This window comes from Lepidochelys kempii, chromosome 1, assembly GCF_965140265.1.
Source record: "Lepidochelys kempii isolate rLepKem1 chromosome 1, rLepKem1.hap2, whole genome shotgun sequence".
Taxonomy (NCBI): domain Eukaryota; kingdom Metazoa; phylum Chordata; order Testudines; family Cheloniidae; genus Lepidochelys; species Lepidochelys kempii.
In genome coordinates this window covers 5542711-5605951 of record NC_133256.1, presented here as the reverse complement: position 1 = coordinate 5605951, position 63241 = coordinate 5542711, and the positions used below count along the sequence as shown (strand labels likewise).

The 63241-nt window shown below is 46.2% G+C and overlaps 2 protein-coding genes across 2 annotated transcripts; both read right to left on the bottom strand.

The window, feature by feature from the left end:
- Positions 1-11484: 11484 nt before the first annotated feature.
- Positions 11485-12420, bottom strand: LOC140897368 (olfactory receptor 51G2-like). Its single transcript, XM_073309964.1, has one exon. The coding sequence runs from the start codon at positions 12418-12420 to the stop codon at positions 11485-11487; it is 936 nt and encodes a 311-aa protein (XP_073166065.1).
- Positions 12421-43333: 30913 nt separating this feature from the next.
- Positions 43334-44269, bottom strand: LOC140897314 (olfactory receptor 51G2-like). Its single transcript, XM_073309830.1, has one exon. The coding sequence runs from the start codon at positions 44267-44269 to the stop codon at positions 43334-43336; it is 936 nt and encodes a 311-aa protein (XP_073165931.1).
- Positions 44270-63241: the final 18972 nt, after the last annotated feature.

The following is a 63241-nucleotide window of genomic DNA, read 5'->3' as shown; positions in this document are numbered from 1 at the left end:
TGCGTGACTGTGGACAAGCTATTGCACATCTCTGCACAGGTGGATAATAGCCTTGCCCTGCCTCCCAGCGGTGGTGGGAGGATAAATACATTCGATGCAGTTTGATACTCTGAGACCCTAAGATCAGGGTGGTGTCAGGGTTCCACAGAGCAACACCTCTGACATTTGTCTATAAAAGGCCTCTTACCTCAGCCTCCTGTGACAGCTGGCTTCTGGGAAGCCCCATGACTCCAGCCCCTTAGTGTCTGTGGCAGATGTGGGGGTGACAGTGAAGGTTAAGTAGTGGATTTCTGAGGGAAATGTTGGAGTGTCCCAGGGAGGTTCAGCACAGTCACAGAACCAGTGATTGTAAGCCATTGAGGCTAAATGGGTCTCACTACCAAACTATGGATCAATGGCCTCGGGGGCCTCCTCTTTGATTGTCTGGTTGAGAGAAAGCAGTCTGAGGGCAAAGGTCAGCTTCACACCTCGGCCCTGTAACACAGACGAGGCTGAGCACTATGGTGGCTGCGCCTAGGCTCACACAGGTTTCAGCAAAGGTTGCTTCCAACCGAAAAGGAAGACAGATGGGACGATGCTCTAAGAGCCACAGGGAAACTAGGCTGGGTCCCAAGAGCTTCTTGTCTTCCCAAAAGAATGTAAGTTGGGGCAGTTCTGTTTGCTACTAAAGCTCCTCATTTCAAGGAGGCTGGGAGTGACTGTATAGCTCTGGTCACAAGTAAGAGTGTCAAGTGTCCATTCAGTGCTGCTGGGTGATAAGCTTTTATCATCGATGGGATGTTGTTCCCAGCTCACACAGTGGGACAATTAAAAACATCAGGATCCAAGAACAGCCATAGTGGGTCAGACAAATGTTTCATCTAACCCAGTGTCCTGTCTTCCAATAGTGGCCAATGCCAGGTGCCCCAGAGGGAATGAACGGAACAGGGAATCATCAAGTGATCCTTCTCCTGTCGTCCATTGCCATCTTCTGGGAAACATAAGCGAGATATACCATCCCTGCCCATCCTGGCTAATAGGCATTGAAGGACCTCTCCTCCACTAATTTACCTAGTTCTTTTTTGATCCCTGTTATAATCATGGCCTTCACTAAATCCTCTGGCAAGGAGTTCCATAGGGTGGCTGCGTTGTATAAAGAGATACTTCCTTTTGTTGTTTTAAACCTGCTGCCTATTAGTTTCATTTGGTGACCCTAGTTCTTGTGTTATGAGAAGGAGTAAATAACATATCCCTGTGCACTTTCTCCACACCTGTTATTATTACATTGTGAGATTCCTCTCATGACAGGAAAGGATCTTGTTTACAGGGTAAAGAGAACATATATCCTTGTTTCACTGTTACAGTCTTGAGTCTTCTAGGCCAGTATATATTCTTGTTGAGTGATTGTAAACATTCAGAATAGCAACTTTCTTCAGTTGCATCCAAAATAGAAATTCACTCAAGAGAATAAATGATAGGTTTCTAGAAGTTAAGGAAAGAAGGGACCATTAGATTATCGAATCTGACCTCCTGGAGACTTTCTCCCAGTTTACTCCCATATTAAGCCCAATGACTTGTATCTGACTAAAGTATCACTTCTGTTTCTCTAAAGCGTATCTTTTAGGAAGGCATGTAATATTGGTTTGGAGACATCAGGAGAATCCACAACGTCCTTTGAGAGTTTGTTCCCCTGGTTAATGACAACACAGTCAAAAATATGTGTGCCAGTGTGCTGCAGGAGTGAACAAAGCAAATGAGACCCTAGAATGTGTGAGGCGAGATAGGGAAGTAGTAGTTTCCTTATAACAGACACTGGTCAGACTTCCTCTGGCAAACTATGTAAAATTCTGGTCATGCGTATTACAGAAAGACGAATTCAGACTGGAACAGGTGCAAAGAAGGGCTCCTAGGATGGTCAGGGCAATGGAGGTCCCAGCTTTTGGAGGAGACTGGAAGAATTTGGCTGGTTCAGCATAAGACAATGCGGGCTGCATGGGGATCAGATTGCTCTATAAATACATCGGGTCGGGGAAGGGGGAAACACCAGGAAGGGAGCCAAGCTCCTGAAGCTAAAGGACACCATTGGTACAAGAACAAATGAGAAGAAACTGGCCAAAAGCAAACTGAGGCTGGAAATGAGAAGCTGGTTTCTGAGCATTAGAGTAGGGAGGTTCTGAAACTGCTGCCCAACAGAAAGGTGGGGAAACAACGTTTGAAGATAGAGTTTGACAGGTTTATGCACTGGGTGATATGTCAGGCTCGCCTGCCATAAAAGGGGACTGGGCTCATTGACCCAGGAGGTCCCTTCCAGTCTCATGTCCCTATGGATCACATTAGCCCATTCTGAGTCCCACTTGGAGCTCCTGTGGAATTGCTTGTCCACTAAGACCCTGCTCTGTGCCCTGGCCAATGGATCTGTCCCTCAGGAGATTCAGGAGAAAGCATGACTCAGCCTTATTGTCTGGAAAAGGAATTGTTCTTGGGTTCCTGTTGAGTGTTGTCACAGGAGTGTAATTGCATGAGTTTCTGGTAATCGCAGCATGCTGAGCTGCCAGCTGCCCCCACTCAGTCACTTGCCCCAGAGAGGAAGGATGGTTCAGGGTTAAAGTGCGAACCTGGGGCTACTAAGAAGTGGCTTCAGTTCCATGCTCTTCCAAAGACTTCTTCTGTGACTTTGGGCAACTCACTTAGTCCATCTGGTCCTCTGCAATATGAGTTTTAATCCGGCTCAATGTAAAGGTGTACATCTAGGAAGAAGGGATGCTAGCCATCCCTATTAGATGGGGGTTTCATAAATGGGAAGCAGTGATCCTCAAAAAGACTTGGAGGGTCACAGTGGTTAATCAGCTGAACATGAGCTCCTAGTGTGACACTAAGAATGAAAAAACTAGTGCAATCCAGGATGTACAAGCAAGGGAATCTCGAGTTTGAGCAAAGGTTATTTTTCCTCTATATTTGGCACTGGTGCAACCACTGCTGTAATGTTGTGTCCAGTTCATTTGTCTACAGTTCAAGAAAGACATTGATAAATTGAAGACAGTTCAGAGAAGAACCATGAGAATGAACTGAAAGCAATGGCAGACAATTGTTTCACGCCTTTTTTCCTGAGTTACCTGTGCAGACGCCAGACTACGGCAAGCATGGAGCCCACTCAGATCACTTTGGCAATTAGGAGCACATTAAACACCACGTGCATTATCCAGCAGTATATGCAGCACCAGAACCTGCAAAGCGAAACCGGGCGAATAGGTGACGTCAGCACGGTGACGAGAGTGTTGCGGACATGGACACAGACTTCTCTCAAAGCATGGGTCCTGGCAATGCAGTCATCACAGTGCTAATGGGGCAGGTTCATGCTGTGGAACGCCGATTCTGGGCCTGGGAAACAAGCACAGAGTGGTGGGACCGCATGGGGTTGCAGGTCTGGGAAGATTCCCAGTGGCTATGAAACTTTTGCATGCGTAAGGCACTTTCATGGAACTTTGTGACTTGCTTTCCCCTGCCCGGAAGTGCATGAATACCAAGATGAGAGCAGCCCTCACGGTTGAGAAGCGAGTGGCAATAGCCCTGTGGAAACTTGCAACGCCAGACAGCTACCGGTCAGTTGGGAGTCAATTTGGAGTGGGCAAATCTACTGTGGAGTCTGCTATGATGCAAGTAGACAACAAATCAAAGATCTGCTGATATCAAGGGTAGTGACTTTGGCAAATGTGCAGGTCATACTGGATGGCTTTGCTGCAATGGGATTCCCTAACGGTGGTGGGGCTATAGACGGAACCCATATCCCTATCTTGGCACCTGAGCACCAAGCTGGCGAGTACATAAACCGCAAGGGGTACTTTTCAACGGTGCTGTAAGCACTGGTGGATCACAAGGGACGTTTCATCAACATCAACGTGGGATGGCCGGGAAAGGTACATGACGCTCGCATCTTCAGGAACTCTGGTCTGTTTCAAAAATTGCAGGAAGGGACTTTCTTCCCAGACCAGAAAATAACCGTTGGGGATGTTGAAATGCCTATAGTTATCCTTGGGGACCCAGCCTACCCCTTAATGCCCTGGCTCATGAAGCCGTACACAGGCAGCCTGGACAGTAGTCAGGAGCTGTTCAACTACAGCCTGTGAAAGTGCAAAATAGTGGTAGAATGTTTAAAAGCGAGCTGGCGCAGTTTACTGACTGGGTTAGACCTCAGCGAAACCAATCTTCCCACTGTTATTACTGCTTACTGTATGCTCCACAATATCTGTTAGAGTAAGGGGTAGACGTTCATGGTGGAGTGGAAGGTTGAGGCAAATCGCCTAGCCGCTGGTTACGTGCAGCCAGACACCAGGGCGGTTCGAAGAGCACAGGAGGGCACGGTGCACATCAGAGAAGCTTTGAAAACCAGTTTTATGACAGTCCAGGCTGTGGTGTGAAAGTTCTGTTTGTTTCTCCTTGATGAAACCTCCTGCCCCTTGGTTCACTCTTCTTCGCTGTAAGCTAACCACCCTGCCCTCCTTCGTTCGATCACCGCTTTCAGAGGCAATAATGACATTGTTGCTTCACTTTTATGCATTCTTTATTAATTCATCACACAAATTGGGGGATAACTGCCAAGGTAGCCTGGGAGGGGTGGTGGAGGAGGGAAGCACCGGGAGGGGTGGTGGAGGAGGGAAGGACAAGGACACACAGCACTTTAAAAGTTTAAAACTTTAAAACTTATTGAATGCCAGGCTTCTGTTGCTTGGGCAATCCTCTGGGGTGGAGTGGCTGGGTGGCCGGAGGCTCCCTCACCGCATTCTTCGGCATCTGGGTGAGGAGGCTATGGAACTTGGGGAGGAGGGCGGTTGGTTACAGAGGGGCTGTAGTGGCGGTCTGTGCACCTGCTGCCTTTTCTGCAGCTCAGCCATACGCTGGAGCATATTAGTTTGATCCTCCAGCAGCCTCAGCATTGAATCCTGCCTCCTCTCGTCATGCTGCCACCATCTTTCAGCTTCAGCCCTCTCTTCAGGCAGCCACTTACTCTCCTCAGCCCGCCATCTCTCCTCCTGGTCATATTGTGCTTTCCTGCACTCTGACATCGTCTGCCTCCATGCATTCGTCTGTGCTCTGTCAGTGTGGGAGGACAGCATGAGCTCAGAGAACATTTCATCACAAGTGTGTTTTTTCACCTTCTACTCTTCACTAGCCTCTGGGAAGGAGAAGATCCTGTGAACCCTGAAACACATGCAGATGGTGGAGAAAAAAAAGGGACAGTGGTATTTAAAAAGACACATTTTATAGAACAAGGGGTACACTCTTTCAGGGTAAACCTTGCTGTTAACATTACATGCACAGCACATGTGCTTCCATTCCAAGGTCGCATTTTGCCTCCCACCAGTGCGTGGCTAGCCGCTTCCCCTGCCCCCCTCCCTGTGGCTAACAGCAGGGAACATTTATGTTCAGCCACAGGCAAACAGCCCAGCAGGAACGGGCACCTCTGAATGTCCCCTTAAGAAAAGCACCATATTTCAACCAGGTGACCATGAATGATATCACTCTCCAGAGGATAACAAAGAGAGATAAAGAACGGATTTTGTTTGAATGCCAGCAAACATACCCTGCAATGCTTTGTTCTACAATGATTCCCGAGTAGGTGCTACTGGCTTGGTGTGGTAAAGTGTCCTACGATGGTGGAAGGAATAAGGCTGCCCTCCCCAGAAACTTTTTCAAAGGCTTTGGGAGTACATCCAGGAGAGCCGCAAAGGCCAGGGCAAATTAATCATTAAACATGCTTGCTTTTAAACCATGTATAGTAGTTTAAAATGTACACTAACCAGAGGTCCCTTCTGTGCCTGGCGGGTCTGGGAGGCAGCCTTGGGTGGGTTCTGGGGCTACTGGCTCCAGGTCCAGGGTGAGAAACTGTTCCTGGCTGTTGGGAAAACTGGTTTCTCCGCTTGCTTGCTGTGAGCTATCTACAACTTCATCATCATCATCATCTTTCTTGTCCCCAAAACCTGATTCCGTGTTGCCTCCATCTCCATTGAAGGAGTCAAACAACATGGCTGGGGTAGTGGTGTCTGAACCCCCTAAAATGGCATGCAGCTCATCATAGAAGTGGCATGTTTGGGGCTCTGACCCTGAGCGGCCGTTTGCCTCTCTGGTTTTCTGGTAGGCTTGCCTCAGATCCTTAAGTTTCACGCGGCACTGCTTCGGGCCCTTGTTATATCTTCTGTCCTTCATGCCCTGGGAGATTTTGACAAATGTTTTGGCGTTTCAAAAACTGGAACGGAGTTCTGATAGCACAGATTCCTCTCCCGATACAGCAATCAGATCCCGTACCTCCCATTCAATCCATGTTGGAGCTCTTTTGCAATTCTGGGACTCCATCATGGTCACCTCTGCTGATGAGCTCTGTACTCACACGCAGCTTGCCATGCTGTCCAAACCAGAAATTGAAATTCAAATGTTTGCGGGCCTTTTCCTGTCTACCTGGCCAGTGCATCAGAGTTGAGAGTGCTGTCCAGAGCGGACACAATGGAGCACTCTGGGATAGCTCCCGGAGGCCAATGCCGTCTAATTGCATCCACAATACCCCAAATTCGACCCAGCAAGGCCGATTTCAGCACTAATCCCCTTGTCAGTGTCGGACTAAGGAAATCAATTTTAAGAGCCCTTTAAGTGGAAAAAAAGGGCTTCATTGTGTGGACGGTGCAGGGTTAAATCGAATTAATGCTGCTAAATTTGACGTCAAATCCTAGTTTAGACCAGGGCTTAGAGTGATAGACTGAAGGAGCTCAATGTATTTAGCATCAGGAAGAGTAGGTTAAGGGGTGATTTAATCACCATCTGTAAGTGCCTGCATGTGGACCATATATTTAACATTGGGATCTTCAATCTACCAGAAAAAGTTATAACAGGGTCCAGTGGCTGGAAGTCGAAGCTAGACACATTCAAACTGGAACTAAGGTGTAATATTTTCTAACAATGAGAGTAGTTAAGCATTGGATGAATTTACCGAGGGCCGTAGTAGATTTGCCGTCACTGACAATTGTTACATGAAGTCAGGATGTAGTTCTAACAGCACTGCTCTAGAGCTTATTTTGGTGCAGGTCTCTGCCATGTGCTGTAAAGGCGGTCAGACTACGAGATAGCAGTGGTGCCTTCTGGCTTTGGGATCTGCCCAGTGGTGTTCGTAGCTCTGCCCTGCCGCACGGGGTGTTGTACTGATAAATATGTCACAGATTGACAGGCGCTCGGATGCTACGATAATTGGGGCTGGAGTTAAGAGCTTTAGAGAGATTTCAGCTCTATGCCTCTTAAGGACGATTTGGAGTATTGGGTGGAGAACCTGAACTCTTCCCAACACCCCGTGGTGATGAAGTCTGTCATTAGCACAGCGCCTTTTGATGAGGGAGATCTGGGCCCCTCCTGCAGCTCGGCAGTAAGAGGGAGAATCAGGACGTGGTTTCAGAGAGTGAAGGATGTGGAGAGTGTTGCCTGGGCAAACAGAGCCCTGCTGGGCTGCCCCTCACTTTGTTCTTGACCCCCACCTGCTCCATGATCAGTGAGAGCCGCTCTAGTGCTGGTGATAGACCTCACACTCTGCATCCAAATTTCCATTATCACCCAGTTTGGGGGTAGCTGGATCAGGGGGAAGGGGTTGTTTGGGTCCAACAGAGAGTTGTAGCTGTATTTGGGTCATGCCTCTTTCTATTCAGAATGTACATAGCCTTGCTTACCCAGTGTTTGTATGTCTCATGGCTGAATCATAGAATCATAGAATATCAGGGTTGGAAGGGACCCCTGAAGGTCATCTAGTAGAACCCCCTGCTCGAAGGAGGACCAATTCCCAGTTAAATCATCCCAGCCAGGGCTTTGTCAAGCCTGACCTTAAAAACCTCTAAGGAAGGAGATTCTACCACCTTCCTAGGTAACACATTCCAGTGTTTCACCACCCTCTTAGTGAAAAAGTTTTTCCTAATATCCAGTCTAAACCTCCCCCACTGCAACTTGAGACCATTACTCCTCGTTCTGTCATCTGCTACCATTGAGAACAGTCTAGAGCCATCCTCTTTGGAACCCCCTTTCAGGTAGTTGAAAGCAGCTATCAAATCCCCCCTTATTCTTCTCTTCTGCAGGCTAAACAATCCCAGCTCCCTCACCCTCTCCTCATAAGTCATGTGTTCTAGACCCCTAATCATTTTTGTTGCCCTTCGCTGGACTCTCTCCAATTTATCCACATCCTTCTTGTAGTGTGGGGCCCAAAACTGGACACAGTAGTCCAGATGAGGCCTCACCAATGTCGAATACAGGGGAACGATCACGTCCCTCGATCTGCTCACTATGCCCCTACTTATACATCCCAAAATGCCATTGGCCTTCTTGGCAACAAGGGCACACTGCTGACTCATATCCAGCTTCTCGTCCACTGTCACCCCTAGGTCCTTTTCCGCAGAACTGCTGCCTAGCCATTCGGTCCCTAGTCTGTAGCAGTGCATTGGATTCTTCCATCCTAAGTGCAGGACCCTGCACTTATCCTTATTGAACCTCATCAGATTTCTTTTGGCCCAATCCTCCAATTTGTCTAGGTCCTTCTGTATCCTATCCCTCCCCTCCAGCGTATCTACCACTCCTCCCAGTTTAGTATCATCCGCAAATTTGCTGAGAGTGCAATCCACACCATCCTCCAGATCATTTATGAAGATATTGAACAAAACCGGCCCCAGGACCAACCCTTGGGGCACTCCACTTGATACCGGCTGCCAACTAGACATGGAGCCATTGATCATTACCTGTTGAGGCCGACAATCTATCCAGCTTTCTACCCACCTTATAGTGCATTCATCCAGCCCATACTTCCTTAACTTGCTGACAAGAATACTATGGGAGACCGTGTCAAAAGCTTTGCTAAAGTCAAGAAACAATACATCCACTGCTTTCCCTTCATCCACAGAACCAGTAATCTCATCATAAAAGGCGATTAGATTAGTCAGGCATGACCTTCCCTTGGTGAATCCATGCTGGCTGTTCCTGATCACTTTCCTCTCATGCAAGTGCGTCAGGATTGATTCTTTGAGGACCTGCTCCATGATTTTTCCAGGGACTGAGGTGAGGCTGACTGGCCTGTAGTTCCCAGGATCCTCCTTCTTCCCTTTTTTAAAGATTGGCACTACATTAGCCTTTTTCCAGTCATACGGGACTTCCCCGGTTCGCTACGAGTTTTCAAAGATAATGGCCAATGGCTCTGCAATCACAGCCACCAATTCCTTCAGCACTCTCGGATGCAACTCGTCCGGCCCCATGGACTTGTGCATGTCCAGCTTTTCTAAATAGTCCCTAACCACCTCTATCTCCACAGAGGGCTGGCCATCTCTTCCCCATTTTGTGAAGAAGGGGAGAGACTGAGTTGTGTATCAGGTACCAAGTGGCTCTGCGAGCTAGTCACTGTTATGTCTGGAGGTCTGTGGCGTAACGGTGCTCTCATAACTATACTTCTAAATCTCATTATTTTGAACCATGTGATGATTTTCTGGGGTGTGGCTCATAGTTTTTGAATTGGGCTCAGCAATACTGCGCAAGAAGTTCAAAAAATGTGAAGGGAAACTAGGAAAAGTCATAAAAATTAGGAACAATTTTTTAAATTACCTCAGAAGCAGGAAGCCTGCTAAAGAATGAGTGGGGCCACTGGATGACTGAGGTGCTAAAGGAACACTCAAGGAAGATGAGGCCATTGTGGAGAGGCTAAATGAATTATTTGCATTGGTGTTCACTGCAGAGGATGTGAGGGAGTTTCCCACACCCGAGTCCCTCTTTTTAGGAAACAAATTGAGTCCCACATCGAGGGGTCAGTAAAGGAGGTTGTGACACTACATCCCATATGATGATAGTGGTATGATTATGACATGATTATGACATAATTATGTTGCATTTGGTATAAGATATGTCTTGTGATGTGTCACTGGAAAAGTTAGGATTTGCTGAATATTATTATCCTATTTGTGTGCATGTTTCATTTTTGTACCTGAAGTTATCAACATGGACTATATATCTGTATTTCAAATACCCCCCCCCCACCAGGTATTAATACATAATCTGGGTTAATTAATAAGTTAACAGTGGATTTATGAAATACCAAAAGTAGGATTTACGTGGTTCCAAGTAATAACAGAGAGAACAATGTGAATTACCAAGCAAAATATAATAAAGCACACAAGTCTAAACCTAGTACAATAAGAAAATGATTAAGGATGAAATCTCAACCTCAGAGATATTCCAGTAAGTTTCTTTGACAGACTAGCCTCCTTCTAGTCTGGGTCCAGCAATCACTCACACCCCTCTGGTTCCTGTCCTTTGTTGCATTTTATTTCAGGTATTCTTTTGGGGGTGGAAAGGCTATCTCTTGAGCCAGCTGAAGACAAAATGGAGTGGTCTCCCCCAGGCTTAAATAGATTTTCTCTCATGGGTGGAAACCCCTTCTCTCTCCTATGCAGAATCCAGCTAAAACCTGCAGTTTTCGAGTGAAATGGGCAAGTCACATGTCCATGCATGACTCAGAACTTTACAGGTGGCAGCCATTGTACACATGCTACTTTGAACGTCACAAGTAGACTTCTTATGTGGATTGGAGTCTTCCAAGGTTCCATTGTCAATGAAGTGTTTCTTGATTGGGCTCTTGCAAATTCCTTTCTTAAGAAGCTGACCAAATGCCTTACGAAGGCTACTTAAAATCAAACAAGTACACAGCCACTATTCATAACTTCAAACACAATAATGACACATGCATACAAATAGGATGATTATATTCAGGAGATCACAACATTTACAGGGATATGTTTCATGTCATAGGTAGAACCAAACATATTCCAGTTATGTCATATTTACATTCATGAGCATATTTCCAGAAAGCATTATAGGGTGCAACATCAGAATGATAGGTTTCAGAGTAGCAGCCTTGTTAGTCTGCATTTGCAAAAAGAAAAGGAGTACTTGCGGCACCTTAGAGCCTAACCAATTTATTTGAGCATAAGCTTTCATGAGCTACAGCTCACGTGAGCTGCAGCTCATGAAAGCTTATGCTCAAATAAATTGGTTAGGCTCTAATGTGCCACAAATACTCCTTTTCTTTTAAGGTCAGAATGGTGTCACCAGGCACTGTGGGATACATACTCACAATGCATCGCCCCCGACAATGGTGCCCCGAATGTGGACACAATCTGTTGACAGAGGGAGCAAATGTAGACTCGCTTTGGTTACTTTGCTTTTGTCAATTTTTTCATGTCGACATAAGTTTCATTGACAAAACTTGGCAGTGCAGAAAAGCCCTTTGTAAATGCTGCTGACTGCCTTGGTCTCCATCCCGCAGTGAGCTGTCCTTCCTCAACAGCCCCTCTCCCATTGCTCCAGGCCTTAAACACTGTCTGAACCTCTCTCTACAGACTGGAGATCAGTAGCTCATGTCGTCTCAGATGTAAGGGTCCAACAAGAAATAGGTGGCACATGTTTTTCATCTCCCAGGTCATCAGCATGGGAGCCAGCATTGACCTTTCACTTGACGAACACTCTGATTATCCTCCCACGAAGGTGTTTGCTTGTCACACTGTACACGATTGGGTTGATCAGGGGCGGGACGAGGAGGTAGATGTAGCCCAGGACAATCTGTAGTAAGGGAAAAGAGCCCTTCCCCAATCTGTGTATCAAAGCTAAGCCAACATCTGGTGTGTAGAAGAGCAGGACGGCACAGAGGTGGGAGACGCAGGTGTTCAGGGCCCTGAGGCACTCCGTGTGGGATGCAACACTCAGCACCGTTTTGAGGATCATCACATAAGAGAGGAAGATGGGCAGTGAATCCAACCCCACCGTGGAGACTGTAAGAAACAAGCCATAGATGTAGTTGACTGTGATATCCGAACAAGCCAGCTTCATGACATCCTGGTGCAGGCAGTAGGAATGGGAGAGGATATTGACTCGATAGTATTGGAACTGTTTCAGGAGAAAGGGGAATGGGAATGATACGGCCACCCCTCTTAGGACGCATACCAGTCCCATCTTGAATATTCTCGGCAGGGTTAAGATGGAAGCATATCTCAGTGGGTTAGAGATTGCGATAAAGCGGTCTAACGCCATCAACAAGAGTATGGAGGATTCAATCATTGCAAATGAGTGGATGAAGAACAGCTGGGCAAAACAGGCATCGAGGCTGATCTCCCTAGAGTTAAACAAGTATATACCCAGTATTGTTGGTATGGTGGATATCGATAAGCCAAGATCTGTGACTGCCAACATAGAAAGGAAAATGTACATGGGCTCATGAAGGCTTGGATTTATTTTTATAATGAACAGAATGGTTGAATTTCCCAATATTGAAAAAACATAAATGAAGCAGAAGGGGATAGAGATCCAGAGATGGACCTCTTCCTGCCCAGGTATCCCAGTGAGAAGGAACATTGCAGAATTGAGTTTGGTGTCATTGACAGCTGACATAATGTACAGGACAGGTCCCAAGAGTTTTGGACTTTCCTTCCTGAAAGGAAAAAGTACAGGTGACAAAGTGATATTTAATGAGACATCATTCTGCTCTCTGTGCAAACCTAGAGTCTCCCAGGAGCTCAAGGAAGATCAGCAAAAACATAGTCTTGGATTTACACCATGGTGGAGAAGATAGGCACTGCCAGACTGGACCTGCAGTCCATCTAGCTCAGTATCCAGTGACCAGTTCTCGGTGCTTCAGTGGAAGGTGGAAGAAGCCCTATAATAGGCAGCTATGAGACAACCTGCTCCCAGGAAAAGTTTCCCTCGACACCCACAAGTAAGACATATTTTGTGGTATAAATCAGGAAGGTTGTGTGCCCTTCCAAGACTTTTTAAAACAATCCTCAACACTGGAATTGTATATTCTTGTTACCCATATACACACCCAGTCACTCTTTGAAAGGGTCTAAGCTCTTGGCCCCACTGATATCTTGTGGCTTTGAGTTCCGCAGCCTACTTGAATGCTGTTATTTTACAATTGTGACCTTCGAAGAGACACCCTTTCTGGCTCTTAACTTCTGAGTGTGGCCCATTGTATCATGACATTTGTGTAAACACATGGAAAGTGCATGGTGAAAAAGGTCATTGTATTTATCTGCCCTGCATAGAAGCCATTCATAAACGTGTTTCATTGCCTCATTATCTATCTATCTATCTATATCTATATCTATATCTATATCTATATCTATATATATGTAAGCAGAGTCAGAATGAGCTCTACCCTGACATCTGGTGGCGAGTCATGGTGTGTTGTGGAAAAGAACTTCAGTGGCTGATCTCATTTGCATAGGCACACCCACCCTGCCTAGTGGTCACTTTGGCTGCTCTAAGAGCCCCAGTTTCTCTGTTATTGGGGCAGGAATAAACTGTTATTATCCTGATTATGTGAATCAAGGACAGTGGAACTGTACTTGGCCTTTTGTTATGATGGAGTGACTCACCATCAACTAAGCAGCACTCGCTAGACAAGGGTCATGGGTTCCAAAACCCAGTGACTGGAGAGAGGATTGGGACAGGTGTTAATACTTGGTTGTATGGGTCTTTGTAGTGAGGGTATTACATGCTGATTGTGCCTCCTTTTCTTTCTATTGTAGACTATCAGAGCTAATTATGATTCTATTAGGAGTCTAGTTACAGGCTGTTAAGCTGAATTCGTTTTGGACTAATGGTGTACAAGCATTGAGGTTCCCCTACTACAAGCTGAAACCACAAAAGAGCTAAACTTACAAAGAGCTGAAATCACTGAGCGTTGTGTTAAGTAGTGGGGGAGCCTGAAAATATATCGCAAAGCAGTTTGTGGGACGGCTGGTTGGCAGAGGAGAGCGGCTGGTGGAGCAGAGCAGTTTGTTGGATGTCTGGAGCAGCTCATGGGGGTGGCTGGCAGAGCAGAGCCCCATGGAGAGGTGGGGCAATCAGCTTTGGACTACTTAAGGTGCCTCTTAACCCCCCTCCCACCCACGTCTCCACCCAGGTTGGGAGGTAAAACTCTGCAGATAAACATTCAAACTCTGGGACTGCCCTCACCAGGGACAGAGACTTTTGGGTTCTTGGACTTTTGGGACTTTGGGTGATTTTGGGTTGCTGGACTCAAGAACCAAAGGGAAAGGACACGCCCCAATTTGCTTGGGGTGGGTTTTTTGTTCATGGGTTGTGTTATGAATCCTATTGGTGGTGTTTCCCCAACATAATGCCACTTTATTTCTCTCTGTTATTAAAAGGCTTTTTGATACACTCAGACTCTGTGCTTGCTAGAGGGGGTGGTATATATTTGTCCCAGGTCACTGGGTGGGGCTTGAGCCGGTTTTGCATTGTGTTATTGGAATGGAACCCCTAGATACTGAACCTGGCCCTTGTTGCTGCCAACTCTGATTGGCAGAAGGGTGACATTATATATAATTTTTTTTTACCTCCTGAGAGTCCAAATTATGCCACTCTCTTAAGATACATGGGATAAATTCTTAGGGCCAGGTTCTTAATTCAATAATAGAGACTTCAACTGCATCATTCCAGATTTAAATGTGTAAATTTGATCAGAACTGGGATCTATTAACTTTCCCTTACCAAATGCTCCTGGTGATACAATGTGAGCCCTAAGAATCCCTCCAAGAGAAGCTGAAGTGTTTTGCCTGAATAGTGTTGCCTGAATCCAGAGATTTGGATCATCCTACAGCCTTCTCTTAATCCTCATAGGACCTGCATCCTCTCCCCATGCAAGGGACTGTAGTTATCTGGCAAGTTATAAGCTAACATGGACAGTTACTTCAGCTGGATGGGGGAGGAGTTGGCGTCACCAACATCTGACGCCGTGCAAACACTAGGTTTCCTCTCATATCCAGTCGAGTGTCCAAGTTACTTCTGCCATGCTCATGTAAGAGGTGATATTTGTAAATTTCATACAACCCCTATAACACTCCTCTTTCCTGCACCTCAGCTCTCTACTGCTGGAACAGAGATTTGCAGAGGGATTGTGTTCATGACCCTGAATGTAAGTGTTAGAAACATCTTTTGGTCAGTTACCAGGAGACACTGTCAGACAACTGTTCACTGAACAAAGAGTCCATAGCAGAAACCCATTGCAAACAGTATGTGGAGTATTTCCAAAATACTTTCTAAAGCAAAAGCCATTAAGCAGTATAGTTTCCACTACTCTTTCCTGTAGAGATTCCAACAACTCTACTGCTGGCTTTCAATACACAGGAATGTCATGAAAGTTTGATTTGTAATATTTGTATTACAATGAGAAGTTTTGGCATAACATTTACACATCTGTACTTTCATACACACAATGTTTCACGAGGAGGGTGGTAAAGCAGTGGCATGAGTTACCTAGCGAGGTGATGGAATCTCCTTCCTTAGAGGTTTTAAAGGTCAGGCTTGACAAAGCCTTGGCTGGCATGATATAGTTGGGGATTGGTCCTGCTTTGAGGAGGGGATTGGACTAGATGACCTCCTGAGGTCTCTTCCAACCCTAATATTCTTTGATTTCTCAGGATACAGTGGGACTTAAAATGGAGCGTCTGTCATCTGGATTTCTTCAGAATCTGAAAAGATTGCAGTGTCTCAACCCTCATTCAGTCGCTTGTCAGCAAACAAAAGTCTAGTAGCTCCCCTGTCCCTAGGTTAATAGCTGACTGGGTCTCTTCAGGTTCTGTTTTGTCAGTCTGCAGCCTGTGCACGGAGAATCTGCAGCTCTGAATTCCTGCATTCACAATTGAGCCAAAGAGTAAAATCTTTGAAAATGGCACTAGGAAACCAGAGAGAGGACAGAGATGCCGGGAGCCCTGTAACTCTATGGGGTTTCTACAGAGCAGAGATTCTAGAAACAGCCATTCAGGAAACAGACATACACCCTATCGGACCTGTTACCACAGAGCAACGCAGCTCTGAATTCCGGCGTTCACTATCGAGCCAGACAATAAAACCTTTCAAAATGCATTTGCTGAATAAAATTCCAGGAGCAAAGAAACCTGAGGTGATTTGGGAACTAGTCACTGATAATCGGTGGGATCTCCTCTCGCTCAGTCACTGATCGAGATCAGTCAGGATCGGGCCCAGAGCACATGGCACTTCTAGAAATAGCATCCACTGAGAAATCCTGATGCGGTGCATGGGAATTGTCATAGTCTGAGCTCACCGTGAATGTCAGATTTCTGTGTAGCTTGAAGAGCCCACCATGGAGCACGGTTCCCAAGCTGCCTAACGCTGCCTGTCTTCCAAATCCCTCACTGAGTCACCCGACAGCCCCGCTGTGTCCTCTGCCACTGCACAGAACATCTGCCAATGGAAACAGTTTCCAGCCTTTCCCCTCCACTTCACGTTTTAAAGATAGTGAAACCTGCCAACGTACCCAGTTCCTGCTAGAAGGGAGCCGCTGACACCTGAGGTCTTCACCCTAAAGGACAAGGAGTCATCGGAGCGTTTGCATCAGCAGCAGGCAGTCTCTGTTCAGAGAGGGAGGCAACTGTCTTTATGAAGCCTGCCGGCACAGTCCTTCGGGGGCCTCTTGGCCATCAGGGAATGTCAGCTGCCTGGCTTTGTACGCACCAGTTTAACCCCTGGCATGAGCAATGGCAAACTGCCGGAGGCCAATTCACAGGAGACGCCCAGTGATGCTGCCCAACTGGACGGCAGCTCCAGCCCTGCCACAGGCTCTATTCGTGGAATCCGGGCTTGTCGTTACCAGTGGGGGACATAGAGTTAGTGGGGCCCCCCATGCGTCGCTTTATCTTTGGGTCCTCCCCTTTGGGACCCAGCCAAGAAAAGAACATTCTCTCTTATCTGCCCCTCCCATTTTTCATTCTGTTTTTCTTCCTCCTCCTCCTCTGTTATAAGTAATAGGAAGTAAATGAAAATAAAGTGAGGTAGCTTGATTGGCGCAGGGAGGGGGTGAGGTACCTTCATTGGTGTGGGAGGGGGTGTGGGTGCAGGGTGAAGGCTCTGGCCTAGGGAAGGGAGTTAGGGTATGGGAGGGGATGTGGGGAGTCAGGTTCTGGGAAAAAGTTTGGGTGCAGTTTCTAGGCTGAGGCAGGGGGTTGGGGTGTGGGAAAGGGTGTGGGGGTTGGGGTCCGGGAGGTCGTTTGGGTGCAGGGTGCAGTTTCTGGGCTGAGGCAGGGGGTTGGGGTTTGGGAAGGGGTGTGGGGGTTGGGCTCCGGGAGGGCCTTTGGGTGCGGGGTGCAGTTTCTGGGCTGAGGCAGGGGGTTGGGGTGTGGGAGTTGGGCTCCGGGAGGACCTTTGGGTGCAGGGTGCAGGCTCTGGCCTAGGGAAGGGGGTTGGGGTGTGGGAAGGGGTGTGGGGGTTGGGCTCCGGGAGGTTGTTTGGGTGCGGGGTGCAGGCTTTGGCCTGGGGCAGAGGGTTGGGGTAAGGGAGGGGTGTGAGGGGTCAGGTTCTGGGAGCATGTTTCAGTGCGTAGTGCAGGCTCTGGCCTAGGGAAGGGGGTTGGGGTGTGGGAAGGGGTGTGGGGGTTGGGCTCCGGGAGGGCCTTTGGGTGCGGGGTGCAGTTTCTGGGCTGAGGCAGGGGGTTGGGGTGTGGGAGTTGGGCTGCGGGAGGACCTTTGGGTGCAGGGTGCAGGCTCTGGCCTAGGGAAGGGGGTTGGGGTGTGGGAAGGGGTGTGGGGGTTGGGCTCCGGGAGGTTGTTTGGGTGCGTAGTGCAGGCTCTGGCCTGGGGCAGGGGGTTGGAGTATGGGAGCGGTTGTGGGGAGACAGGTTCTGGGAGGAAGTTTGGGTGTGGGTTCTGGGCTGGGGCAGGGGGTTGGAGTGTGGGAGGCCGTGAGGGGGTCAGGCTCTGGGAGGAAGTTTGAGGGGGTCAGGCTCTGGGGAACGGGGTTGTGGTGTGGAATGGGGTGGGGGGCCGGGCTCTGGGAGGACGTTTGGGTGACGGGTGTGGGTTCTGGGCTGGGCCAGGGCCTCGCGGTGCAGGAGGGGGTCAGGGGCGTAGCACTTACCTCGGGTGGCGCAGCTCCCAAAGTGATTGGTATTCACACCCCTCTGGCAGCAGCTTCTAGGCCGGGCGGGGGGGGAGGGGGCAGTTGGCGGCAGGCGCCACCCCAGTAGCTTCCACTGGCAGATGTTCCTGGCCAACAGGAGCTGTGGAGTTTGCGCTCGGGGTGAGGGCAGCACAGAGTGACACCCCCCACAGGGGCTAGAGGGAGATGCCCGCCACTTCTCGGAGTGGGGTAGAGAGAGGGAAGCAGAGTGGGGAGGGAGCCGCCATCGCCCTTTGTGATATTATTGACATAAACTGTGACCGTATAGATCATTGTTGCAGCCACTGTTATATATTTGCAGCAAATATTGTCCAAAAGTTGACATATGAGGGGTCTATGAAAAGGTTATGATTTGCTGGTTAGGATTATGCTATCTGTATGTGTGTATCATTTTGTAGTTGAAGTTATGAATATTGGCTATGTACTTGTGTCTCAATGTGTCGCATAAGTGAAGCATTTGGTCAGCTTCTTGAGAAGGGACTCTGCAGACTAAGTGCCCAATCAAGAAACACTTAACTCACAATTGACTTTGAGAGACTCCAAAGCACATCTGAATTTTGCTGGGAACGTTCAAACTATCATGTAAACAATGGCACTGGCCTGCAAAGAACTGAGTCATGCATGGACATGTGACTCCAAACTCCATCTTGCTGCTGTGATTTCCACAGTAAGAACAAAGGGGTGTCCTTCTACATGGCAGAGAATATAAAAGGCCTTGGAAATTCCTCCATTTTGTCTTCAATCCTGCTTCTTGCCTCTGGAGGAACTGTGCTACAAACTGAAGCTCTGAAGAATGGACTGAAAGACCCATCCCAGCTGTGGATGGACTCCAGAGACTTGATGTGAACTGTTAGGGGGCTTATTCCTTCACCCACTTACTTCCCTGGTCCTTCTCGCATGAACAGAGAGCAACAATACCCGAAGTCCAAAGGTGCAAACAATTCGATGTTTATTGGGGTGAACTTCCAGCAAGCATGATTCCAGTTTCCTTCCTTAGTATCCTCCTTCCCAGCTCTGACACCACAAAGCCTTACACCTGTGTCCCTGTTCCCATTCCTGCCCTTAGCCAAACATGATTCCAACTTCCTTACTCCCATTCCCTGTTCCCATTTCCCCCTTTTAGCAAAACATGATTCCAATTTTCTTATCCCCATTCCCTGTTCCCATCTCACACACCCACATGCCCATGCCCACCCCCACCCCGTCACTTCCTCATTGACTACAGATTATATAGTAAAACTTGAGTTCTGCTTAGCTATACCTTAACCAATCATTTTCCTGAAATTTAACTAACCAATCCTAACATATTGTAACATGATTATGTAACCAATTATATCCCACCACCTCAATTAGTTTACACCCAGCAAAATTAATTATACAGCAGACAGGAACAATCACAGAACCAGACAGAGATTATACAGACAAACAACAGCAAAGTGGGAACTATAATGACAAAACAATGCAGAAGTGAGGATTTCACATCCCAGCTATTGATAAGTGAGTTCTTGCCAGACAGGATGCTATCAAACTAAGTTTCCTTTTACATTTTCTAGGCACTTCCCTTTCCCTGGAGGTGATAGGAATACAATCCTGTCCTGATAGTGCCTAACAGCCCAATAGCACCTTATTTCAATGTGACTAGTTTGGAATGTGAGGATGTGACCGTTCGCTTCCCAGCTTATGGCTGCCTCTGCTGCTTAGCCAAAGGCCTGAGCCTAAGAACAGGGCCTCAGACTGTCACAGTAAGAGAAGGCCCTTACACCAGCAGACAGTGATCTTGATTCTTTCTTTTATACCTCTATCACTAGCCAAGTGATAAGAATACACCTAAATTCTTAGAGTATAGGCCTTTACAGACAGGCCTGAATATCTATATCCTAACATGAACCTGCAGTTTATTCCATCACTGCTGCAAGCCTGAACCAAGAACTGTCTGTAATTGATTCCATTCAACCAATTTTAGCTCTTATCTATGAATTTCTTTCTTTTTATGCATAAACCTTTAGGTTTTAGATTCGAAAGGATTGGCAACAGCGTGATTTGTGGGTAAGATCTGATTTGCATATTGGCCTGGGTCTGGGGCTTGTTCCTTTGGGGTTGGGGGAACCTTTTTTCTTTTACTGGGGCATTGGTTTTCATAACCATTCACCCTCATAATGAGTGGCACTGGAGGTGATACTGGGAAACTGGAGTGTCTAAGGGAATTGCTTGTGTGACTTTAGGTTAGCCAGTGGGGTAAAACCAAAGTCCTCTCTGTTTGCTGGTTTGGCGTGCCTTAGATGTAAAGGACCTCCAGATTTGGGCTGTGACTGCTCTGCTCGAAGCAATTTGTCCCGAATTGACACTCTCAGTTGAGTCCCGGCAGAGACAACATCGTTACACCCCGGCCTGCTGTGAGGTTGCTGGAACATCTCTGTGTGCCCCTGGAGGGGAGCGGGGGAGTGGGTCTGTGGGGCAGGGGAGCACATAGAAATGCCTCCTGTGGCAGGTTGGATCTCAGAAACCCCCTGAGAGCTGTCACCTGATGTGCCAAGATGACTTCTGCTCCTGCTTTCTTGCCCTGGCAGCTGAGGGCTTCAGTGCCCTGCCTGGTCTGGTCTGAGACAAATCTGATAGCCAGCTGCAAACCCAGACCCAGGGCTGAACCACGTCCCCTAACAGCTGGACGCCAACTGAATGAAGCTTACAGAAGTGTTCCTGCCTTTCGCACTCAGATGCCCACCATTTATGATTTTACAGTGTAAACTCATAAATTGTTTGCCCTCTATAACACTGATAGAGAGATATGCACATCTGTTTGCTCCCCGCACCCCAGGTATTAATACATACTCTGGGTTAATTAATAAGTAAAAAGTGATCTTATTAAATACAGAAAGTAGGATTTAAGTGGTTCCAAGTAGTAACAGACAGAACAAAGTGAATTACCAAGCAAAATAAAATAAAATAGGCAAGTCTGTGTCGAATCAAACAGAATACAGACAAAAACCTCAGCAGTTCCCAAAAGCTCTCTTTTACAGACCAGCCTCCTTCTCGTCTGGGTCCAGGAAGCTCTCACAGCCCCTGTAGTTACTGTCCTTTATTCCAGTTTCATTCAAGTATCCTTTGGGGTGGAGACGCTATGTCCTTAGCCAGCTGAATACAAAATGGAGGAGACTCCCATGGGCTTAACTAGACTTTCTCTTGTGGGTGGAGACCCCCTCCTCTAGCATATGCACAGTCCAGCTCCAAGATGGAGTTCTGGAGTCACCTGGGCCAGTCACAGGTCCATGCGTGACTCTCAGTTTTTACAGGCAGTAGCCATTGCCCACATGGCATCTTGAATATCTCCAGGAAGACTTCTTATTTGGACTGGAGCCTTCCAAGATGCATTGTTCCTTAAATGCTTCTTGATTGGGCACTTAACTTTGCGAATTCCTTTCTCCAGGGACTGACCAAATGCTCGACTAAGGTTATTTAGAAATCAAGCCAGTACAAGGCCAATATTGATAACTTCGAATACAGAAATGAGACATGCATACAAATAGGATTAATAGATTCAGTAGATTATTACCTTAACATAGATATATTACATGGCATACATGGCATAGAATATATTCAAGTTATGTCATATATATTTATAAGCATATTTCCATGAAGCCTTATGGGGGGCACCATCACACCTCCCACCCTACTTCAGGGGTGCACAGAGACGTGCCAGCAGTCGGCTGCTACTGGGCGTGGCATGGGACCACCATCCATAGCATGCAAGCAGGCTGCCTGCCTGAGCCCTGCTACGCCACCAGCCAGGACTTGGGGACACGTTGTTAGATGAGATTTCTCCTGCATTTTGTGAGCCCCTCCTGTTGTTGGGGGACCCATGTCACCACACGGTTTCTTCCGTGGTTAATCCACTCCTGGTCATCACTCTTCATATGGTTCCGATTAGTCACATGGCTACCTCGGGGTGGCCAAGTGGCACTGATGATGCTGCCAGAGGTGTGATGGTGCTGAAATAAACTAAAATAGAATAATAATATGGGACCTGATTTCTCCCCGTCAGCCCCCTTTCCTGCATTACAAACCCAGGGTGCAGGCCATGGACGGGAGATTCCACAAGGCTCAGTACAGGGAAATTTCCCTCAGATTGGTCTGTGGAGAGCTTTCCTTCCCTTCTCCCTGAGGAATGAAAAGGAGAACCCAGCCTCCAGGGATCCCCAAAAGTTAGGCACAGATCTCAGTGATCCACTGGTAGACAGGCCCACCCACCACAGTCTCTGGGCCTCCACAACTGCTCTAGGACCCTCTTCAGGTCCCTGCTAGCACAGGTTCATCAGAGATCTGCTACCAGGCCTGTCACAGCAGCCACTGACACAGGATCTGCTGAAGGGGTATGGTACAGGGTGGAGGGGACTGCACAGAGATGGGAGGGCTGGGGAGAGTAGCTGAGGGGCACAGTACCCCAGCCACAGACTGGTCAGGAGGTTCTGACATTTCCATACCCAGAGTGCAGCCCGAGACTCTGTCAGTGCAACCTTCATTGACGTTATAAGGATCAGGCAGGTGAAAAGCCTCCAATTTGTCTTGGGGTTCCAGGAAGCTGCAGCTGGGCAGCATCATGGCAGCTGAGCTTTCAGAGAAAAATGATCCTTTTCCTATGAAAACTCCTCCTGAATAAATGGGTGAAAGGGAACATTTCAGTTTGAATCTCAGTTATTTACGGTGTCTGTTTTCCAGCCCAGCATCAGCCTCTGTCCCTTGTGCTATAGGATACACCCCTGGGTGGCAGCACTCCCACATTGGGCAGTTCTTTAGGGTTACCATATTTCCTAAGGAGAAAACAGCAGACACCCAGCTGCTCGCCAGAGGCCACCCCTGTCCCCTCCTGTGCAAGGCTGTCTCCTGTGGCTGGAACCCTGTCTTGTCAGCGGTGGCTGGAACCCTGCCTCCAGCCCTACCCATACGGGGAGCTGGCATCTCCATTCGTCTCCAACAAACATTCCTCTGCTCCCCACCGTTTTGACCGGAATGGACGTTTCTCCTGTTAGTGCTTACAAAGGCAGCAAGAGCATATGGGACAAAAGCCTCTTTGGAAAAAAAATGTCAGGTCAGCTGTGACAGGACTTAACTAAGGGACTGTACAAGCCAGAATGGGACCAATGGGCACCCTACCACACACTCAAATGTGATATTGCAGAACTATGAACTATGGTTTGGAACCTATCACTTAGCTTCTGTACCAAAAGACTGGAGGGTAGCTAATTTTGATGGCAATTCTTAAAAAGGGCTTCAGGGGTGATCTAAGCAATTACAGGCTGGTAAGACTACTTTCAGAAGTGGGCAAACTGGTTGCAGCAATAGTAAAGAACAAAATTGTCAAACATTTAGGTGAATATAATTTGGGGAGGAAGAGTAAACATGTTTTTTGTAAAGGGAAAATATGGCTCACCAATCTGTGAGAATTATCATAGAATATTGGGGTTGGAAGAGATTCAGGAGTTTTGTCTTGTCCACTCCCCTGCTCAAAGCAGGACCAACACCAACTAAATCATGCCAGCCAGGGCTTTGTCAAGCCGGGCCTTAAAAACCTCCAAGGATGGAGATTCTACCACCTCCCAAGGTAACCCATGCCAGTGCTTCAGCTTCCTCCTAGTGAAATAGTGTTTCCTAATATTCAACCTAGACCTCCCCCACTGCAACTTGAGACCATTGCTCTTTGTTCTGTCAGCTGCCACCACTGAGAACAACCGAGCTCCATTGTCTTTGGAACCGCTCTTCAGGTATTCGAAGGCTGCTATCATATCCCCCCTCACTCTTCTCTTCTGCAGACTAAATAATCCCAGTTCCCTCTGCCTCTCCTCATAAGTCATGTGCCCCAGCCCCCTAATCATTTTCATTGCCCTCCTCTGGACACTCTCCAATTTGTCCACTTCCCTTCTGTAGTGGGGGGACCAAAACTGGAGGCAATACTCCAGGTGTGGTCTTACCAGTGCCAAATAGAGGGGAATAATCACTTCCCTCGGTCTCCTCGCAATGCTCCGACTAATAAAGCCCAATAGTCAGTTGGCCTTCTTGGCTATAAGGGTACACTGTTGACTCATATCCAGCTTCTCGTCCACTGTAATCCCCAGATCCTTTTCTGCAGAATTTATGCTTAGCCAGTCGGTCCCCAGCCTGTAGCGGTGCATGGAACAGATAATCATCAGGTGACCCATCTCCTGTCTCCCAATTCCCAGCTTCTGGCAAAAGAAGGCTAGGGATACCATCTCTACCAATCCTGGTCAATATCCATTGATAGACCTATCCTCCATGAATTTATCTCGTTCTTTTTTGAACCCTGTTATTGTCCTGGCCTTCACGACATCGTCTGGCAAGGAGTTCCACAGGTTGACTGTGTGTTATGTGAAAGAAAATACTTCTTTTGTTTGTTTTAAACCTGCTGCCTATTGATTTCATTTGCTGCCACCTAGGTCTTGTGTTATGAGAAGGAGTAAATAACACTTCCTTATCTACTTTTTCCATGCCAGTCATGATTTTATAGACCTCTGTCATACCCCCCTTAGTCGTCTCTTTTCCAGCTGAAAAGTCCCAACCTTATTAATCTCTCCTCACACGGCAGCGGTTCCATTCACCTATTCCTTTTTCTTGCCCTTTTCTGAACATTTTCCAATTCCAATATATCTTTTTTGAGATAGGGTAACCACATTTGCACACAGTATTCAAGTTGTGGGCATACCATGGATTTATATTTTCTGTCTTATTATCTCTTCTTTTCTTCATGAGTCTCAACATTTTGATATCATTTTTTTTGACTGCTGCTGCACATTGTGTGGGTGTTTTCACAGAACAATTACTCCAGGATCTCTTTCTTTAGTGGTAACAGCTAATTTAGTCTCCAACATCTTATATGTGTAGTTGGGATTATGTTTTCCAGTGTGCATTACTTTGCATTTATCACCATTGAATTTCATCTGCCATTTTGTTGCCCAGTCATGCAATTTTGTGAAATCATTCAGAAGTGCTTCGCAGTCTGCTTGGGACTTAACTGTATTGAGCTGCTTGGTATCATCTGCAAATTTTATCACCTCACCCTTTACCCCTTTTTCCAGATCATTTATGAAGATGTTGAATAGGACTGGTCCCAGGACAGACCCCTGGGGGACACCACCTCTCTCCATTCTGAACCTATTTATTCCTACCCTTTTTTCCTATCTTTTAACCAGTTACCAATCCATGAAAAGAAATACCCTACACAAAGAATTGTCCTTCTTGTCAACTGTTGGAAATGGGCCACCCTGATTCCACTGGCCTCATTAGCATTTTTCTTCCCTTGGTATTCACCCCTTCTTGTCAACTGTTGAGAATAGAACTCTTCCACCTTAATTGAATTGGCTCGTTAGTACTGACCCCCCCCCCCCACTTGGTAAGGCAACTTTCATGTGCTTTGATATATATTCTGCTTACTGTATTTTTCACTCCAGGCATCTGATGAAGTGGGTTTTAGCCCATAAAAGCTTATGCCCAAATAAATTTGTTAGTCTCTGAGGTGCCACAAGGACTCCTCGTTGAGGGACCCTGGTAAAACTCAGGACACTATATCCACTGAATGCCCCTTGTCCACCAGCTTGTTGACTCCATGAAGTGGCCATTGGCCATTATCTCTGAAAATTCGTGGCGATTGGGGGAGGTCCCGGATGATTAGAAAAAGGCAAATATACTGCCATATTTAAAAAAAAGTGAAGAAAGAGAACCCGGGGAAGTACAGACTGGTGAGCATCACTTCAGTCCCTGGCAAAATCATGGAGCAGGTCCTGTAGGAATCCATTTTGAAGCACTCGGAGGAGAGTAAGCTAATCAGGAATAGTCAACATGGATTCACCAAGGACAAGTCAATTCTGACCAACCTGATTGCCTTCTATGATGAGATAACTGGCTCTGTGGATATGGAGAAAGCAGTGGAAGTGTTATTCCTTGACTTTAGCAAAGCTTTTGATATGTTCTCCCACAGAATTCTTGTCAGAAAGTTAAAGAAGTATGGATTGGATGAATGGACTATAAAGTGGATAGAAAGGTGGCTAGATTGTCCAGCTCAATGGATAGTGATCAACGGCTCGATGTCTAGTTGGCAGCCAGTAGAAAGCGGAATGCCCCAAGAGTTGGTCCTGGGGCAGGTTTTTTTCAACATCTTTATTAAAGATCTGGATGATGGGATGAATTGCACCCTCAGCAAGTTTGCAGATGACAAGAAGCTTCGGGAGAGGTAGATACGCTAGAGGGTAGGGATAGGGCCCAGAGTGACCTAGACAAATTGGAGGATTGGGCCAAAAGAAATCTGATGAGTCTCAACAAGGACAAGTGCAGAGTCCTGTACTTAGTAAGGAAGAATCCCAGGCACTACTACAGGCTGGGGATCGACTGGCTAAGCAGCAGTTTTGTAGAAAAGTACCTGGGGGTTACAGGGGATGAGAAGCTGGATATGAGTCAGCAGTGTTCCCTTGTTGCCAAGAAGGAGAACAGCATATTGGGCTGTATTAGCAGGAGCATTGCCAGCAGATGGAGGTGATTATTCCTCTCTATTCATCACTGGTCAGGCCACGTCTGGAGTATTGCGTCCAGTTTTGGTTCCCCCCACTACAGAAGGGATGTGAACAAATTGGAGATAGTCCAGCGGAGAGCAATGAAAATGATTAGGGGGCTGGGGCACATGCCTTACTGAGAGAGGCTGAAGGAACTGGGGTTATTTAGTCTGCAGAAGAGAAGAGTGAGGGGGGATTTGATAGCAGCCTTCAACTACCTGAATGGGGGTTCCAAAGAGGATGGAGCTCGGCTGTTGTCAGTGGTGGCAGCTGACAGAAAAAGAAGCAATGGTCTCAAGTTGCAGTGGGGGAGGTCTAGGTTGGATATTAGGAAACACTAGTTCACTAGGAGGGTGATGAAGCTCTGGAATGGGTTACCTAGGGAGGTGGTGGAATCTCCTTCCTTAGGGGTTTTTAAGGCCTGGATTGACAAAACCATGGCTGGGATGATTTAGTTGGTGTTGGTCCTGCTTTGAGCAGGGGATAGGACTAGATGACATTCAGAGGTTCCTTCCAACCCGAATCTTCTATGGTTCTGTGATTCTATGATCATTGTTACCGCTCAGCTGCCCTCGAGCGACTAATTGGAACCATAAACAGTGATGACAAGCCCAGAGTCCAGGAGCAGAGCCTGCACCAGGGCAGGCACTGCAGTCCAGTTGGGTAGCATCTCCACAAATCCCCTGTGATTTGGCCTCCTGCACTTTGACATTGGCCATGACAGGGTTAAATCCGATGTGCATGAAACCAAGCAGCTGAGGTTCCCTGATGGCCAAGTGGCTCCCAGGGGACTGTGCCGGCACGCTTCATAAAGACACCTGCCTCCCCATCTGAACAGAGACTGCCTGCTGCCTGTGCCACCTCTCCAATGACTCCGTGTCCTTTTGGGTGAAGATCTCTGGTGTCAGCAGCTCCACGCCGTGCAGGAACTGGGTACGTTGGCAGGTTTCACTGTCTTTAAAACGTGAAGTGAAGGGGAAAGGCTGGAAGCTGTTTCCATTGGCAGATGTTCTGTGCAGCGGCAGAGGACTCAGCAGGGCTGTCGGGGTGACTCAGTGAGGGGGCTGAAGGGCAGGCAGCGCTAGGTAGCTTGGGAACCCCTCCCCTACACCTGCTCATTGTTCATGGTGGACTATTCAAGCAACACAGAAGTCTCACATTGAAAGCAACTTCAAAGTGTTCAAACCCCGATGCCCCAAGTCAGGATTTTTCAAGGGGTCCCATTTCTATAGGTGCCGTGTGCTCTGGGACGATTCTGCCAGGGGCTGAGTGAGAAGAAACCCCACGCAAGACCAGTGACTCGTTCCCAAATCATCTCACTTGTAGCCTGATTTAGGGTGCACGAATAATATTAATATAATTCCTCAATTTTAATGTAATGTAATTTGATTAATAATATTAATACTAATTAATTACAAATATCAATAGTATGGATTTTAGGTTTGCCAATCTGTTTGATCAGAAGATAAAAGTTCTTGTCCCAAATCAGGCTCCACAGAATTTACAAAGGACCTTCAGGGTATGATGGGAAGCTCACGGTGAGACAGATACAGCCTTAAAGACTTTTTATTAAAATCAATAATAGTAAGTCAATGGTAAAATACTCAGAGTTTCAAAGTTACCATTAAAAAAGGAGTAGTTGTGGCACCTTAGAGACTAACCAATGCATCCAATGAAGTGAGCTGTAGCTCACGAAACCTCATGCTCAAATAAATTGGTTAGTCTCTAAGGTGCCACAAGTCCTCCTTTTCTTTTTGCGAATACAGACTTACACGGCTGTTACTCTGAAAGTTACAATTGCATTACTGCTATTCAGAAGATACATATGATAATGTGGTATTATATGCAACAAAGCTTTGGTTAATATACTCACACACTTCCTTGATAGCCTGATGGTAAGAGACACAGGAACAGCCTTGCAGTTCAGGTTTCTCAATTCTTGAGTGAGGAATGCAGTGCGTAGAAGACACAAATGCTACGAGCTATTGAAGCGAACTTAGGGTTTACTTGACTAACTTAAACTTAAAATCAAAACCTAATAAACAAAGAATAAAAACTTAGGGAAACCAAGCTTCGCCTATTTCCTTTGAAACTTAAAGTTTAAGAAGAACAAGTAGAGCCTACTAATAGTAGCAGTCATCGTAGACTGATCGAATAGATAGAGAGATATAGAGCAGAAATTGAATAAGTAAGAATAGAAAATGGAGTACTCTGTCGAGGTGGGTCACCTCTTTTTTGGGCAAATTGCTGGAAGTCCTTCCTCCTATGCCCATATTTAATTCCTCCCCCACAAAATGTTATGGTACTCTTACCCCATAGGCTTGTATGTTTGTGTGTATTGATGACAGGTACATCTGCACATAAGTTTCCCTGTGGTGTACCTGTTAAGTCTGTGGGTACAACATTGAAAAAAAACCTATGCCATTCTCCACTGTCTATAGGTCTAGATAAAAGGTCATAGACATACGCGTGGGTATTTATCTATTTAGGTAACAAAGTATAGGTCAACTTTACTTTTCTGGGTAAAAGGTCTTAATATAGATATACTAATTTTGCCTTACATTAACATAGAGGATATGGCTTGTAGGTCTCTTGCATTACAGCCAAACTTACTTGAATATAAATCTATAAACCTATTACAGTACATCAAATACTTGACCTATAAGAAAAGACATATATATATATATATATATAAATATATATATATACTCAAGCAGTTTAGTCCTATAAGCTACACAGGTTTACTTTTGCAGAGAAATGTAACCATCAAATGCATTTTTAAAGGTTTTATTATATTTCCATTTCCCGACTGTCTGACGGCTCCAGCATTTCTACACTGTAGCTACCCCTCAGAGTTACAGGGCTTACAGTATCTCTGTCCCCGCTCTGGTCTTTGAGTGCCAGATATCAGGCCTTGTAGTCTTCCCTCTCATGGGGTGGAATCCCACGATTCTCTCACCCTCAGATTAGGCTCTGAGCTACAGCACACTGCGGTTGACTGTGCTTGGCGAGCAGGTCCGAGTGTCTGTGGTTCTCCCTTCTGGGAGTCTGTGACCAGTGGTGAGATGAGAGACCAGCCAGCCTTCGAGAACCAAAATACTGTTGAATCCGAACAGCAGGAAGAAAGTGGAACATGGGAGAACCAGAGGGTTTTAAAACAGCAATCTGTACAGATCTCTGACCCCAAGCCCTTTTGCTCTGACGGGGACCCAGGCAGGCCGAGGAACTTCAGACTTCCCAGCAGTGTCTGCGCCTGTCAGTCTGAAGAGATTCTCACAACAGCTGCCCCACCTCTGGACAGACTGACAGAACTGGCAAAACAAGCTGTGGAATGCGGCTGGAACTCAGAAACGGGCTCTTCCCAGCTTGTAGCTTCTGTGTTCTCTCTTGACCTCCCTGGGGTGGTGGCTGAGCAATGTCTTTTCTTGAGCTATTGCTTCCCTTCTTGCTTGTTTTCCAGCAGCCTGCTATGAAACTAGGAAGATCCATATTGGTTTCACCCAATAGAGCCATAATATAAACATCCCAAATGTTAACCCAATATTGCTCTACAGCAAACATCCCAAGAACTAAAAGAAAAGGAGTACTTGTGGCAGCTTAGAGACTAACCAATTTATTTGAGCATAAGCTTTTGTGAGCTACAGCTCACTTCATCGGATGCATAAAAGTGGAAAATGCAGTGAGAATGTTTTTATACACACAGATCATGACAAAATTGGTGTTTATCACTTCAAAAGGTTTTCTCTCCCCCCACCCCACTCTCCTGCTGGTAATAGTTTATCTAAAGTGATCACTCTTCTTACAATGTGTATGATAATCAAGGTGGGCCATTTCCAGCACAAATCCAGGGTTTTACAAGAACGTCTGAGGAAGGCGGGGGGAGTAGGAAAAAACAAGGGGAAATAGATTACCTTGCATAATGACTTAGCTACTCCCAGTCTCTATTCAAGCCTAAGTTAATTGTATCCAATTTGCAAATGAATTCCAATTCAGCAGTCTCTCACTGGAGTCTGGATTTGAAGTTTTTGTGTTGTAATATCGCAACGTTCATGTCTGTAATCACGTGAGCAGAGAGATTGAAGTGTTCTCCGACTGGTTTTTGAATGTTATAATTCTTGACATCTGATTTGTGTCCATTTATTCTTTTATGTAGAGACTGTCCAGTTTGTCCAATGTACATGGCAGAGGGGCATTGCTGGCACATGATGGCATATATCACATTGGTAGATGTGCAGGTGAACGAGCCTCTGATTGTGTGGCTGATGTGATTAGGCCTTGTGATGGTGTCTGTCAGGGGGCTTATTCCTTCACCCACTTACTTCCCTGGTCCTTCTCGCATGAACAGAGAGCAACAATACCCGAAGTCCAAATGTGCAAACAATTTGATGTTTATTGGGGTGAACTTCCAGCAAGCATGATTCCCGTTTCCTTCCTTAGTGTCCCCCTTCCCATCTCTGACACCACAGAGTCGTACACCTGTGTCCCTGTTCCCATTCCTGCGCTTAGCCAAACATGATTCTAATTTTCTTACTCCCATTCCCTGTTCCCATTTCCCCTCTTTAGCAAAACATGATTCCAATTTCCTTACCCCCATTCCCTGTTACCATTTCCCCTTCTCACCCCCGCCCGCACTTCCTGATTGACTGCAGACTATATAGTAAAACTTGAGTTCCTCTTAGATATACCTTATGCCATCATTTTCCTGAAATTTAACTAACGAATCCTAACGTATTGTAACATGACCACGTAACCAATTATATCCCACCACCTTAATTAGTTTACACCCAGCAAAATTAATTATACAGCAGACAGGAACAATCACAGAACCAGACAGAGATTATATAGACAAACAATAGCAAAGTGGGAACTATAATGACAAAACAATACCGAAGTGAGGATTTCACATCCCAGCTGTCGATAAGTGAGTTCTTGCCAGACAGGATGCTATCAGACTAAGTTTCCTTTTACATTTTCTAGGCACTTCCCTTTCTCTGGAGGTGATAGGCATTATCAGGACAGGATTGTATCCTAACAGCCCAATAGCACCTTATTTCAATGTGACTAGTTTGGAATGTGAGGACATGACTGTTCGCTTCCCAGCTTATGGCTGCCTCTGCTGCTTAGCCAAAGGCCTTAGCCTAAGAACAGGGCCTCAGACTGTCACAGTAAGAGAAGGCCCTTACACTGGCAGACAGTGATTTTGATTCTTTCTTTTATACCTCTATAACTAGCCAAGTGATAAGAATACACCTAAATTCTTAAAGTACAGGCCTTTGCAGACAGGCCTGAATATCTATGTCCTAACAGTGTCCCCGAATAGATATGTGGGCACAGTTGGCAACGGGCTTTGTTGCAAGGATAGGTTCCTGGGTTAGTGGTTCTGTTGTGTGGTATATAGTTGCTGGTGAGTATTTGCTTCAGTTTGGGGGCTGTCTGTAGGCAAGGACTGGCCTGTCTCCCAAGATTTGTGAGAGTGATGGGTCGTCCTTCAGGATAACTTGTAGATCCTTGATTATGCCTTGGAGAGGTTTTAGTTGGGGGCTGAAGGTGATGGCGAGTGGCGTTCTGTTATTTTCTTTGTTAGGCCATGCGGGTACCCCCACAGTATGCAAACATTTTTATGGCTGACTTAGAACAATGCTTCCTCAGCTCTCGTCCCCTAATATCCCGACTCTACTTGCGCTATATTGATGACATCTTCATCATCTGGACCCATGGAAAAGAAGCCCTTGAGGAATTCCACCATGATTTCAACAATTTCCATCCCACCATCAACCTCAGCCTGGTCCAGTCCACACAACAGATCCACTTCCTGGACACTACAGTGCTAATAAGCGATGGTCACATAAACACCACCCTATACCGGAAACCTACTGACCGCTATTCCCACCTACATGCCTCCAGCTTTCACCCAGACCACACCACACGATCCATTGTCTACAGCCAAGCTCTATGATACAACTGCATTTGCTCCAACCCCTAAGACAGAGACAAACACCTACAAGATCTCTATCAAGCATTCTTACAATTACAATACCCACCTGCTGAAGTGAAGAAACAGATTGACAGAGCCAGAAGAGTACTCAGAAGTCACCTACTACAGGACAAGCCTAACAAAGAAAATCTATCCCACATATCTATTCAGGGGACACCTTCACAGGGCCTAATAACATCAGCCACACAATCAGAGGCTCATTCACCTGCACATCTACCAATGTGATATATGCCATCATGTGCCAGCAATGCCCCTCTGCCATGTACATTGGGCAAACTGGACAGTCTCTACGTAAAAGAATAAATGGACACAAATCAGATGTCAAGAATTATAACATTCATAAACCAATCGGAGAACACTTCAATCTCTCTGCTCACGCGATTACAGACATGAATGTTGCGATATTACAACAGAAAAACTTCAAATCCAGACTCCAGCGAGAGACTGCTGAATTGGAATTCATTTTCAAATTGGATACAATTAACTTAGGCTTGAATAGAGACTGGGAGTGGCTAAGTCATTATGCAAGGTAATCTATTTCCCCTTGTTTTTTCCTACTCCCCCCGCCTTCCTCAGACGTTCTTGTAAAACCCTGGATTTGTGCTGGAAATGGCCCACCTTGATTATCACACACATTGTAAGAAGAGTGATCACTTTAGATAAGCTATTACCAGCAGGAGAGTGGGGTGGGGGGAGAGAAAACCTTTAGAAGTGATAAACACTCATTTTTTCATGATCTGTGTGTATAAAAACATCCTCACTGCATTTTCCACTTTTATGCATCCGATGAAGTGAGCTGTAGCTCACGATAGCTTATGCTCAAATAAATTGGTTAGTCTCTAAGGTGCCACAAGTACTCCTTTTCTTTTTGCGAATACAGACTAACACGGCTGCTACTCTGAAACCATCCCAAGCACTGGGTTTAACATACACATTCATTATGGCAGCTCAGCTCCATGTCTGTCACAATGCTTTTCCCAGATGACACATAGTTTATGAATACAGGATAGAGACAGTCAAAGTGCAAGTGAGAGAGAGAGCAATAGACTACTTTCATGTGGGAAATAAGTTCCATTTCCATGAATACTCATGCATTTGACTTTCAAATCCACTTCCTGCAAACACTCATCGTGGATGAATATCCGGTGCTGGGGTTACGATGTACGAGTGAGTCAGAGCTCAGGGAATAAATATTTTCTATCCTGACTCCAAGGCTTGTTACCACTCTGGATATGGGCTACAGACTGACAGAAGAGAACCTGAGGAGAACCAGTCAGCTATTAACCCAGGGACAGAGGAGCTACTCGGCTTCTGTTTGCTGACAAGGTATTGAATGAGGACTGAGACACTGCGATCTTTTCAGATTCTGAAGAAATCCAGTTGTCAAACCGTGCATTTTAAGTCCCACTGTAAGCTGAGAAATCATCCCTGAAAGAAGATCAGAGGGGAAGGAATGGGTTGACAGGTGTATGCTAAACTACAGATGTGTCAATGGGTATTAGTGCAAATGTAGTGTTTGCATATTCACCCATTAGTGACACCAATTCCTCTCCCACCCAGCTGAAGTAACTGCGTGTGTTAGCTTGTAACTTGCCTAGTATCTATAGACCCGACCATGGAGACAGGATGCAGGTCCTGTGAGGAAGATCGAATGCTCAGGCTTCAGTTAACATTGGCCAGGCAAAGCACTTCAGCTTCCCTTGGGGGGATTCTTGGGGATCAGAGTGTATCTCTGAGAGCATATGGTAAGGGAAAGTTAACAGAGCCCGGTTCTGACTGAATTTACACATGAAATCTGGAGCAACCCAGTAGAAGTCACGATTATTGAATTAAGAACCTGGCACTAAGAATTTATCCCATGTGCTGGAAAGAGAGAGTGGAATAATTTGAAGTCTCAGGAGTGGAGAAAATAAAATGTATATCCGTGAGGCAATGAAACACGTTTATAAATAGCTTGAATGCAGGGCAGATAAATAAAATGACCATCTTCGCCATGCACTTGCCATGTGTTTATGGGCATCATGATACAATGGGCCAACTCAGAAGTGTGTGGCCAGAAAGAGTGTCTGTATGAAGGTCAGAATTGTAAAATCACATAGTGCTCAAGTAGGCTATGGAACTTGCAGCCACAAGATATCAATGTGGCCAAGAACGTCTAAGGCTTCAAAGAGGGATGGGATGTTTAAATGGGTAATCAGGAAATCCAATTACATAAGAACATAGGAATGGCCTTACTAGGTCAGACCAAAGGTCCATCCAGCCCAGTATCCTGTCTACCAACAGTGGCCAATGCCAGGTGCCCCAGAGGGAGTGAACCGAACAGGTAACGATCAAGTGATCTCTCTCCTGCCATCCATCTCCACCCTCTAACAAACAGAGGCTAGAGACACCATTCCTTACCCATCCTGGCTAATCGTTCCCTTTTCTAATCCTTTTCTAATGCCAGTATATCTTTTTTGAGATGAGGAGACCATATCTATGCACAGTATTCAAGATGTGGGTGCACCGGGATTTATATAAGGGCAATAAGATTTTCTCCATCTTATTCTCTATCCCTTTTTAAATGATTCCTAACATCCCGTTGGCTTTTTTTTTTTTTGACTGCCGCTGCACACTGCGTGGACTTGGGGATATTTTTTCCAATGTGCATTACTTTGCATTTATCCACCTTAAATTTCATGTGCCGTTTTGTTGCCCAATCACTTAGTTTTGTGAGATCTTTTTGAAGTTCCTCACAGTCTGGTTTGGTGTTAACTATCTTGAGCAGTTTAGTATCATCTGCAAACTTTGCCACCTCACTGTTTACCCCTTTCTCCAGATCATTTCTGAAGAAGTTGAATAGGATTGGTCATAGGACTGACCCTTGGGGAACACCACTCGTTACCCCTCCCCATTATTAACGTTTAACATTTATAACAGTACTGAGAATTTTTGAAAAAAATGTCTTAGATTCATAGATATTTCAGTCAGAAGGGACCATTATGATGATCTAGTCTGACCTCCTGCAGAACACAGGCCACAGAAAAAACCTCTCACCTATATCTGAGCTATTGAAGTCATCAAATCGTGGTTTAAAGACTTCAAGGAGCAGAGAATCCTCCAGAAAGTGACCCGTGCCCCATGCTACAGAGGAAGGTGAAAAACCTCCAGGGCCTCTTCCAATCTGACCTGGAGGAAAATTCCTTCCCGACCCCAAACATGGCGATCAGCTAAACCCTGAGGATATGGGCAAGATTCACCAGCCAGATTCTACAGGAAATTCTTTCCTGGGTATCTCAGATCCCACCCAATCTAATATCCCATCACAGGCCAGTGGGTCTATTTACCATGAATATTTAATAAGCAAAACCACGTTATCCCATCATACCATCTCCTCCATAAATGTATCAAGTTTAATCTTAAAGCCAGATAGATCTTTTGCCCCCACTACTTCCCTTGGAAGGCTATTCCAAACTTTACTCCTCTGATGGTTAGAAACCTTCATCTAATTTTTGTCTAAACTGCGTGGTGACCAGTTTATATCCATTTGTTCTTGTGTCCACATTGGTACTGAGCTTAAATAATTCCTCTCCCTCTCCGGTATTTATCCCTCTGATATATGTATAGAGAGCAATCATATCTCCCTTCAACCTTCTCTTAGTTAGGCGAAAGAAGCCAAGCTCTTTGAGTCTCCTTTCATAAGACAAGTTTTCCATTCCTCGGATCATCCTAGGAGCCCTTCTCTGTACCTGTTCCAGTTTGAATTCATCCTTCTTAAACATGGGAGACCAGAACTGCACACAGTATTCCAGGTGAGGTCTCACCACTGCCTTGTATAACGATACTAAAACCTCCTTTTCCCTATTAGAAATACCTGTCCTGATGCATCCCAAGACCGCATGAGCTTTTTTCACGGCCATATCACATTGGCGGCTCATAGTCCTCCTATGATCAACCAATACTGCAAGATCCTTTTCATCCACCGTTACTTCTAATTGATGCGTCTCCGGCTTATAACGAAAATTCTAGTTATTAATCCCTAAATGCATGACCGTAAACTTCTCACTATTCAATTTCATCCTATTACTATTACTCCAGTTTACAAGGTCATCCAGATCCTCCTGTAGGATATCCCTGTCCTTCTCTAAATTGGCAATACCTCCCAGCTTTCTATCATCCGCAAACTTTATTAGCACACTCCCACTTTTTGTGCCGAGGTCAGTAATAAAAAGGTTAAATAAGATTGGTCCCCAAACCCATCCTTGAGGAACTCCACTGGTAACCTCCCTCCAGCCTGACAGTTCACCTTTCAGTAGGACCCATTGTAGTCTCCTCTTTAACCAATTCCTTATCCATCTTTCAAGTTTCCTATTGATCCCATCTTATCCAATATAGCTAATAATTCCCTATGTGGCACGGTATCAAACGCCTCACTGAAATCTAGGTAAATTAGATCCACTGCGTTTCCTTTGTCTAAAAAGTGTGTTACTTTCTCAAAGAAGGAGATCAGGTTGGTTTGGCACGATCTACCTTTTGTAAAACCATGTTGTATTTTGTCCCATTTACCATTGACTTCAATGTTCTTAACTATCTTCTTCAAAATTTTCTCCGAGGCCTTGCATACTACAGATGTAAGTATTCTACACCTTCCTGATTTACATGACAAAATATGTCTAACTAGTGGATGTCAGGAAGAAACTTTCCCTGGGATCAGAGTATCTCTTAGTTCTCTATTGCAGGGCTTTTTCCATCTTCCTTTGCAGCATCTCATAATGCCTACTGGAGACTTGGCTAGACAGACTGTAGGTCTGATCCAGTCTGGCAGTGCCTACCTTCGTATTGGGGGCATAAATCCAAGACAACATTTTTGCTGATTTTCCCTTGAGGTCCTGAGAATCTCTCGACTTGCATTGAGAGCAGAAAGGTGTCTCGCTAACTATCACCTAGTCTCCTGTTCTATTTCTTTTCAGGAAGAAAAGTTCAAAAGTCCCCAGAACTGCCCAATACATTATGTCAGCTGTCAATGACACTAAAGTCAACTCTGTAATGTTCCTTCTCACCGGGATACGTGGGCTGGAAGACATCCACCTCTGGATCTCAATCCCCTTCTGCTTCATGTATATTCTTTCAATCATAGGAAATTCAGTCATTCTGTTCATTATAAAAACAGATCCAAGCCTCCATGAGCCCATGTACATTTTCCTTTCCATGTTGGCCGTCACAGACCTTGCCTTATCCATAACCACCATATCGACGATACTGGGCATATACTTGTTTAACTCTAGGAGAATCAGCCTCGAGGCCTGTTTTGCCCTGTTGTTCTTCATCCACTCGCTTTCAAAAATTGAGTCCTTTGTCCTCTTGTTGATGGCCTTGTTGATTCCATCTTGGATCATCTGCCCATGAAGCCCTTTTCTCTGCCCCATCTCTTCTCTGAAGACCACACCTCTCCTATTCCCCTTTACCCGAGACTCTGCCCCCTTAGCCAGAGTCACGCCTTGCTAAGAGTTGCACAGGGAGCCAGAGCCACTGTGAGGTGCCCTACACCCTCTACATTTTATCCCCCAGGATGTACAAGTCAGGGAATGTGGAGAGTCTTGGGCTCCCCACCGCAACCTTTGCTCCCAGGCCAGCTCTGAAAGTAGCCCGACTCTGGCTTGTCAGGGTTCCACAGAGCAACACCTCTGACCTTTGTCTATAAAAGGCCTCTTACCACAACCTCCTGTGAGAGCTGGCTTCTGGGAAGCCCCATGACTCCAGCCCCTTAGTGTCTGTGGCAGATGTGGGGGTGACAGTGAAAGTTAAGTAGTGGATTTCTGAGGGAAATGTTGGAGTGTCCCAGGGAGGTTCAGCACAGTCACAGAATCAGTGACTGTAAGCCATTGAGGCTAAATGGGTCTCACTGCCAAACTGTGGATCAATGGCCATGGGGGCCTTCTCTTTGATTGTCTGGTTGAGAGAAAGCAGTCTGAGGGCAAAGGTCAGCTTCACACCTCGGCCCTGTAACACAGACGCGGCTGAGCACTATGGTTGCTGTGCCCAGGCTCATACAGGTTTCAGCAAAGGTTGCTTCCAACCGAAAAGGAAAGACTGATGGGACGATGCTCTAAGAGCCACAGGGAAACTAGGCTGGGTCCCAAGAGCTTCTTGTCTTCCCAAAAGAATGTAAGTTGGGCCAGTTCTGTTTGCTACTAAAGCTCCTCATTTCAAGGAGGCTGGGGGTGACTATGTAGCTCTGGTCACAAGTAAGAGTGTCAAGTGTCCATTCAGTGCTGCTGGGTGATAAGCTTTTATCATCGATGGGATGTTGTTCCCAGCTCAAACAGTGGGACAATTAAAAACATCAGAATTCAAGAACAGCCATAGTGGGTCAGACAAATGTTTCATCTAACCCAGTGTCCTGTCTTCCAATAGTGGCCAATGCCAGGTGCCCCAGAGGGAATGAACAGAATAGGGAATCATCAAGTGATCCTTCTCCTGTCGTCCACTGCCAGCTCTGGGAAACATAAGCATCCCTGCCCATCCTGGCTAATAGGCATTGAAGGACCTCTCTTCCACTAATTTATCCAGTTCTTTTTCGATCCCTGTTATAATCGTGGCCTTCACTAAATCCTCTGGCAAGGAGTTCCATAGGGTGGCTGTGTATTGTGTGAAGAAATACTTCCTTTTGTTGTTTTAAACCTGCTGCCTATTAGTTTCATTTGGTGACCCTAGTTCTTGTGTTATGAGAAGAAGTAAATAACATATCCCTGTGTACTTTCTCCACACCTGTTATTATTACATTGTGAGATTCCTCTCATGACAGGAAAGGATCTGGTTTACAGCATAAAGAGTCCATAAATAATGGTTTCACTGTGAAAGTCTTGAGCCTTCTAGGCCAGCATATATTCTTGTTGAGTGATTGGAAGCATTCAGAATAGCAACTTTCTTCAGTTGCATCCAAAATAGAAATTCACTCAAGACAATAAATGAAAGATTTATAGAAGTTAAGGAAAGAAGGGACCATTAGATTATCGAGTCTGATCTCCTGGACACTTTCTCCCAGTTTACCCCCATATTGAGCCCAATGACTTGTATCTGACTAAAGTATCACTTCTGTTCCTCTAAAGCATATCTTTTAGGAAGGCATGTAATATTGGTTTGGAGATATCAGGAGAATCCACAACGTCCTTTGAGAGTTTGTTCCCCTGGTTAATGACCAACACAGTCAAAAATATGTGTGTCTCATTTCCAAATTTAATTTCTCAGGCTTCAGTTTCCAGCCACTGGTCCTTGTTATACTTTTTCCGGCAAGGTTAAAGAGCCCTTTAGTACCTGGTATTTCATTCCTGTAAAAGGGCTGGTAGACTATTATCAAGTCAGTTCTGAATCTTCCCGAGTTCGACTCACTACGTGCCAGTTTATACAGCCAAAGGTAAGTTGGAAGTGACCGAGGAGGCTGTATTAGTCAGTCCCAGGATGACTGTGGGCCACCAGTGTGCTGCAGGAGTGAAAAAAGCAAATGAGATCCTAGAATGTGTGAGGCGAGATAGGGAAGTAGTAAGATCCTTATAACAGACACTGGTCACTTCCTCTGGCAAACTATGTAAAATTCTGGTCACGCGTATTACAGAAAGAAGAATTCAGACTGGAACAGGTGCAAAGAAGGGCTCCTAGGATGGTCAGGGCAATGGAGGGCCTTTCTTTCGGAGGAAACTGGAAGAATTCGGCTGGTTCAGCATAAGACAAGCCTGTCATTAGACAGCACCTTTTGATGAGGGAGTTCTGGGCCCCTCCTGCAGCTTGGCAGTAAGAGGGAGAATCAGGACGTGGTTTCAGAGTGAAGGATGTGGAGAGTGTTGCCTCGGCAAACAGAGCCCTGCGGGGCTGCCCCTCACTTTGTTCCTGACCCTCACCTGCTCCATGATCAGTGAGAGCCGCTCTAGTGCTGGTGATAGACCTCACACTCTGCATCCAAATTTCCATTATCACCCAGTTTGGGGGTAGCTGGATCAGGGGGAGGAAGTTGTTTGGGTCCAACAGAGAGTTGTAGCTGGATTTGGGTCACGCCTCTTTCTATTCAGAATGTACATAGCCTTGCTGAACAAGTGATTGCATGTCTCTTGGCTGAAGAAGGGGAGAGAGTGAGTTGTGCCTCAGGTACCAAGTGGCTCTGTGAGCTAGTCACTGTTATCTCCGGAGGTCTGTGGTGTAACGGGGCTCTCCTAAGTATATTTTTAAATCTCATTATTTTGAACCATGTGATGATTTTCTGGGTTCTGGCTCATAGTTTTTGAATTGGGCTTGGCAATACTGCGCAAGTAGTTCAAAAGATGTGAAGGGAAACTAGGAAAAGTCATAAAAATTAGGAACAATTTTTTAAAGTACCTCAGAAGCAGGAAGCCTGTCAAACAATGAGTGGGGCTGTCATAAATATAAAGGGAAGGGTAAACCCCTTTAAAATCCCTCCTGGCCACAGGAAAAATCCTCTCACCTGTAAAGGGTTAAGAAGCTAAAGGTAACCTCGCTGGCACCTGACCAAAATGACCAATGAGGAGACAAGATACTTTCAAAAGCTGGATGGAGGGAGAAAAACAAAGGGTCTGTGTCTGTCTGTATCGTGCTTTGGCCGGGGATAGAACAGGAATGGAGTCTTCGAACTTACTACGTAATCTAGCTAGGTATGTGTTAGATTATGATTTCTTGAAATGGCTGAGAAAATAGCTGTGCTGAATAGAATGAATATTCCTGTCTGTGTGTCTTTTTTGTAATTTAAGGTTTTGCCTAGAGGGATTCTCTATGTTTTGAATCTAAATACCCTGTAAGGTATTTACCATCCTGATTTTACAGAGGTGATTCTTTTCTTTTTACTTCTATTAAAAGTCTTTTTGTAAGGAAACTGAATGCCTTTTTCATTGTTCTCAGATCCAAGGGTTTGGATCTATGGTCACCTATGCAAATTGGTGAGGATTTTTACCAAACCTTTCCCAGGAAGTGGGGTGCAAGGGGTGGGAGGATTTTGGGGGGAAAGACGTTTCCAAACTATGTTTTTTCAGGAACCCAGATAAAGTTTGGTGGCGCCAGTGGAAGTCCAAGTGTAAAATAGTTTGTACCTTGGGGAAGTTTTAACCTAAGTTGGTAAAACTAAGCTTAGGAGGCTTTCCTGCAGGTCCCCACATCTGTACCCTAGAGTTCAGAGTGGGGAAGGAACCATGACCGGGGGCACTGCATGACTGAGGTGCTAAAAGAGCACTGAAGGAAGATGAGGCCATTACGGAGAGGCTAAATGAATTCTTTGCATTGGTGTTCACTGCAGAGGATGTGAGGGAGATTCCCACACCTGAGTCCCTCTTTTTAGGAGACAAATTGAGTCCCACATCGAGGTGTCAGTAAAGGAGATTGTGATGCTACACCCCATATTGATGATAGTGGTATGATTATGACATGATTATGACATAATTATGATGCATCTGGTATAAGATAGGTCTTGTGACGTGTCACTGGAAATGTTAGGATTTGCTGAATATTATTATCCTATTTGTGTGCATGTTTCATTTTTCTACCTGAAGTTATCAACATGGACTATAAATCTGTATTTAAAATACCCGCCCCCAGCAGGTATTAATACATAATCTGGGTTAATTAGTAAGTTAACAGTGATTTTAAGAAATACAGAAAGTAGGATTTAAGTGGTTCCAAGTAATAACAGAGAGAACAAAGAGAATTACCAAGCAAAATAAAATAAAGCATGCAAGTCTAAACCTAGTACAGTAAGCAAATGATTACAGATGAAATCTCACCCTCAGAGATGTTCCAGTAAGTTTCTTTGACAGACTAGCCTCCTTCTAGTCTGGGTCCAGCAATCACTCACACACCTGTGGTTCCTGTCCTTTGTTGCAGTTTCTTTCAGGTATCCTTTGGGAGTGGAAAGGCTACCTCTTGAGCCAGCTGAAGAGAAAATGGAGGGGTCTCCCCCAGGCTTAAATAGATTTTCTCTTGTGGGTGGAAACCCCGTCTCTCTCCTATGTAGAATCCAGCTGCAAGCTGCAGTGTTGGAGTCACCTGGGCCATTCACATGTCCATGCATGACTCAGATCTTTACAGGTGGCAGCCATTGTTCACATGCTACCTTGAACATCACAAGTAGACTTCTTATGTTGATTGGAGTTTTCCAAGGTTCCATTCTCAATTAAGTGTTTCTTGATAGTGCACTTAACTTGCAAATTCCTTTCTTAAGAAGCTAACCAAATGCCTTACTAATGCTACTTAAAATCAAACAAGTACACAGCCACTATTCATAACTTCAAACACAATAATGACACATGCATACAAATAGGATGAATATGTTCAGTAGATCATAACCTTTACAGGGCTGTCTTACATGGCATACATAGAATCAAACATAATCCAGTTATGTATATTTACATTCATGAGCATATTTCCAGAAATAATTATAGGGGAAACATCAGAATGGTGCCACCAAGCACTCTGGGATACATACTCACAGTGCATCGCTCACGCTGTCGACAATGGTGCCCCAAATGTGGACACAATCTGTTGAGAGAGGGAGCAAATGTAGACTCGCTTTGGCGACTTTGCTTTTTTCGTGTCAACATAAGTTTCATTGACAAAACTTGATAGTGTAGACAAGCCCTTTGTAAATGCTACTGACTGCCTTGGTCTCCATCCCCCAGTAAGCTGTCCTCCCTCACCAGCCCCTCTCCCATTGCTCCAAACCTTAAACACTGTCTGAACCTCTCTCTACAGACTGGAGATCAGTAGCTCATGTTGTGTCAGATGTAAGGGTCCAACAAGGAATAGGTGGCCCATGTTTTTCATCTCCCAGGTCAGCAGCACTGGAGCCAGCATTGACCTTTCACTTGACAAACACTCTGATTATCCTCCCACGAAGGTGTTTGCTATTCACACTGTACACGATCGGGTTCATCAGGGGAGGGACGAGGAGGTAGATGTAGCCCAGGACAATCTGTAGTAAGGGAGAAGAGCCCTTCCCCAATCTGTGTATCAAAGACAAGCCGATCTCTGGTGTGTAGAAGAGCAGGATGGCACAGAGGTGGGAGACGCAGGTGTTCAGGGCCCTGAGGCACTCTGTGTGGGATGCAACACTCAGCACCGTTTTGAGGATCATCACATAAGAGAGGAAGATGAACAGTGAATCTAACCCATCCATGGAAATGGTAAGAAACAAGCCATAGATGTAGTTGACTGTGATATCCGAACAAGCCAGCTTCATGACATCCTGGTGCAGGCAGTAGGAATGGGAGAGGACATTGACTCGACAGTATTGGAACCGTTTCAGGAGAAAGGGGAATGGGGATGATACGGCCACCCCTCTTAGCACACATACCAGTCCCATCTTGAATATTCTCGGCAGGGTTAAGATGGAAGCATATCTCAGTGGGTTAGAGATTGCGACAAAGCGGTCAAACGCCATCAACAAGAGTATGGAGGATTCAATGAATACAAATGAGTGGATGAAGAACAGCTGGGCAAAACAGGCATCGAGGCTAACCTCCCTAGAGTTAAACAAATACACACCCAGTATTGTCGGTATGGTGGATATCGATAAGCCAAGGTCCGTGAAGGCTAACATGGAAAGGAAAATATACATGGGCTCATGGAGGCTTGGATCTGTTTTTATAATGAACAGAATGGTTGAATTTCCCAATATTGAAAAAACATAAATGAAGCAGAAGGCGATAGAGATCCAGAGAGGGATGTCTTCCTGCCCAGGTATCCCAGTGAGAAGGAACATTGCAGAGTTGAGTTTGGTGTCATTGACAGCTGACATAATGTACAGGACAGGTCCCAGGAGTTTTGGACTTTCTTTCCTGAAAGGAAAAACAACAGTGACAATGTGATATTTAATGAGACATCATTCTGCTCTCTGTGGAATCCTAGAGACTCCCAGGATCTCAAGGAAGATCAGCAAAAACATAGTCTTGGATTTACACCACGGATAAGAAGATAGGCACTGCCAGACTGGACCTGCAGTCCATCTAGCTCAGTATCCAGTGACCAGTTCTCGATGCTTCAGTGGAAGGTGGAAGAAGCCCTATAATAGGCAGCTATGAGATGACCTGCTCCCAGGAGAAGGTTCCCTCGACACCCACTAGTAAGACATATTTTGTGGTATAAATCAAGAAGTTTGTGGGCACTTCCAAAACTTTTTAAAACAATTCTCAATACTGGAATTGTATTTTCTTGTTACCCATATACACACCCAGTCACTCTTTGAAAGGGTCTAAACTCTTTGCCTCATTGATAGCTTGTGGCTATGAGTTCTGCAGCCTACTTGAACGCTGTTATTTTACAGTTGTGACCTTCGCACAGACACCCCTTCTGGCTCTTAACTTAAATGAGTATGGCCCATTGTATCATGACATGTATGGAAACACATGGCAAGTCCATGGTGAAAATGGTCATTGTATTTATCTGCCCTGCATAGAAGCTATTCACAAACGTGTTTCATTGCCTTATTACATATATATATATATATATATATATATATATATATATATATTCACCTCCTGAGAGTCCAAATTATGCCACTGTCTCTTAAGGTACATGGGATAAATTCTTAGGGCCAGGATCTTACTTCAATAATAGTGACTTCAACTGCATCACTCTTGATTTAAATGTGTAAATTTGATCAGAACTGGGAACTATCAACTTTCCCTTACCAAATGCTTCCGGTGATACAATCTGAGCCCCAAGAATCCCTCCAAGAGAAGCTGAAGTGCTTTGCCTGAATAGTGTTGCCTGAATCCAGAGATGTGGCTCATCCTACAGCCTTCTCTTCATCCTCATAGGACCTGCATCCTCTCCCCATGCAAGGGATTGTAGTTATCTGGCAAGTTATAAGCTAACATGGACAGTTACTTCTGCTGGATGGGGGAGGGGTTGGCGTCAGACATGGGTGACGTGTGCAAACACTAGGATTCCCCTAATATCCAATCAAGTGTCCAAGTTACTTCTTCCATGCTCATGTAAGAGGTGATATTTGTAAATTTCATACAACCTCTATAACACTCCTCTTTCCTGCACCTCAGCTCTCTACTACTTAAAGAGAGATTTGCAGAGGGATTGTGTACATGACCCTGAATGTAAGTGTTAGAAACAGCTTCTGGTCAGTTTGATTTGTAATATCTGTATTACAATGAGAAGTTTTAGCATAACATTTACACATCTGTACTTTCATACACACAATGTTTCACGAGGTGGGTGGTAAAGCACTGGCATGGGTTACCTAGGGAGGTGGTAGAATCTCCTTCCTTAGAGGTTTTAAAGGTCAGGCTTGACAAAGCCCTGGCTGGCATGATTTAGTTGGGGATTGGTCCTGCTTTGAGCAGGGATGGGACTAGATGACCTCCTGAGGTCTCTTCCAACCCTAATATTCTATGATTTCTGAGGATACAGTGGGACTTAAAATTGGGCATCTGTCATCTGGATTTCTTCAGAATCTGAAAAGATTGCCGTGTCCCGGGGAATCTGCAGCTCTGAATTCTTGCATTCACAAGTGAGCCAGACAATAAAACCTTTCAAAATGCATTTGCTGAATAAAATTCCAGGAGCAAATAAACCTGAGGTGATTTGGGAACTAGTCACTGATAATCGGTGGGATATCCTCTCACTGAGCCCCAGGCAGGATCGGGCCCAGAGCACACGGCATCTCTAGAAATAGGACCCCTTGAGAAATCCTGATGCAGGGCATGGGAATTGTTATAGTCTGAGCTCACTTTGAATGTCAGATTTCTGTGTAGCTTGAACAGCCCACCGTGGAGCACGGTTCCCAAGCTTCCTAGCGTTGCCTGTCTTCCAAACCCCTCACAGAGTCACCCGACAGCCCCGCTGTGTTCTCTGCTACTGCACAGAACATCTGCCAATGGAAACAGCTTCCAGCCTTTCCCCTCCACTTCATGTTTTAAAGTCAGTGAAACCTACCAACGTACCCAATTCCTGCTAGAAGGGAGCTGCTGACACCCGAGGTCTTCACTCTAAAGGACAAGGAGTCATCGGAGCGTTTGCATCAGCAGCAGGCAGTCTCTGTTCAGATAGGGAGGCAACTGTCTTTATGAAGCCTGCCGGCACAGTCCCTCGGGGGCCTCTTGGCCATCAGGAATGTCAGCTGGCTGGCTTTGTACGCAGCAGCTTTAACCCCTGGCGTGACCAATGGCAAACTGCCGGAGGCCAATTCACAGGGGACGCCCGGTGATGCTGCCCAACTGGACGGCAGCTCCAGCCCTGCCACAGGCTCTATTCCTGGAATCCGGGCTTGTTGTTACCAGTGGGGGACATAGAGTTAGTTGGGCCCCCCATGCGTCGCTTTATCTTTGGGTCCTCCCCCCGTTTGGGACCCAGCCAAGAAAAGAACATTCTCTCTTACCTGCCCCTCCCATTTTTCATTCTGTTTTTCTTCCTCCTCCTCCTCTGTTATAAGTAATAAGAAGTAAATGAAAATAAAGTGAGGTAGCTTGATTGGCACAGGGGGTGGGGGTGTGGGAGGGGGTGTGGGTGCAGGGTGCAGGCTCTGACCTGGGGCAGGGGGTTGGGGTGTGGGAAGAGGTGTAGGGGTTGGTCTCCGGGAGGATGTTTGGGTGTGGGGTCAGGCTTTGGCCTGGGGCAGGGGGTTGAGGTATGGGACGGGGTGTGCGAGGGCTCAGGTTCTGGGAGGACGTTTGAGTGCGGAGTGCAGGGTCTGGCCTGGGGCAGGGGGTTGGGGTATGGGAGGGGGGGTGGGTGCAGTGTGCAGGCTCTGGCCTGGGTTAGGGGGTTGGGGTATGGGAGGGGGCGTGGGGGGTCGGGTTCTGGGAGGATGTTTGGGTGCAGGATCTGGGCTGTGGCAGGGGCTGGGGGTGCAGGAGTGGGTGAGGAGTGTGGGCTCTGAAGAAGTTTGGGTGCGGTAGTGGTGCGGGCTCTGGGCTGGGGAACGGGGCTGTGGTGTGGAATGGGGTGGGGGAACGGGCTCTGGGAGGAAGTTTGGGTGACGGGTGTGGGTTCTGGGCTGGGCCAGGGCCTCGCGGTGCGGGAGGGGGTCAGGAGCGTGGCACTTACCTCGGGTGGCGCGGCTCCCAAAGTGACTGGCATTCACACCCCCCTGGCAGCAGCTTCTAGGCTGGGGCGGTTGGCGGCAGGCGCCACCCCAGTAGCTCCCAATGGCAGATGTTCCAGGCCAATAGGAGCTGTGAAGTCTGTGCTCGTGGTGAGGGCAGCACACAGTGACACCCGCCCACCCCCAGGGGCTGGAGGGACATACCCGCCACTTCTGGGAGCGGGATGGATGGAAAGAGGCAGAGTGGGGAGGGAGCTGCCGTCGCCCTGTGTGATATTATTGACATAAACTGTGACCATATAGATCATTGTTGCAACCACTGTTATATATTTGCAGCAAATATTGTACAAAGGTTGTCATATGAGGGGTCTATGAAAAGGTTATGATTTGCTGGTTAGGATTATGCTATCTGTATGTGTGTATCATTTCGTTGTTGAAGTTATGAATATTGGCTATGTACTTGTATCTCAATGTGTCGCATAAGTGAAGCATTTGGTCTGCTTCTTGAGAAGGGACTCTGCAGACTAAGTGCCCAATCAAGAAACACTTAACTCACAATGGACTTTGAGGGACTCCGAAGCACATCTGAGTTTTGCTGGGAACGTTCAAACTATCATGTAAACAATGGCATTGGCCTGCAAAGAACTGAGTCATGCATGGACATGTGACTCCAAACTCCATCTTGCTGCTGTGATTTCCACAGTAAGAACAAAGGGGTGTCCTTCTACATGGCAGAGAATATAAAAGGCCCTGGAAATTCCTCCATTTTGTCTTCAATCCTGCTTCTTGCCTCTGGAGGAACTGTGCTACAAACTGAAGCTCTGAAGAATGGACTGAATGACCCATCCCAGCTGTGGATGGACTCCAGAGACTTGTTTTGAACCTGCAGTTTATTCCATCACTGCTGCAAGCCTGAACCAAGAACTGTCTGTAATTGATTCCATTTTATCAATTTTAGCTCTTATCTATGAATTTCTTTTTTTTTATGAATAAATCTATAGGTTTTAGATTCTAAAGAATTGGCAACAGCGTGGTTTGTGGGTAAGATCTGACTTGTATATTGACCTGGGTCTGAGGCTTGTTCCTTTGGGATTGGGGGAACCTTTTTTTTTTTACGGGAGCATTGTTTTTCATAACCATTCACCCCCATAATAAGCCCACTGGTGGTGATGCTTCGAAACTGGAGTGTCTAAGGGAATTGCTTGTGTGACTTCAGGTTAGCCAGTGGGGTAAAACCAAAGTCCTCTCTGTTTGCTGGTTTGGCGTGCCTTTGATGTAAAGGACCCCCAGATTTGGGCTGTGACTGCTCTGCTCGAAGCAATTTGTCCTGAATTGACACTCTCAGTTGAGTCCTGGCAGAGACAACATCGTTACACCCCAGCTTGCTGTGCGGCTGCTGGAAATCTCTGTGTGCCCCTGGAGGGGAGCGGGGGAGTGGGTCTGCGGGGCAGGGGAGCACATAGAAATGCCTCCTGTGACGGGTTGGATCACAGAATCCCCCTGAGAGCTGCCACCTGATGTGCCAAGACGACTTCTGCTCCTGCTTTCCTACCCTGGCAGCTGAGGACTTCAGTGCCCTGCATAGTTTGAGCCAAACCTCCTAGCCAGCTGCAAACCCAGACCCAGGCCTGAATTACATCCCCTAACAGCTGCAGGCTTATCTGAAAGCAATTTAAGACGTGTTCCTGCCTTTAACACTCAGATGCCCAAGTTCCAATGGGGACCAAACCCTAAAAAAATCTGCTTTACCCTGTATAAAGCTTATACAGGGTAAATTAATAGATTGTTTGCCCTCTTAAACACTGAACAGATATGAACAGATATGTACACATATGAACAGATATGTACAGCTGTTTGCCCCCGCCCCCAGGTATTAATACATACTCTGGGTTAATTAGTAAGTAAAAAGTGATCTTATTAAATACAGAAAGTAGGATATAAGTGGTTCCAAGTAGTAACAGACAGAACAAAGTAAATTACCAAGCAAAATAAAATAAAATAGGCAAGTCTGTGTCGAATCAAACAGAATACAGACAAAAACCTCAGCAGTTCCCAGAAGCTCTCTTTTACAGACCAGCTTCCTTCTAGTCTGGGTCCAGGAAGCTCTCACAGCCCCTGTAGTTACTGTCCTTTGTTCCAGTTTCATTCAGGTATCCTTTGGGGTGGAGACGCTATGTCCTTAGCCAGCTGAAAACAAAATGGAGGAGTCTCCCATGGGCTTAACTAGACTTTCTCTTGTGGGTGGAGACCCCCTCCTCTTGCATATGTACAGTCCAGCTCCAAGATGGAGTTCTGGAGTCACCTGGGCCAGTCACATGTCCATGCATGATTCTCAGTTTTTACAGGCAGCAGCCATTGCCCACATGGCATCTTGAATATCTCCAGGAGACTTCTCATGTGGACTGGAGCCTTCCAAGATGCATTGTTCCTTAAGAGCTTCTTGATTGGGCACTTAACTTTGCGAATTCCTTTCTCCAGGGACTGACCAAATGCTTTACTAAGGTTATTTAGAATTCAAGCCAGTACATGGCCAATATTGATAACTTGGAATACAGAAATGAGACATGAATACAAATAGGATTAATAGATTCAGTAGATCATAACCTTTATGTAGATATATTACAGGGCATACGTAGCATAGAATATATTCAAGTTATGTCATATATATTTATTAGCATATTTCCATAAAGTCTTAAGGGGGCACCGTGAGACCTCCCACTCCACTCCAGGGGTGCACAGAAACGTGCCAGCAGTCGGCTGCTACTGGGCTTGCCATGGAGCCACCAACCACAGCATGCAAGCAGGCTGCCTGCCTGAGGCCTGCTGTGCCTCCAGCTAGGACTTGGGGACAGGTTGTCAGATGAGATTTCTCCTGCATTTTGTGAGCCCCTCCTGTTGTTGGGGGACCCATGTCACCACACGGTTTGTTTCATGGTTAATCCACTCCTGGTCATCACTCTTCATATGGTTCCGATTAGTCACATGGCTACCTCAGGGTGTCCAAGTGGTACTGATGATGCTGCCAGAGGTGTGATGGTGCTGAAATAAACTAAAATAGAATAATAATATGGGACCTGATTTCTCCCCGTCAGCCCCCTTTCCTGCATTACAAACCCAGGGTGCAGGCCATGGAAGGGAGATTCCAAACAAGGCTCCGTACAGGGAAATTTCCCTCGGATTGGTCTGTGGAGGGCTTTCCTTCCCTTCTTCCTGTGCTACCAGGGCGTGTCAGAGCAGCCACTGCCCGCAGGATCCGCTGAAGGGGGTTGTACAGGGTGGAGGGGGCTGCACAGAGATGGGAGGGCTGGGGAGAATAGCTGAGGGGCACAATACCCCAGCCATAGACTGGTCAGGAGGTTCTGACATTTCCATACCCAGAGTGCAGCCCGAGACTCTGTCAGTGCAACCTTCATTGACGTTATAAGGACCAGGCAGATGAAAAGCCTCCAATTTCTCTTGGGGTTCCAGGAAGCTACAGCTGGGCAGAATTATGGCAGCTGAGCTTTTTCATAGAAAAATGATCTGTTTCCTATGAAAACTCCTCCTGAATAAATGGGTGAAAGGGGAACATTTCAGTTTGAATCTCAGTTATTTACGGTGTCTGTTTTCCAGCCCAGCATCAGCCTCTCTCCCTTGTGCTATAGGACACACCCCTGGGTGGCAGCACTCCCACATTGGGCAGTCCTTTAGGGTGACCATATTTCCTAAGGCGAAAACAGCAGACACCCAGCTGCTCGCCAGAGGCCATCGCCGTCCCCTCCTGTGCAAGGCTGTCTCCTGAGGCTGGAACCTGCCTCCCTGCCTCCAACTCTGCCTACCCCATGCAGGGAGCTGGCATCTCCATTCATCTCCAATGAACATTCCTCTGCTCCCCACCGTTTTGACAGGAACAGACGTTTCTCCTGTTAGCACTTTCGAAGTCAGCAAGAGCATACAGGACAAAAGCCACTTTGGGAAAAAAATGTCAGGTCAGCTGTGACAGGACTTAACTAAGGGACTGTACAAGCCAAAACGGGACCAATGGGCACCCTACCACACACTCAGATGTGAAATTGCAGAACTATTAACGATGGTTTGGAACCTATCACTTAGCCTCTGTACCAAAAGACTGGAGGGTAGCTAATTTTGATGGCAATTTTTAAAAAGGGCTTCAGGAGTGATCTTAGCAATTACAGGCTGGTAAGTCTAATTTCAGAAGTGGGCAAACTGGTTGAAACTGTAGTAAAGAACAAAATTGTTAGACATTTAGATGAATATAATTTGGGGAGGAAGAGTCAACATTTGTTTTGTAAAGGGAAATCATGCCTCACCAATCTATGAGAATTATCATAGACTCATAGAATATTAGGGTTGGAAGAGACTCAGGAGGTTGTCTAGACAATCCCCTGCTCAAAGCTGGACCAACACCAACTAAATCATGCCAGCCAGGGCTTTGTCAAGCCAGGCCTTAAAAACCTCCAAGGACGGAGATTCCACCACCTCTCTAGGTAACCCATGCTGGTGCTTTACCTCCCTCCGGGGAGAAATTGTGTTTACTAATATCCAACCTAGACCTCCCCAGCTGCAACTTCAGACCATTCCTTCTTGTTCTGTCAGCTGCCACCACTGAGAACAGCCGAGCTCCATCCTGTTTGGAACCCCCCTTCAGGTAGTTGAAGGCTGCTATCAAATGCCCCCTCACTCTTCTCTTCTCTTCTGCAGACTAAATAACCCCAGTTCCCTCAGCCTCTCCTCATAAGTCATGTGCCCCAGCCCCCTGATCATTTTCATTGCCCTCCTCTGGACACTCTTCAATTTGTCCACATCCTTTCTGTAGTGGGGGGACCAAAACTGGAGGCCGTACTCCAGGTGCGCTCTTACCAGTGCCGAATAGAGGGGAATAATCACTTCCCTCGATCTCCTCGCAATGCTCTGACTAATAAAGCCCAATAGTCCGTTGGCCTTCTTGGCTACAAGGGCACAATACACCAGGTGTGGCCTCACCAGGGCTGAGTACTCAGCACTCAGAGATAAACAGTGATGACAAGCCCGGAGTCCAGGAGCAGAGCCTGCAGCAGGGCGGGCACTGCAGTCCAGTTGGGTAGCATCTCCACAAATCCCCTGTGATTTGGCCTCCTGCACTTTGCCATTGGCCATGACGGGGTTAAAGCTGATGCGCATGAAACCAAGCAGCTGAGGTTCCCTGATGGCCAAGTGGCCCCCAGGGGACTGTGCTGCCATGCTTCACAAAGACACCTGCATCCCTGAGACTGCCTGCCGCCTGTGCCACCTCTCCGATGACTCCGTGTCCTTTTGGGTGAAGACCTCTGGTGTCAGCAGCTCCACGCCGAGCAGGAACTGGGTGCGTTGGCAGGTTTCACTGTCTTTAAAATGTGAAGTGAAGGGGAAAGGCTGGAAGCTGTTTCCATTGGCAGATGTTCTGTGCAGCGGCAGAGGACTCAGGGGGGCTGTTGGGGTGACTCAGTGAGGGGGTTGAAGGGCAGGCAGCGCTAGGTAGCTTGGGAACCCCTCCCCTATACCTGCCCATTTTTCAATGTGGACTGTCAAGCAACACAGAAGTCTCACATTGAAAGCAACTTCAAAGTGTTCAAACCCCGATGCCCCAAGTTAGGATTTTTCAAGGGGTCCCATTTCTCGAGGTGCCGTGTGCTCTGGGACGATTCTGCCAGGGGCTGAGTGAGAAGAAGCCCCACGCAATACCAGTGACTAGTTCCCAAATCATCTCACTTGTAGCCTGATTTAGGGTGCACGAATAATATTAATATAATTCATCAATTTTAATTTAATGTAATTTAATTGAATTTGATTAATAGTATTAATACTAATTAATTATGAATATTAATAGTATGGATTTTAGGCTTGCCAATCTGTTTGATCAGAAGATAAAAGTTCTTGTCCCAAATCAGGCTCCACAGAATTTACAAAGGACCCTCGGGGTATGATGGGAAAATCACCCTGAGGCAGATATAGCCTTAAAGACTTTTTCTTAAAATCAATAATATAAGAAAATGGTAAAATACTCACAGTTTCAAAGTTACAATTGCATTACTGCTATTCAGAAGATACATATGATAATATGGTATTAAATGCAACAAAGCTTTGGTTAATATACTCACACCCTTCCTTGATAACCTGGTGGTAAGAGACACAGGAACAGCCTTGCGGTTCAGGTTTCTCAATTCTTGAGTGAGGGATGCAGTGCGTAGAAGACACAAATGCTACGAGCTATTGAAGTGAACTTAAGGTTTACTTGACTAACTTAAACTTAAAATCAAAACCTAATCAACAAAAAATAAAAACTTAGGGAAACCAAGCTTCGCCTATTTCCTTTGAAACTTAAAGTTTAAGAAGAACAAGTATAGCCTACCCCTCAGAGTTACAGGGCTTCCAGTATCTCTGTCCCCGCTTTCGTCTTTGAGTGCCATATGTTAGGCCTTGTAGTCTTCCCTCTCATGGGGTGGAATCCCAAGATTCTCCCACCCTCAGACTAGGCTCTGGGCTACAACACACTGCGATCGACTGTGCTTGGCGAGCAGGTCCGAGTGTCTGTGGTTCTCGCCTCTGGGAGTCTGTGACCAGTGGTGAGTTGAGTGACCAGCCAGCTTTCGAGAACCAAAATACTGTTGAATCCGAACAGCAGGAAGAAAGTGGAACATGGGAGAATCAGAGGGTTTTAAAACAGCAATCTGTACAGATCATTGATCCCAAGCCCTTCTGCTCCGACAGGGACCCAGGCAGGCTGAGGGCCTTCAGACTTCCCAACAGTGTCTGTACCTGTCAGTCTGAAGAGATTCTCACAACAGCTGCCCACCTCTGGACAGACTGACAGAACTGGCAAAACAAGCTGTTGAATGCTGCTGGGCTCTTCCCAGTTTGTAGCTTTTTTGTTTTTCTTGACCTCCCTGGGGTGGTGACTGAGCGATGGCTTTTCCTGAGCTATTGCTTCCCTTCTTGCTTGTTTTCCAGCAGCCTGCTATGAAAGTAGGAAGATCCATATTGGTTTCACCCAATAGAGCCATAATATAAACATCACAAATGTTAACTCAGTATAGCTCTACAGCAAACATCCCAAGAACTGGGTTTAACATACACATTCATTATGGCAGCTCAGCTCCATGTCTGTCACAATGCTGTTCCCAGATGCCACCTAGTTTGTGAATACAGGACAGAGACAGTCAAAGTGCAAGCGAGAGAGAGAGAGCAATAGACTACTTTCATGTGGGAAATGAAGTTCCATTTCCATGAATACTCATGCATTTGACTTTGAAATCCACTTCCTGCAAACCCTCATCTTGGATGAATAACCGGTGCTGGGGTTACTATGTACGAGTGAGTCAGAGCTCAGGGAATGAATATTTTCTATCCTGACTCCAAGGCTTGTTACCACTCTGGATACAGGCTACAGACTGACAGAAGAGAACCTGAGGAGAATCAGTCAGCTATTAACCCAGGGACAGAGGAGCTATTAGACTTCTGTTTGCTGATAAGGGACTGAATGAGGGCTGAGACACTTCGATCTTTTCAGATTCTGAAGAAATCCAGATGACTAACCCACCTGTTAAGTCCCACTGTAAACTGAGAAATCATCCCTGAAAGAAGATCAGAGGGGAAGGAATGGGTTGACAGGTGTGTGCTAAACTACAGATGTGTGAATGGGTATTAGTGCAAACGTAGTGTTTGAATATTCACCCATTTGTGACGCCAATTCCTTTCCTGCCCAGCTGAAGTAACTGCCTATGTTAGCTTGTAACTTGCCAAGTATCTATAGACCCGTGCCTGGGGAGAGGATGCAGGTCCTGTGAGGAAGATCGAATACTCAGGCTTCAGTTAACATTGGCCAGGCAAAGCACTTCAGCTTCCCTTGGGGGGATTCTTGGGGGTCTGAGTGTATCACTGGGAGCATATGGTAAGGTAAAAATTAACAGAGCCCGGTTCTGACTGAATTTACACATGTAAATCTGGAGCAACCCAGTGGAAGTCACGATTATTGAATTAAGAACCTGGCACTAAGAATTTATCCCATGTGCTGGAAAGAGAGAGTGGAATAATTTGAAGTCTCAGCAGTGGAGAAAATAAAAAGTATATCTGTGAGGCAATGAAACACGTTTATAAATAGCTTCAATGCAGGGCAGATAAATAAAATGGCCGTGTTCACCATGCACTTGCCATGTGTTTAAGGGCATCATGATACAATGGGCCAACTCAGAACTGCATGGCCAGAAAGAGTCAGAATTGTAAAATCACATAGTGCTCAAGTAGGCTATGGAACTCGCAGCCACAAGATATCAATGTGGCCAAGAACCTCTCAGGCTTCAAAGAGGGATGAGATGTTTAAATGGGTAATCAGGAAATCCAATTACATAAGAACATAGGAATGGCCTTCCTGGGTCAGACCAAAGGTCCATCCAGCCCAGTATCCTATCTACCAACAGTGGCCAATGCCAGGTTCTCCAGAGGGAGTGAACCGAACAGGTAACGATCAAGTGATCTCTCTCCTGCCATCCATCTCCACCCTCTGACAAACAGAGGCTAGGGACACCATTCCTTACCCATCCTGGCTAATCGCCATTAATGGAGTTAACCTCCATGAATGGATACAGTTCTCTTTTAAACCCTGTTATAGTCCCAGCCTTCACAAGCTCCTCAGGCAAGGAGTTCCACAGGTTGACTGAGTGAAGAAGAACTTCCTTTTCTTTGTTTTAAACCTGCTGCCCATTAATTTCATTTGGTGGCTCCTTGTTCTTAAATTATGGGAGCAAGTAAATAACGTTTCCTTTTTCACTTTCTCCACAGTCTCCTCTTTTCCAAGCTGAACAGGCCTAGCCCCTTTAATCTCTTCTCATACGGGACCCGTTCCAAACCCCTAATCCTTTTAATTTTCTGAACCTTTTCTAATGCCAGTATATCTTTTTTGAGATGAGGGGACCATATCTGTGTGCAGTATTCAATATGTGGGTGAACCAGGGTTTTATATAAGGGCAATAAGATATTCTCCATCTTATTCTCTATCCCTTTTTTAATGATTCCTAACATCCCGTTGGCTTTTTTTCACTGCCGCTGCACACTGCGTGGACTTGGGAATATTTTTTCCAATGTGCATTACTTTGCATTTATCCACCTTAAATTTCATTTGCTGTTTTGTTGCCCATTCACTTAGTTTTGTGAGATCTTTTTGAAGTTCTTCACAGTCTGGTTTGGTCTTAACTATCTTGAGCAGTTTAGTATCATCTGCAAACTTTGCCACCTCACTGTTTACCCCTTTCTCCAGATCATTTATGAAGAAGTTGAATAGGATTGGTCGTAGGACTGACCCTTGGGGAACAACACTCGTTACCCCTCTCCATTCTGAAAATTTAACATTTATTACAGTACTGAGTATTTTTGAAAAAAATGTCTTAGATTCATAGATATTAGGTCAGAAGGGCCAATTATGATCATCTCGTCTGACCTCCTGGATAACGCAGGCCACAGAATTTCACCCACCACTCCTGCAAAAAACCTCTCACCTATGTCTGAGCTATTGAAGTCCTCAAATTGTGCTTTAAAGACTTCGAGGAGCAGAGAATCCTCCAGCTAGTGACCCTTGCCCCATGCTACAGAGAAAGGCGAAAAACTTGTAGGGCTTCTTCCAATCTGACCTGGAGGAAAATTCCTTCCCGACCCCAAACATGGTGATCAGCTAAACCCTGAGGATATGGGCAAGATTCACCAGCCAGATACAACAGAAATTTCTTTCCCGGGTAACTCGGATCTCACCCAATCTAATATCCCATCACAGGCCATTGGGCCTATTTACCATGAATATTTAATTTCCAAAACCATGTTATCCCATCATACCATCTCCTCCATAAACTTATCGAGTTTAATCTTAAAGCCAGACAGATCTTTTGCCTCCACTGCGTCCTTTGGAAGGCTCTTCCAAAACTTTACTCCTCTGATGGTTAGAAACCTTTGTCTAATTTCAAGTCTAAACTTCCTGGTGGCCAGTTTATATCCATTTGTTCTTGTGTCCACATTGGTACTGAGCTTAAATAATTTCTCTCCCTCTACAGTATTTATCCCTCTGATATATTTATAGAGAGCAATCATATCTCCCCTCAACCTTCTTTTAGTTAGGCGAAACTAGCCAAGCTCCTTGAGTCTCCTTTCATAAGACAAGTTTTCCATTCCTCGGATCATCCTAGGAGCCCTTCCCTGTACCTGTTCCAGTTAGAATTCATCCTTCTTAAACATGGGAGACCAGAACTGCACACGGTATTCCAGGTGAGGTCTCACCAGTGCCTTGTATAACGATACTAAAACCTCCTTATCCCTACTGAAAATACCTGTCCTGATGCATCCTAAGACCGCATGAGCTTTTTTCACGGCCATATCACATTGGCGGCTCATAGTCCTCCTATGATCAACCAGTACTCCAAGGTCCTTCTCCTCCTCCGTTACTTCTAATTGATGCGTCTCCAGCTTATAACGAAAATTCTTGTTATTAATCCCTAAATGCATGACCTTACACTTCTCACTATTCAATTTCATCCTATTACTATTACTCCAGTTTACAAGGTCATCCAGTTCCTCCTGCAGGATATCCTGGGCTACATCTACCTTCTGGTCCCGCCCCCGATGAACCCAATTGTGTACAGTGTGAAAAGCAAACACCTGCGTGAGAGGATAATCAGGGCATTTGTCAAGTGAAGGGTCAGTTCATCACCTGGCTCCAGTGCTGGTGACATGGGGGAGGAAAAACACGAGCGATGGGCATGGCCACGAATTCCATCCTGGATCCTCGTTCCACGAAGCCCTTTCCTCTGCCCCATCTCTTCTCCGAAGACCACACCTCTCCTATTCCCCTTTACCCGAGACTCTGCCCCCTGAGCCAGAGTCACACCTTGCTAAGAGTTGCACAGGGAGCCAGAGCCACTGTGAGGTGCCCTACACCCTCTACATTTTATCCCCCAGGATGTACAAGTCAGGGAATGTGGAGAGTCTTGGGCTCCCCACAGCAACCTTTGCTCCCAGGGCAGCTCTTGAAATGGCCTGACTCTGGCCTGGCTCAGAGGCAGAGCCTTGGGGAAACTGGAGGAGCAAGAGGCTGGGCTTCGTGAGAAGATATAGGGCAGAGGACAGGGCTTCAGGGGAAAAGGGGAATAGGGTCTGAACCAACGCTATCTGCAGTAATCAGGACCGTGGGGGTGATCCTGAGTGCAGGAGAAGGCTGGGGCTGGAGGGTAAGAGATGTTGTGTTTTGGAGAAGACTAAATAAATGCAACCCCACAAAGGGGGCTCTTGTTTTAAGTATCTGAGGTTGACAGTAAGTGATTGCAAGGACCGTAGAGGGATGGGCAGTGTTCCTGCAGGGCCACCTCAGACCCCAAGGGGGCATTCTGGGGTGATTCCTTCTGCAGGGACTTGGCTAAAGTGGGCTGTGCTCTTCGAAGTCATTACTGATGGGCAGATGTCATCCCAGCCCCCAGGCTGCTCTAAACTCTGCTGAGGGATGGAGAAAACAGGCCAGTGAATCAAACCCTTGTAACTGGCATTGGCCATGCCCACTCTATGCAGTGAAGCGGGGAGGTCTGCTGGTGGAGCAGAGAATGCAACCAGGCCTGTCACCTCTCATGTGTCTGGAAGGCTGGTCCTGTTGTCTGGGCACGGCTCTGCAACTCCAGACAGCTGCGTTTGACTCCCAGGCCATGCATGACTGTGGACAAGCCATTGGATATCTCTGCACAGGTGGATAATATCCTTGCCCTGCCTCCCAGCGGTGGTGGGAGGATAAATACATTCAATGAACTTAGATACTCTGAGACCCTAAGATCAGGGCTGTGTCAGGGTTCCACAGAGCAACACCTCTGACCTTTGTCTATAAAAGGCCTCTTACCACAACCTCCTGTGAGAGCTGGCTTCTGGGAAGCCCCATGACTCCAGCCCCTTCGTGTCTGTGGCAGATGTGGGGGTGACAGTGAAGGTTAAGTAGTGGATTTCTGAGGGTAATGTTGGGGTGTAACAGGGAGGTTCAGCAGAGTCACAGAACCAGTGATTGTAAGCCTTTGAGGCTAAATGGGTCCCACTACCAAACTATGGATCAATGGCCTCGGGGGCCTCCTCTTTGATTGTCTGGTTGAGAGAAAGCAGTCTGAGGGCAAAGGTCAGCTTCACACCTAGGCCCTGTAACACAGATGCGGCTGAGCACTATGGTGGCTGCGCCTAGGCTCACACAGGTTTCAGCAAAGGCTGCTTCCAACCGAAAAGGAAAGACAGATGGGATGATGCTCTAAGAGCCACAGGGAAACTAGGCTGGGTCCCAAGAGCTTCTTGTCTTCCCAAAAGAATGTAAGTTGGGCCAGTTCTGTTTGCTACTAAAGCTCCTCATTTCAAGGAGGCTGGGGCTGACTATGTAGCTCTGGTCACAAGTAAGAGTTTCAAGTGTCCATTCAGTGCTGCTGGGTGATAAGCTTTTATCGTTGATGGGATGTTGTTCCCAGCTCAAACAGTGGGACAATTAAAAACATCAGAATCCAAGAACAGCCATTGTGGGTCAGACAAATGTTCCATTTAACCCAGTGTCCTGTCTTCCAATAGTGGCCAATGCCAGGTGCCCCAGAGGGAATGAACAGAACAGGGAATCATCAATGATCCTTCTCCTGTCGTCCACTGCCATCTTCTGGGAAACGTAAGCGAGAAATACCATCCCTGCCCATCCTGGCTAATAGGCATTGAAGGGCCTTTCCTCCACTAATTTATCGAGTTCTTCTCTGATCCCTGTTATAATCCTGGCCTTCACTAAATCCTCTGGCAAGGAGTTCCATAGGGTGGCTGTGCGTTGTGTGAAGAGATACTTCCTTTTGTTGTTTTAAACCTGCTGCCTATTTGTTTCATTTGGTGACCGTAGCTCTTGTGTTATGAGAAGGAGTAAATAACACTTCCCTATGTACTTTATGCACACCTGTCATGATTAAATTGTGAGACTCCTCTCATGACAGAAAATCATCTGGTTTACAGGGTAAAGAGACTATTTATCCTTGTTTCACTGTGACAGTCTTAAGTCTTCTAGGCCAGCATATATTCTTGTTGTGTGATAGTTGCTATTCTGAATGCTTACATTCTCCAGTTGCATCCAAAATAGAAATTCACTCAAGACAATAAATGATAGTTTTATAGAAGTTGAGGAAAGAAGGGACCATTAGATTATCGAGTCTGACCTCCTGGAGACTTTCTCCCAGTTTACCCCAATATTGACTTGTATCTGACTAAGTATCACTTCTGTTCCTCTAAAGCGTATCTTTTAGGAAGGCATGTAATATTGGTTTGGAGATATCAGGAGAATCCACAAAGTCCTTTGAGAGTTTGTTCCCCTGGTTAATGACCAACACAGTCAAAAATATGTGTGTCTCATTTCCAAATTTAATTTCTCTGGCTTCAGTTTCCAGCCATTGGTCCTTGTTATACCTTTCCCGGCAAGGTTAAAGAGCCCATTAGTACCTGGTATTTCATTCCTGTAAAAGGGCTTGCACGCTATTATCAAGTCAGTTCTGAATCTTCCCAGGTTCGACTCACTACATGCGAGTTTATACAGCCAAGGGTAAGTTGGAAGTGACCGAGGAGGATGTATTTGTCAGTCCCAGGATGACTGTAAGCCACCAGTGTGCTGCAGGTGTGAACAAAGCAAATGAGATCCTAGAATGTGTGAGGCGAGATAGGGAAGTAGTAAGATCCTTATAACAGACACTGGTTAGACTTCCTTTGGCAAACTATGTAAAATTCTGGTCACGCATATTACAGAAAGAAGAATTCAGACTGGAACAGGTGCAAAGAAGGGCTCCTAGGATGGTCACGGCAATGGAGGGCCTGGCTTTTGGAGGAGACTGGAAGAATTTGGCTGGTTCAGCATAAGACAATGCAGGCTGCATGGGGATCAGATTGCTCTATAAATATATCAGGTCAGGGAAGGGGGAAACACCAGGGAGGTAGCCAAGCTCCTGGATCTAAAGGACAGCATTGGCACAAGAACAAATGAGGAAAGCCTGGCTAAGAGCAAACTGAGGCTGGAAATGAGAAGATGGTTTCTGAGCATTAGAGTAGGGAGGTTCTGGAACAGCTGCCCAACAGAAAGGAGGGAAACAACGTTTGAAAATAGAGCTTGACAGGTTTATGCACTGGTGATATGCTGGGGTCGCCTGCCATAAAAGGAGACTGGACTCATTGACCCAGGAGGTCCCTTCCAGTCTCATATCCCTATGGATCACATTAGGCCATTCTGAGTCACACTGGGAGCTCCTGTGGAATTGCTTGTCCACTATGACCCTGCTCTGTGCCCTGGCCAATGGATCTGTCCCTCAGGAGATTCAGGAGAAAGCATGACTCAGCCTCATTGTCTGAAAAAGGAATTGTTCTTGGGTTCCTGTTTAGTGTTGTCACAGGAGTGTAATTCCATGAGTTTCTGAACACTCCATGCTGAGCTGCCAGCTGCCCCCACTCAGTCACTTGCCCCAGAGAGGAAGGGTGGTTCAGCGTTAAAGTGCTAACCCGGGGCTCAGTGCCTCTATATTTGGCACTGGTGCAACCACTGCTGTAATATTGTGTCCAGTTCTTTTGTCTACAGTTCAAGAAAGACGTTGATAAATTGAAGACAGTTCAGAGAAGAGCCATGAGAATGATTAAAGGATTAGAAAACCAGCCTTAGAGTGATAGACTGAAGGAGCTCGATGTATTTAGCATTAGGAAGAGAAGGTTAAGGGGTGATTTAATCACAGTCTGTAAGTACCTGCATGTGGACCAAACATTGAACAATGGGCTCTTCAATCTACCAGAGAAGGTTATAACAGGATCCAGTGGCTGGAAGTCGAAGCTAGACACATTCAGACTGGAACTAAGGTGTAATATTTTCTAACAATGAGGGTAATTAAGCATTGGAACAATTTACCAAGGGCCGTAGTAGATTTGCCATCACTGACAATTGTTACATCAAGTCAGGATGTAGTTCTAACAGCACTGCTCTAGAGCTTATTTTGGTGCAGGTCTCTGCCATGTGCTGTAAAGGCGGTCAGACTACGAGATAGCAGTGGTGCCTTCTGGCTTTGGGATCTGCCCAGTGGTGTTCGTAGCTCTGCCCTGCCGCACGGGGTGTTGTACTGATAAATATGTCACAGATTGACAGGCGCTCGGATGCTACAATAATTGGGGCCGGAGCTAAGAGCTTTAGAGAGATTTCAGCTCTATGCCTCCTAAGGATGATTTGGGGTATTCGGTGGAGAACCTGAACTCTTCCCAACACCCCGTGGTGATGAGGCCTGTCATTAGCACAGCACCTTTTGATGAGGGAGTTCTGGGCCCCTCCTGCAGCTCAGCAGTAAGAGGGAGAATCAGCACATGGTTTCTGGAGAGTGTTGCCTGGGCAAACAGAGCCCTGCGGGGCTGCCCCTCACTTTGTTCCTGACCCCCACCTGCTCCATGATCAGTGAGAGCCGCTCTAGTGCTGGTGATAGACCTCACACTCTGCATCCGAATTTCCATTATCACCCAGTTTGGGGGTAGCTGGATCAGGGGGAGGAAGTTGTTTGGGTCTAACAGAGAGTTGTAGCTGGATTTGGGTCATTCCTCTTCTGTTAAGAATGTACATAGCCTTACTTACCCAGTGTCTGTATGTCTTATGGCTGAAGAAGGGGAGAGACTGAGTTGTGTCTCAGGTACCAAGCGGCTGTGCAAGCCAGTCACTGT

What these genes read in the sequence shown, in the direction of transcription:
- LOC140897368 (XM_073309964.1), bottom strand. Translation starts at nt 12,420, where the DNA reads ATGTCAGCTGTCAATGACACCAAACTCAATTCTGCAATGTTCCTTCTC.
- LOC140897314 (XM_073309830.1), bottom strand. Translation starts at nt 44,269, where the DNA reads ATGTCAGCTGTCAATGACACCAAACTCAACTCTGCAATGTTCCTTCTC.